The sequence below is a fragment of the Salvia hispanica genome, chromosome 5 (genome assembly GCF_023119035.1).
Source record: "Salvia hispanica cultivar TCC Black 2014 chromosome 5, UniMelb_Shisp_WGS_1.0, whole genome shotgun sequence".
NCBI classification, from domain to species: domain Eukaryota; kingdom Viridiplantae; phylum Streptophyta; class Magnoliopsida; order Lamiales; family Lamiaceae; genus Salvia; species Salvia hispanica.
Genome location: NC_062969.1, coordinates 3,351,040 through 3,422,164, shown reverse-complemented (window position 1 = coordinate 3,422,164; position 71,125 = coordinate 3,351,040). Strand labels below are relative to the sequence as shown.

General features: G+C 36.3%; 8 protein-coding genes and 1 pseudogene across 9 annotated transcripts in view; 5 read left to right on the top strand and 4 right to left on the bottom strand.

Moving 5' to 3' along the window:
* Positions 1–5,343: 5,343 nt before the first annotated feature.
* Positions 5,344–8,517, bottom strand: LOC125190585 (GDSL esterase/lipase At5g45670-like). The gene is made up of 4 exons (XM_048087915.1): positions 8,144–8,517; positions 7,921–8,045; positions 7,584–7,829; positions 5,344–5,976 (listed from the first exon to the last, which is right to left on the bottom strand). Exons 1-4 carry the CDS (start codon positions 8,382–8,384, stop codon positions 5,497–5,499), a joined length of 1,092 nt encoding a protein of 363 aa, XP_047943872.1. The 5' UTR covers positions 8,385–8,517; the 3' UTR covers positions 5,344–5,496.
* A 3,565-nt stretch (positions 8,518–12,082) lies between these two features.
* On the top strand, positions 12,083–18,225 carry LOC125186221 (alpha,alpha-trehalose-phosphate synthase [UDP-forming] 1-like). Of its 2 annotated transcripts, none has more exons than XM_048082571.1 (18): positions 12,083–12,382; positions 12,652–13,030; positions 13,146–13,243; positions 13,316–13,704; positions 14,024–14,138; positions 14,241–14,342; positions 14,417–14,567; positions 14,813–14,901; positions 15,216–15,264; positions 15,689–15,789; positions 15,880–16,067; positions 16,152–16,269; positions 16,602–16,778; positions 16,850–16,972; positions 17,052–17,139; positions 17,221–17,360; positions 17,442–17,540; positions 17,703–18,225. In XM_048082571.1, exons 1-18 carry the CDS (start codon positions 12,344–12,346, stop codon positions 18,072–18,074), a joined length of 2,817 nt encoding a protein of 938 aa, XP_047938528.1. In that variant the 5' UTR covers positions 12,083–12,343; the 3' UTR covers positions 18,075–18,225. The 2 variants fall into 2 exon arrangements, with proteins under 2 accessions (XP_047938528.1, XP_047938529.1); XM_048082572.1 differs by having other exon boundaries at positions 12,085–12,382; positions 17,230–17,360.
* Positions 18,226–21,389: 3,164 nt separating this feature from the next.
* LOC125187507 (subtilisin-like protease SBT5.6) lies at positions 21,390–26,261 on the top strand. Its single transcript, XM_048084107.1, has 9 exons — positions 21,390–21,525; positions 21,609–21,801; positions 21,888–22,070; positions 22,478–22,589; positions 23,582–24,143; positions 24,243–24,340; positions 24,844–25,201; positions 25,274–25,487; positions 25,574–26,261. The coding sequence occupies exons 1-9, from the start codon at positions 21,409–21,411 to the stop codon at positions 26,107–26,109; spliced, it is 2,373 nt and encodes a 790-aa protein (XP_047940064.1). The 5' UTR covers positions 21,390–21,408; the 3' UTR covers positions 26,110–26,261.
* Positions 26,262–30,230: 3,969 nt separating this feature from the next.
* On the bottom strand, positions 30,231–32,426 carry LOC125188280 (annotated as a pseudogene).
* A 3,021-nt stretch (positions 32,427–35,447) lies between these two features.
* Positions 35,448–39,491, top strand: LOC125187851 (subtilisin-like protease SBT5.6). The gene is made up of 8 exons (XM_048084500.1): positions 35,448–35,526; positions 35,625–36,000; positions 36,085–36,196; positions 36,492–37,047; positions 37,589–37,683; positions 37,761–38,112; positions 38,423–38,636; positions 38,714–39,491. The coding sequence occupies exons 1-8, from the start codon at positions 35,452–35,454 to the stop codon at positions 39,232–39,234; spliced, it is 2,301 nt and encodes a 766-aa protein (XP_047940457.1). The 5' UTR covers positions 35,448–35,451; the 3' UTR covers positions 39,235–39,491.
* A 975-nt stretch (positions 39,492–40,466) lies between these two features.
* Positions 40,467–45,530, top strand: LOC125188279 (putative F-box/LRR-repeat protein 9). Its single transcript, XM_048085052.1, has 3 exons — positions 40,467–41,014; positions 44,692–44,847; positions 44,927–45,530. The coding sequence occupies exons 1-3, from the start codon at positions 40,467–40,469 to the stop codon at positions 45,528–45,530; spliced, it is 1,308 nt and encodes a 435-aa protein (XP_047941009.1).
* Positions 45,531–56,974: 11,444 nt separating this feature from the next.
* LOC125188278 (glutathione S-transferase T3-like) lies at positions 56,975–58,224 on the bottom strand. Its single transcript, XM_048085051.1, has 2 exons — positions 58,220–58,224; positions 56,975–57,734 (listed from the first exon to the last, which is right to left on the bottom strand). The coding sequence occupies exons 1-2, from the start codon at positions 58,222–58,224 to the stop codon at positions 56,975–56,977; spliced, it is 765 nt and encodes a 254-aa protein (XP_047941008.1).
* A 7,004-nt stretch (positions 58,225–65,228) lies between these two features.
* Positions 65,229–65,822, top strand: LOC125186039. The gene has a single exon (XM_048082340.1). The coding sequence runs from the start codon at positions 65,297–65,299 to the stop codon at positions 65,648–65,650; it is 354 nt and encodes a 117-aa protein (XP_047938297.1). The 5' UTR covers positions 65,229–65,296; the 3' UTR covers positions 65,651–65,822.
* A 3,474-nt stretch (positions 65,823–69,296) lies between these two features.
* LOC125187813 (exonuclease 1) overlaps positions 69,297–71,125 on the bottom strand; it is a 5,170-nt gene continuing 3,341 nt past the window's right edge. The window contains exons 11-15 of the mRNA XM_048084456.1: positions 70,498–71,125; positions 70,370–70,397; positions 69,837–70,047; positions 69,629–69,756; positions 69,297–69,543 (exon numbers count right to left, since the gene is read on the bottom strand). The exon at positions 70,498–71,125 is cut by the window's right edge and continues 4 nt beyond it. Of these exons, the coding sequence (XP_047940413.1) occupies positions 69,741–69,756; positions 69,837–70,047; positions 70,370–70,397; positions 70,498–71,125 (883 nt within the window). The 3' untranslated portion in view covers positions 69,297–69,543; positions 69,629–69,740. The remainder of the gene's footprint in view (positions 69,544–69,628; positions 69,757–69,836; positions 70,048–70,369; positions 70,398–70,497) is intronic.

Here is a 71,125-nt window from a genome sequence, read left to right as displayed (position 1 = left end):
GTTGCAATATTCAAACAAGGAAATAGCAGGTTCCCTAGATCCAGCAAGTCCACTAGATCACTTGGTCTAGGAACTCGTGGTCATGCGGAATCCCGGTCGTCGGACACACAAGTACTTCCCCTTCTTCAAAAAAAACCCTCAACCACTTTACTAAACCTAGTATAGGGAAGTAGGGATCGATCCCACAGAGAAGGATGTGTAAGACTCGTAATCAAGGATTTGGGAGTATTTTTGGTGTTGGCTGCTGCCACGCATTTTCTTGGGTTGAGGAAAATTAAAATTAACTTGACTTGGGAACCTTAGAAAGAAACTTAACCTAACAGCTAGACCTAGGAGATAATTCTACGGTGGGGACCATGTCTAAAAAAAAAAAGTACGACTGAAAAGTGGCAGAATAACTAACTCTCGTACTAACTGACAGTGACATCGTCTTCTACAACCAAATTCGCATAAAACTTCTTGAGAAAACACATAAGCAAATCAAAAACAGGGCTACTAACTTGAAATCAAATCTATGCATAAATAACGAAGAACTTAACAGATCTGCATACCTAGACGAAGTGAAATAGAAAACAAGAGGAAATAAAACAAGTCTATCAACTACTGTTTCTTTCACACGCCAAAACCAACTTCAGACGCTAAATCCACTCCGGATCCAAGCGTCCGACACGAACTCCAAACAGAAGAAATTCTCCATCACGTCAGATTTTACAAATTTAAGCTCCGAACACTCAATCAACCACAGATCTGTCACCAAATTCCACATCAAACACCTCAATAACGAAATAAACAGAGATCGACATAGCAATTTAAGAATTACGCTAACAGCAGAGAGATCTAAGCAAAATAACTTGAAATTAAACAGATAAACGCAGATCCATGAACGGTAAGCAGTTAAACATCATCAACATCAAAGTCGACTCCCAAAAGTGAAGTTCGACGGTGGAAACTAGCAAAAACAGCTGAAATTAAAAGTAATTGTATCTTCGCCCTCACTAGGACGGTGTTGCCAAACAAGAAATCTTAGAAAATACCCCCCCTATCACGATTACCCCAGAACCATTCCCAAGTGTGTGTAAAAATTGTATGAGCTAAGAAGAGTGAAAAACTATATGCTCTGCGTTGCATGCTCTTCTCTATATATAGGCGTTTTAGGTGGGCCCAGCGAGGTATTGATAATGACTTTGTTGCCCTCAGCTGTAGACTCCTCTGTCACGCCACTTTTCTTTGTAAATTCTGCTCATTTTCACTCCTTTCTCTCGCTAGACCATCTCCTTCCTTACTTCCTTGATCTCTCCTGACTTCTGTTGGTACCGCCTATTATCCTCTTCTACACGAAGACGGACAATCAGGTCTTCTGGCTTCATCTCCTTTCTCTTGTGCTTTAGATAGTTCTTGAAATCTGTCCAGCACGGAGGAAGCTTCTCGATCATTGATGCAACAACAAACTGGTCTGGCAAGGCCATCCCTTCAGCGTGGACATCATGGATAATGATTTGCAATTCTTCAGCTTGCTCTACCACAGAGCGAGAGTCCACCATCATGTAGTCCAGAAATTTTGCGACTACAAATTTCTTTGTACCGGCGTCCTCGACGCGATACTTCTTGTCAAGAGCCTCCCACAAAGCTTTGGAGGTCTTAGCCCCGGCAAAGATGGAATATATACTATCACCCAAGCCGTTCAAGATATAGTTCTTGCACAAGAAATCTCCTTGATGCCAAACATCATAGGCAGCCCGGACATTAAAGTCCGTCTCCTCCTCCGGTATAGTTGGAGCATCCTCCTTGAGGAAATTAGCAACACCCAACGTAGTTAGGTAAAACAACATCTTTTGTTGCCAACGCTTGAAATCCAAGCCCTAGAATTTTTCAGGCTTGTCAGCTTGAGCCATGTCCCTTGAGGTCGAAACAGGTGCCATCGTTGAGGTGTTAGCGGATGCAGAAGATGATCCAATGTTGTTGTTTCCGTTCCCTCCAGCTTCGGTCGACATGATTTCCGCAAGAGTACACTATCTCGTCTTGCGATTGTTGGAAATAGTGTAGCCTTTACACGGGCAACTTTGCTATTACAAAAGAACCAAAAACTAAGAAGGTAAATAAAACAAAAGAAATACAATAAGAGAACAAGATGCAAACTATTGTCTTCTTCTAGTCGAGTCGAGGTAACCCTCTCTCCGCAAGACGAGATACGTCCGCTAGTGCTCACGGATTGGCGCAACGTCCCCAAAGATGAAACGACTTTCCTCCTACCGAGTTGAAGCACCTCAAACTCGTAGGCTCCGGCGAACTTGAATTGGAGTCGAGAACCGAGCTATGCAATGCTCCTAAGATGCGAACTAGAATGCTTGAGAGCTTAGAGAGAAGAGAGAATGATTGTTGGTGTGTTCTCATCTCTCAAACCACACCTATTTATAGGAAAGGGGAGCCTACATGAAAGGTCTTGGTATTAAGGCACTCCATAAACATTTTGGAGGTTACACCATATGAAAGGCCAAAGGCCTAGCCTTTAGGAATTTTCCGCATGTTACATATTTTCCTACAATTTCATCCCTGCTACCTCCAATGTCTCCACCCAGAGGAGTTTAGGTGAGTATATTTCTTTTAATTTTTTTCATTCTATGCAAAACAATAGAGCACAGTAGCGCCAACACATACATAGTGTATCTCGTCTCGTGTACGGTGCATCAATGGGATTCACGATTTTATATTATTGATATACTATATGTACAGAACACATACATATATAGGTACACATGTATATTAATAAGACATACATATATTATCATATAAATTATAAAGTACACAACAAAACTCAAATGATGGCAGCGGTTTGGGTACCCGCAACTACAGGTTCGAGATACCTGATGCGGGTATCGGATTATCCGTGTAACCATACGAGTCGGGATTGGATAGTACAATATTAAACTTTTCGGGTTCCGATACCCGCAAAATCGGGATGGGGTATCCACGAGTACCCGTTTCGACACCCCTATGTCATATCATCACATAACTTTAACCAACATTTTCTATCAAATCTTAATTTTACACTACCAAGTAGATATTGAAATTAGTTATGTACAAAAAAGTGATATGTGTATTTTAATACAACAAGTAAAATTTTTGGTACATCTTAACATAAATAAATTATTCTTACGCATAAAATTATTTTGTAAATAACACTATACAAGAGTCGGACAATATTTTGTCTCGAAAAAATATTGACTCAGACCTTCAAATTATTATGATGCACCTAAGATTAGAATGCCATTTGTTGTTTTCTGAGGGACTAGTTTTTGTTGATCGCTCGAAGTCATTTTGCATTCTTAATTGATGAAAAATAAACTCTAAGATATCTATTTATTAAGAATGGTGGTTTGGGTCCGAAGAGTATGCAAAAAAAAAAAGCTGAACCATGAAAAAAGAGAGGAAAATAAGCAAAAAAAGCACAAATATGGAAGGAATGTGAAATTGTATCTTTTGCTTTAGAAAGTTTGAACATGTGCTTGAAAAAAAGAATTCCACATCCCAAAATGTCAAGACTTCGAGAATAAGAAATCTTTTGACTTTTATCACCTATTTTTTTTCATTCACCCATAAAAAAACTCGTAGCTTGATTTAGACATCTTTCTCTAGCGTAATTTCTCTATTCCATTAAAGATAATTTCATTCCTCATTCAGCCTTAATATTTTATTCACCATGGAGAAGTAGTTTAGAAGTTTGAGGTAGTTATTTCTCTAGTTTTTTGCTATTAACTTTTTGTAGTACATTATATTTTCCAATATCTTAAATAGTAAGGTTGCTAGGCCTGTTTTAGAAGCAAATTTATTAGTTAATGTTCTAAGCTTCTTGTGTATTTATTGTGTTCTTGTTGTTTGTTAGTAATTTGGTAAATTTTCGCCTTGCTTTGTTAGAGTAATTTTCGCATATTTTAGCGTAAGTTTGTTGGCTAATTTATTGTCTTTTTATTTATCTATATTTTAGTGAATGCTAATAAGTTCTTTGTATAAGCCCGAGGCAGATGATTATAGTGTGATTTATTAACTTATTTAATCCCGCAGCACAAAATTATATGGTTTATTTATAGGTTAAAATGTTTACATATGTTTGTATTGAACTGGACTTCACAGATTTTTAATTCTTACATCCGGTTTGTTTTTGGATGTTTATGAAGTAGTGGTTGCTTGTCACCACATATTGGCCCATAAAATATACTAAGTGCATTACCAAGACCATGGGCCTTTATCTTAATCTAATGGATCTATGAAGTCCAGTAAAGCTTTGCAAAGACGAATAGAATAAAATTAAAAATACACAAACAAAAAAAGAAGATGAAAATGAACTGAGACATGGCCATTATTAATGCTTTGTATAAAAGAATTCAAAGATCAAGCTTTAAATTATAAGGAATACGATTCTTTATTTCTTTTAGTGACCACAAAAATCATGGGAATTAAAGTTTGTTATAAGTAAATCCTAGTTCTAACTTATGAACTCTTGAAAAAAGCTTATACTAATGTCCCAAAAAGGATTTTCATAGTTTAGGCAACCCTCTTTTTAAAACAAAGACAACATTTTCATCAGTTTATGAAAGCTAATAATTAAGAATAAAAAAAAGTGACCCAATTAATATTTTTTGGCAACTTGAGTTTGGAAACATAATTAGTTTGGTTCTAAATTTATTCATAGATTAATATTGTCTCCACCTCAAAAAAAATAGTTCTATTTAATCATTTTAGTACGCTTCTAAAAAATTAGTTCAATTAATTCTATGGAAAGTTTTCACTACATATTATAATACTGTTGAGGTGGATTTCACTATCTATTTTAATAATACTACTTCAACTATTATTTTTTGTTTTCTCTCGTACCTTACAAATTTCATATTAAAACTCATTTCTCCCCAACATCACTATTCTTATAGAACGGATAAAGTACATAACATGGTAGGGTAATTGTGATTATTGGACTATATGTAGATGTTATAATACTATGATATGTAGCTTAAATCAAGTGGATTGTTTAAATAAAATTGGTGTTGAATTGTTCGACTTATGTATTTATCTATCTCGAATTCGATGATCACATTTACACAGAGTCAAAGCTACGAAATAAGACATGAGATGACTGGTTAAACGACACGTGCTGGTATAGATTGAGTGAAAAATCACAATCCCTGTCTAGTTAAATGTACGATTATCTATATATGGATTCATCTAACAAACTAAGTACATTGTTCCAATATTGATGTTGCGAAATTCCATTCCATCCATCTATATGTGATTATTCAGCCCATTCACATAAAAGTCCATTCAACACAAGAATTGGAAAAACTCAAAACCTCAAACAACTAAAATGGAGCTTCCTCCATATATATATATCATAACACAAAACTATAAAAATATTACATTATATTGAAGCACAAATTACCAATATCACATATGAACTCAATAAATGCAGACAATTATATATATATATTTGTTGAGACTTGAGCGGAATCAGAGTTGAGCCAAGCGGCTAATATCAAAGGGATGAGCATCGGAAGCCTTCTCAGCCCTATAGGCTCTCCTTCCGACAACCGTATTCGCAGCTTCCGTGGGATGAAACGCGTCCCAAAACAAGTACTCGTCTCTGTTCTGGCACGAAGGCTGCATTGGCAGGCATGTTATCTGCCCGTTGTTCCTCCCCACGCCGCAGCAACCAGCATTCGTCACTCTAAACCCGAAAGCCGACGGGTTGTTGATCAGATCTTGGAAAACGCCGTAGGCATCGATGTATATGAACCTCGCATCTGGGGTGTTGCCGTTGAATTCATCAACTATCCCTCTCAGCCTGCTGTTGAATATCTGGTTTGCGTTGTTGATCCTCGCCACGCATGTCCGCCCATCCGGGCTGTTCTGAGCCAGCGCGTTCGGGCTGCACCCGATCTGCCCTACTCCCAGCAGGACGAACTTCCTTGCTCCATAATTGTACAAAACCTGCAATCCCCAAAGTAATAATGAAAAATAAGTTACAAAATTTAGAAATAATAGTCATTCTAAAATAAAATATCAAATCATGAATTTTCAAATAATCGAATGTTGTTTATATTTAAATACTCTATGGCCATATATATCTCATCTTTCCATTTCGGTCTAACCGCCATTTCATGTTAATATATTTAATAATTAAGTCAACCATTCCACAAACTCATTTTATTATAAAATTGATACTACTATATGAAAGTGAGATTATTAGCACTAATGTTTTACGATTCTTATAAAACTCGAACCGCTGGAGTAATAAAATCTAAATAAAATACATTACATATTTTACTAAAACGGTGTCGTTGAGTATCACCATAAGACAAAGTTAGTGCACAATGAGGTCAGGGACGGATTTATATTAGACTCACAGGGGGCAAATGCCCCACCTAAAAAAAATCATTTATACTATTTTGATCATAATTTTAATTTTCGGAAATATCCCTTATATTTGCCCCTTCTCTAATCTTTAAAATATCTTTATGGCCGTGTTTGGTTGACGGGAAAGTAAAGTTGGCAAGGAAAATGATTCCTGGGAAAATGAATCCCGGGAATATGATTCCTAGTAACTTTACTTTCCTGTGTTTGGAAAATATCAAGATTTTAAATTTATATTTAATTTAAACACCAAACTAAAAATATACTTACTATTTTTTATTTATAAAAAAAATAATAACATAAATTCTTAATAAACTATTAATTACAAATAATAATTATATTATTATATTTATTATTACAATGGATAGTTTAAATACGGATTATTTATCATAATATAAAATAATACATATAATTATAGTTTGAAATATTATACTCATTTATAATAATAATAATAATAATAATTAGTATTATAATTATAATATTTAAGGATGTTATAAGTGAATAAATTTAATAACTGAAAATTACACTATAACTTTATTGATTAATTATTAATTTATAATAATAATAATTATTATTTATCATACGATTTATATTATATAATTATATTTAAATTATTTAATAAATTATTAATTATTATTATGAATTATTATAAAATAAGTTATAATTATGATAATTTTAATCATAGTTATTTATTTTCTAAAATTAAGTAGTATGATTTATATTTTTAAATTATTTTAAAAATATTCTAAATAATAATAATAATAATAATAATAATAATAAAATTATACTATATTGCATTATATATGTAAGAATCCTAAAACTGGAAAAAAGAATACCTAAGAAAAGCTAGGATTCAGAATCCTGGAAAATTGTACTAACTTTCCTTGTTCTCGGATTCTGATTACTTTTCCAATTTGATTAAAAACTGAAACAAACACAGGAATTTAAAATTTAAGGAATCAGATTACTTTCCTAGACAGAATCCTGACAACCAAACATGGCCTATGTGTATTTTTGTTCCGTCTATATAGAATTTCTGGCTCTGTCCTTGAATGAGGCAATTGAAACAAATGAAATCTGATTTTCAAACATTATGAGACTAACTACAATTGACTAGATCTTTTCGTGATTTAAATAGCTATTATACCAAAAAATTAAATTCGGGTACGGAGAGATCTACTTACCCTTAATTGGTCTGTATATTGTCGGATAAGTACATCGGCGTACTGCTCCGTTGAGTACTGGCGGCTGGTGGTGTAATACTGAGGCATGAAGTAGTTGTTGAGGTAATCATTGCTGCCTACTCCGATTGAGTAGATGCACCTGCTCAGGTAGTTCGCGGCGGAGTCCTCGTCACCGATTATGTCCACTATTTGCGACACTGTGTTCTTGTAATTGTTTACTTGGCCGGTGAAGTCAATTCGAGCGCCCTAAAATTCAAAAAAAAAAAAACACACTTTGTTTTAGTCTATGAATGTTGCTACTTGATAATGTAAGGAAAAAACATAGACAGATGCCTACTAGTTGCTGGCCGGTTTCTTCTCGGATTCCGGCAGCTGCAGATGCGTAGTTCACTCCCCTCAGTATCTCTCGGCCTCGAGCCTGAGCGTAAGGTGGAATGTAGTCATCAAACCCTAGCAGCTCAGCTGTCACAATGAACCATTTTTAGACTATAAACAAATTAATGAAAAAAATTGAATTTAAGAAGTTTAACAAATTACATGGTCATATATGGAGTACTTACCAATGACATCTACTGTAGTTTTACCGTTGGAGAAGCGGCCGGTTGGGCCATCGGGGAAATCAATGCCGTAAGGCAAGTAGTTAGCCCTGGCCAAGGACTGAATGTTGTTGTTGTTTCCGTTATCAACCAATGAGTCACCAAATATGAAGTAACACGGAACTTGGGGCTCGGCTGTTACCGTGGCCAGGGCCACGGCTGCGACCACGGACAACGCCAACCATCTCCCAAGCCTACTTCCCATTATCTATATATATGTGTGAATTGAATAAAATGTTACTCTAAATTAAGTATGAAGCTGAAAAATGGAAGTAATTTGGATGAGGAAATAAAGAAGTAAAGGTGGAAAGGGCAGAGGCTGGTGTTGTGTGTGATTGAATTAAAGGCATGTATATATACACATGTATATTACAAGTTGATTTAGGAAAAACCAAGTTAGTGAAGTTGACTTATGTGTTGGTTATTATGCATAAGGATATGGGAGTTGGATAGGAGCATTGATTTCACGCGGATATAATGTGATACAGTTAGCATAAAGCTAATGGGGCATACCTGTTCTTCATTTCCATGGCAATGCATTACTCTCATCCTACTTGATTTTTAAAATTTCACCCATGTGATTCTAGTTTCATTTTCATTCATGTATGATTTACTATTATTAATTAAATGTAAATTGGATGAGAGGATATCTTCAATAAATCAATGAGTGTGACTTGGGGCTCTCTAGCCATACTTTGTCATAAAAATTAGAATCATGGAGAAAAAGTGCAATTATGATTTTAGAGGGTACCACAAAATATGCATAGAACGGTTGGAAACTGAAACTCGAACATGTATGGGTTAGGTGGAGTGCAACTACTACATTTAATGTTGAGACCAATTCAAATAGATTATTGAACAGTACTAGTTAGTTCGTGATAAAGTTGAGATTAATTCAAATAGTATAATCCCTACCGACGAGCTATTAGAATTATATCATTGTGTGTGTGTGTGAGAGAGAGGTCATGATGAAGAAAGTTGCTCTACATTTGCAATTTAGATTAAATTGGTAGATGAAGTTTATTGCATAGAGAAAGCTATTTAACAACAAGTATATTAATGTAATATTCACATTGATGAGAGAAGGATGAGACAATCAATGTAATTAAATAAGATGGCATTTATTTATGGTGTCTCAGTTAATATGGCAGTTGAAGAAACAGCGGCAAGGACCACCACCACTTTGGGCCTACTCTCAATATATGATTTCTTCTTCTTCTTTCCATCACTGTGATAGACATCCAACGTTGCCAATGCCAAGTCTCTACAACCAGGCCCCGGCTCTTACCAACATGGGCAGCTGGCGAGCATTGTCAGGATTGAAACGAGAGTATTTGGAACGTTGGAATTGTGCCCGATCTAGCAGGTTGATCAGGTCTTACGAACGACGTACTATGGTTTAATTTTGTTAAATTAAACTTTATAGATACAATAGACGTTCTGATTAGATGATCGTGGAATATCCACTTTAACCGAAAAAAATCAAAATCAGTTGATCATAAGGTCCTCATAAATAGTAGTGATGTCGCTACGTTATAAATAAACTTCTATTTGAACAAATAGGCTCGATGATGATACAAGATAATCTATGACTAGTCTAGCTAGGTCATATATATTTATTGATAGTTTTAATAATTTAAAAGGTAATTAACTTAGGGGGACATCTCAATAAAACTTCATTTTCTTTGCTGAGATGGATGCAGGGGAGATTCCCTTAGCTCTCGATTAAATGTCGGGTATTTTTCTATTGGAATTGCAAGGGTGCCGACAAGCGTAATTTTGGTCCGGAAATTGAGCCCAAATTCTTCTTTTGGTAGAAATTTAAAAAAGAGTTTCATAGAATAGCAACTTATTTCCTTTTAATTTTGAAAAGGGGAAAAATATATATTTCAAAGCCCAAACCACGTGATTTCACTTTTTTTATGGGTTATCACTTGTATTGTAATCGGCCAAATTTGATTCGATAACATATTGTTTGGGCAAATTTCCTAGCAATGCCCTTCTAATTTAGGTGACAATTCATGTTCCACTTTCTCTTTCTCAACAACTCCCATTTCCATTCATGGCTCCTTGGCCGTCAATTGGGTTCATGCCATATATCGGTTTTGGGGCTGTAATGACGTTCTACCAAATCTGAGCCTAGACTTTATATACAAAAAACACCTTTTTCTTTTGGGAGATGAAATATAAAATTCCAGTTTGCTTGATTACTAAAACTTTTTCTTTTTGCGGCTGAAATGTCTCGTTTTTTTTTATCAACTTAGCGTTAAGGAATTAGTGGAATGAGTTAGTGGAATATGTGATCCACCTAAAAAAATAATAAAAGTGAAATGAAATATTTATTGGTGAACAAATAAAAAAAAAAATGAGACATTTAATAACGAATTAAAGGAATATTTCAATTAGGATTGAATATTAACCCAATTAAATTATAACACATAAATAATCAAAATTGGACTGTTTTACAAATTAGTTATCCAAATAACAATTAACAAAATAAAACTCTAAATTTTTTTATTTCATGCCACGTCCAATGAGCTAGTCTAAAAAGCCCACGAAACTGAAACAGCTCCACCTCCGAGCCGCATCACTGTCAACTATAGCCGTGGCTTCTCGCAAGAGCACGAGAGAAACCGATTGTTGGAGAGTTGCTCGCTTGAACCAAGAAAAAAGGGAAAACAAGAAAAGGGTTAAAAGAACATTGATAGTTTGATACCGACCGAACAGAATAACTCAGTCCAAAAGACTAGCATATTAGGAGAGAAAACACATTTAGTCCATATATCCACACCAATTATTCTCACAATCATATGGGAATTGAGTCCGTAACAAACATAGACATATAATAAGGTAACAAAAATAAAACAAAAGAAGTGATAAACAAAAAGTGTCCACAATATGTTAGAAACAACCGTGGGCCCTTAGCCATCCCATCCCGTCTTGACGTCTTCCCAGGACAGGATGGTGAAGGGTCGCGTTGTGGGTGACCCATCCCGAAGGGCCTCCCGGTGTGGAGGAAGCCCTTATAGTATTTATTTTATTTATATATTTTTTAAATTAGTACTCCCTCCGTCCCATAAAAGTTGAGACAAAACTTTTGGGCACGGAGATTAAGAATTTATATTAAATAAATAGGAGAGATGAAAAAAGTAGGAAAGATAAGAGAGATTAAAGTAAATGATGAAATAAAGTAAGAGTGATTAGATGTTTTGTCTTTTGTTAAAAAAAGAAATGACTCAACCTTGTTGGGACGAACGAAAAAGGAATACGACTCAACTTTTATGGGACGGAGGGAGTAGTATTTAATTATGTTTAACTTTAAATATATATCTTAAAAATAAAAACAATTAAATGTTTTACATCCTATAAATATGACTAATTTTCATCATTATGTAGTTCATTGCCTACATATTAAATTTATAGGTAGCAGACCGATTAGCCTGCTAGGGTTATGGTTGAATATTTATAACCTGATAAAATCACAATTCATTCTACTTTAATAACTTTTTCAATTTATATACCTCTTACTTATCAATTGTGCATTAAAACTTGAACGAGACTAAAAGTGCTTATTCTTGTAGGAATAGAGAGAGTATATATTTTAATTTAATTAACGTAAAATGATTTTATACTAAAAAAATCTCAAACCAAAATAAATGATGGAGAAAATTATAGAATCAGAAAAAAGAAGAGAATCCAAATGTTTGTATTAACTGTCCATCACATGTATTGGAAAGGCAAGATTTGTCGTGATATTTAGTTCGGCGAGACCGACTTATTTAAGGAAACAAGTAGAGTGTTACTTCCTTTTTGTCGCATGATAACTGGAGACACTCATCTACCTATTTATGTTTGTTTTTGGGCGTGGCACCAAAAATCTGCATGGCGGAATACTGGGGAAAAAGCTGTGTGCCATCATAATCCCTAAGATTCAGTAATCAGAAACGACTTGTAACCGCCTCTCTCTCTCTCTGTCTATATATGGTTATATAAATCTGCGGTTGAAGATTTGCAATCAAGATTTTTTCTTTTATCCTTGTTTAGAATTAGCCACACCCTCCTAAAATATCCTCATTTTTGCCAACTTGCACTTATCGTCCCTTTGTGGACTGTCACCCTACCTCAACAACCAATGTTTCTCTCTCACTGAAACCTTCGATTCCGATGGAGGAGATTGGATCACCTCCAGAGTCCTCCAATTTGGTCATTACTCTATCCCTTTCCTTTTATTTCCTCTGTTTTTGGTTATGAATGTGTTTCTCAATTTATTATAAATTAATGTGAATTATAAGTGTTTTTCTATGAATTGGATGTTTATGAATTGTGACTTTGTACTTGTTAGATACAGAATTTTGGAAATGCCCTGTTGTAAAAACTGAATCTTGAGGAAATGAAGTGATTGAGTGATCCAATTTGGGGAGGTTTTGGCATTGTTTTGGTTCAGTTCTAAGTGAATGTGATGTGTACTACAGGAGAGCCATGGAAGCCCTGCTCCCTTGATACCCACGAGTAGATTGGAAAGGCTGTTGAGGGAGCGAGTGTTGAGAAGGTCCAGCAAGTCCTATCACTCGCTCGAAGAATCGAGAGATAGTAACGGGGATTTGGACATTTCTGGTTACTCAAATGATCTGTATCTGTCTGATGGTGACAAGGGCTACCAAGATGAAGATATGTTTGAAGGGAATGTCATTGGTAAGCATCTGACTGATGGCATTGAGAAACAGGATGTTCGAGTTCCCAAGCAAAGGTTACTGGTGGTGGCGAATCGGCTGCCAGTGTCTGCGATTAGGAAGGATGACGACTCGTGGGGACTTGAAATAAGTGTAGGCGGCCTAGTTAGCGCGCTTTTGGGTAAGAACTGGATGGTTGAGTATTCAGATGTGAGTTGAGTACTGGTTTGGTTGCCTATGCTCTATCAGTTTTCGAGTTGTCTTAATTCTTGAATTGATTCTGTTTTGTCTTGAAGGTATCAATGAGTTTGAAGCTAGATGGATTGGATGGGCTGGTGTGAATGTTCCTGATGAAGTTGGACAAAGGTCACTGACTAAAGCTCTTGCTGAAAAGGTTCGTAGGCTCGATGTCTTGTGTAAGAATTACTGATCTTTATCGTCCTGAGACATGTTCAACTAAATGTAGAGATGCATTCCTGTGTTCCTCGATGAAGAGATCGTGCACCAGTATTACAATGGCTACTGTAACAACATATTGTGGCCTCTTTTCCACTATCTCGGGCTTCCACAGGAAGACCGCCTGGCAACGACAAGGAGCTTCCAGTCTCAGTTTGCTGCGTACAAGGAAGCGAACCAGATGTTTGCTGACGTTGTAAATGCGCATTATAGGGAGGGAGATGTGGTGTGGTGCCATGATTATCATCTCATGTTTCTTCCGAAATGCCTAAAAGATTACAACCGCAAGATGAAAGTAGGTTGGTTTCTACACACACCTTTCCCCTCCTCTGAAATTCATCGGACATTGCCATCAAGATCGGAACTTTTAAGATCTGTTCTGGCTGCTGATTTGGTCGGGTGGGTTCCTTGTTATTTTAGTAAGATATTTCTGCTATTTCATTGAGCTATATATTGACTGAGAACCATAATGTAACATAGTGCTTGATAATTGGGATGAAACAAATAGATTAGTTCGATCCCTAAACAACAGTAGTTGGATATCTGTATGATTAAGATCATTGCAACTCGTTATGTGACATAAGAAAAACCAAACCACTTAGAACAAAGTAGAATCAGTACTCCAAATGTTGTTGTGTTTTCCCTGTTTATATTACCCGTGTGTGTTTATAGTTCTCGTCTTTGTTCTAGCCTTAATATTTCTCATCTTTGCTCTTAGATTCCACACGTATGATTATGCGAGGCATTTTGTAAGTGCCTGTACTCGTATTCTCGGACTTGAAGGGACCCCTGATGGTGTGGAAGATCAAGGAAAGCTGACTCGTGTTGCTGCGGTACACCCATATTCTTAGAAATAGCATGTTTTCCTTGTCTTAAAGCTTCACACTTGCACTATTACATACCGACTAATTTTCACCAGTACCTGTCATCTACAGTTTCCTATTGGTATAGATTCTGAGCGGTTCATTCGAGCTCTAGAGCTTGATGTAGTTAAGGCTCACATGAAGCAATTGAAAGAGCGTTTTGCTGGAAGAAAAGTAAGTACTTGGAACCTTTTTATGTGACATTTCATGATCCAATATAATCTGATCGAATGTATGCATTTCTGAAGGTAATGCTAGGGGTTGACCGTCTAGATATGATTAAAGGAATACCCCAAAAGATTTTGGCATTTGAAAAGTTCCTTGAAGAGAACCCAGTTTGGCGCGACAAGGTAGTTTTAGTCCAAATTGCTGTACCAACAAGGACGGATGTGCCCGAGTGTATGTATCCCTCATCCTTATGATTCAGTCTAACTGATGATACTGATGTTTTCTTCAGTTATTTTTCTTTGAATAGCGTTCCAATCTTGTTGTGTATGTTGCATAAGAAAAAAATAATATGTCATAATCAGAGGAAACTTTGTTGTTTAACAATTTCAGACCTGTTTAATGCTCCTCGTCTTTCACGAACATTTATAGACACATGCAGGTAATCATGGCTTATGATTTTCTACTTATTTTGGCAGATCAGAAGCTATCATCCCAAGTTCATGAAATTGTTGGAAGAATAAATGGAAGATTTGGATCCCTTACAGCTGTTCCAATTCATCATCTAGTGAGACCCTATGCCTTTAAAGTTTTAGGTTATACATAATTATATTTAAAACGATGTTTATGAATGAACTTCGAATCTTTGAAGATCTCAGTGCTTCCTCATTTTAAAATTAGACTACATAGCTAAAGGTGGAACATATCACAGTTCAGTAGTTGGTTGCTGATACAGGCCTCGGATCTACTCATTCCTTTCGGATTGTTTGATTTGTCGTTTAAGTTGTGCATGGATTCCTCTTGATATATATATATATTACCTATACAAAATGAGTTTATCTGAGTATACTCTATGTAACACAATTTGTTCTTTGTTCACAGGATAGATCTCTTGAATTCCATGAATTATGCGCCTTGTATGCTGTTACTGGTAACATGTTCTTACTCTTCGTCCCTCATTTAACCTTTTGACTACACGGTCTAGAAAATATCCACGAAAACAAAATAGATTCGGATAAAAGTAATCCCATTTTCATGATTTCTACATTGTAATGAGAAATTGCGGATACGGAGAGTCTCATGTTTAGCACCAAGCCACAGTTGATTAGAATTTGTTGCGGGGACGGACAGGGATATGGAGTTACAATTGTGCTTAACTGCCTCTTTTCCGTTTTGGTGGTTTCACGGAACGTAGAAAATAATCAGATCACTGGTCGAACCTTCTTATTAGTGTTATAAAAAATGAAAGACTTGAAGAGATGAGATAACGAAGAAATTACTTGCATGTAGAATTGGTTTCGTAATCAATTTACTTATACATACTTCCTCATTTTACTCACGACCTTTTCTTTTAGATGTTGCTCTTGTTACATCACTACGCGATGGAATGAATCTAGTGAGTTATGAATTTGTGGCCTGCCAAGCTTCAAAGAAAGGGGTCCTCATTCTAAGCGAGGTAAACATGTCTTATGGCTAAATGATTCTTTTCTATGAAGATCAAATTGCTAATTCCTAATCTTCGTCCTCGTTTTTTGATACTTTTCAGTTTGCTGGTGCTGCACAGTCACTTGGCGCTGGAGCAATTCTGGTGAATCCTTGGAATATTACAGAAGTTGCTTCATCGATTGGTTACGCTCTGACTATGCCAGCAGATGAAAGAGAAAAAAGGCATCGGCATAATTTCACTCATGTTAGTACTCACACGTCTCAAGAGTGGGCCGAGACATTTGTAAGGTATGTTTTGTTGTAGTTGTCAGTTAAAGTACTCACTCTGGTTAAGTATTTTGCGCTCGACTAACTTTTTTCCCCTTCATACAGTGAACTCAATGATACTGTTGTTGAAGCACAGCTACGGATTAGGCAAATTCCGCCATTACTTCCCAAAGGAGACGCTGTCGAGCACTACATACATTCAAATAATCGTTTACTTATTCTGGTATTCGTAGTCTCCGTCTCATGCAACTTAAAATATGGAGTCGTATTTGTGTTTTCAGAATCTGATCTCAGTTATAAGCGTACCCGCTCCCGTAGCATTCCATTTGTTGGAGTAACGAAAATCATGTCAGTACTAAACAGACAGCATTTTGCATAAAACTTCACTCTGTTTTGTGCCTTTCTAGCTTAAACGTGTTCTTATTGTTCGCTCCCTCACCATCTCCCGATGAGTCAGTTCTTAGTCGTAGTATAGATAAGTGTGAGGGACATTGTTGTTTCGTTTCAATGCATGTTCTTGAAATTATGTGGAGATTCAAACTTATCTGTTGGCAGGGATTCAATGCGACGCTTACTGAACCTGTCGACACCCAAGGGAGGAGGATCGACCAGTTCAAAGAAATGGAGCTTAAGTTACACCAAGACTTGAAGGAGCCACTGAGAAGACTATGTGAGGATCCAAAGACCACCATAATTGTCCTTAGTGGGAGCGATAGAAACGTTCTTGACGAGGTTTGTGCTTTCGCATAAGATTCCACGTTTGCCTGAAGCACATTCTATCGGCTGACCTCTGTATTCTGCAGAACTTTGGAGGATATAATTTGTGGTTGGCAGCTGAACACGGGATGTTTTTGCGTCGTACTACAGGAGATTGGATGACGACAATGCCAGAAAATCTAACCATGGATTGGGTTGACAGCGTGAAGGTACACATCGTAAACATAACATTTAGAATCCATTTTCTTTATTATAGAACCCTTACATCAATTTCTAAACTTTTTTCAGCATGTGTTCGAATACTTTACTGAGAGGACACCCCGGTCTCATTTTGAGCTCCGTGAGACCTCACTCGTATGGAACTATAAGTACGCAGGTCGTTTATCTTTCCCCATTAAGAAAATGCAATTATTTTTTCTATAATTGTAGTTACATTTCTCTGATTGACTTGTGATAGTATTCTCAGATGTTGAATTCGGGAAGCTTCAATCGAAGGATCTGCTGCAGCACTTATGGACAGGTCCGATTTCAAATGCTTCTGTTGATGTCGTTCAAGGATCGAGATCTGTGGAGGTTAGAGCAGTTGGAGTAACCAAAGTGAGTCTAAATGTAATAATACAAAAAAAAAAAAAAATCCTCAAAAATGACTTGCACATTTATTCGAAAGATTTTATTCAGGGCGCTGCAATTGATCGAATCCTGGGAGAAATAGTTCATCACAGTCACGTGGAAGCTCCTATCGATTATGTTTTGTGTGTTGGTCATTTTCTACCAAAGGTGAGCCACTCGTATCGTTTACCAATCTTCTTGATCATCATTGCTGCACTCGTTGACTAGAATGGACTGGACCGGCCTAACTAATGACGTTGAAAACGCGCATCAACGCATTTTTCCATGCGGTTTGTTTGATAGTTATACGTTGTTGACAAAATATACCAGGATGAAGACATTTATAGCTTTTTCGAGCCGGAGTTACCTACTGGACCAGCACCTAGTGCAAGGGCCAAGATCGCCAACCCTCTCAACAGATTCGCGTCTAACTCTACAGGGGTAGCTGCATTCTGCCGCAATGCTGCTTTGCCTATCCCGTCTCCAGATTCACGATCCAACAATTTTCTGGGGAACGGGAACTGGTGGTCTCGTATGCGCGAGAGAATGACTGTGCACGAGGGCTCATCGGTTCTTGATCTCAGGGGAGAGAATTATTTCTCATGCGCGGTGGGGAGGAAACGTTCCAGCGCAAGATATCTACTGGGATCATCGACCGAGGTCGTGGAATTGCTAAAGGAACTAACAGCTTGTCAGCCATGAAGATACTAAAAGGTTACAAATCATAGCAAGATTTTGAGTTAAATCATTATATTAGTTTCATTATTTGTGGTTGCCATGGTAGATTAATTATGATGATTGATTGATACAAGTGTAGAAGGTAATAAGTAGAAAAAGAAGCAAGAATTCATCATGTTGTGTTTTGTCTAGATTGTGAAAATTGAAAGGTAGGCAAAGAGCAATAGGGGGGGGTGGCTGAAGTTGAAACAACAATTCTGACTTTGGCTCATGAGGTATGGGGTTGTTTAGTTTTTGTAGTACTACTCCTATTTAATTGATTGATTATGATTTTCATCAAAAAAATTGATAATAATAAATTATTGATTATGATTGAATACATTTTCAACTGCAATTACAAACCTTCTCTTTCAATCAAATTTGATCATGCCCATGGTCCCTTAACGCGTGCTAATTATTTGACACTTTGTTCCTTAATAAGTTCGAAAATGGCTGCTATTTGATTCCGGTGTTGACCGGTACACATTTTTATCTCTTCAAAAAAAAAAAAAGCTATGTGTCTATGTAAGATAGGTTCTAGTATACTTTATACGAAGAACATATGTGAATACCACTCTTGTTTAGTGCATGTTAATGTTGCATAATTTTGATTGTAATGCTTCAAATTAGTGCTGATGTTTTTAAATTACTTAACCAAAGCCTGATTAGTTCATTTTTCTATGATTGCAAAGAAATTAATAAAATAATAAGTTGATATTTGATTTTATATCAATAATACTATTGAACAAAACAAATAAAGGTAAATATGAACTGAATGTGAGAGTGATGAGACAAGATGTTCACAATTTACAGTGTTTATTTATTTTCTAAAAGCTAGAGTGTAGCAAACAGTGGTCATTGAGCTTGGCTACGGTTGGGGAGAATTGCCTCATAAAAGGGGATAACTTTGCCCGTGATCGTTTGTCCCATTTCCAACTAATTTCATTAAAAAATATTTTCGTATAAAAGTACTCTTTTATGGAAAGAAAGAAATAAATGAAGTACTACTCTTTTCATTATAAAAGAATTGCTTCATTATATGTCTAGGTTACATCATTATACATAGAGGTGGGTTCATGTAAAAATTACTACTTACTTTTATTATCATATAAACTAATTTGTATCGAATATATAATGTTAATACATGTACAATCATTAGGAAAATCCATCTACACTAATATTTTTATTGCTTTTGTATAATAGCATTGTTATTTTGCATTATATGTGTCACGTACTAGCACAAAGTTGGAATTATATAATTTTTAGATTACTTATTTTTAAGCACTTCCTTATAAAATATCTACGTATTTGTCGGGTTGGTGCGGGTTGGATATGGATTTGGGCAACAGTATCTCGATCTGATTTTACTTTAAAAAAGATGACTGCAACTGAAAGAGAGTGTGGTATATTTCAATACAATCCATATGCCAATAAAAAAAATAATCCAAAATGCACGCCTTTCTGATATGAAGTGTTATTTGGTGGTCCTCTACTTTGAATGTTAATCACTTCCCATATTTTTATGGACTATCCTTCCTAACTTCTTTTTATAGACAAATGAATATAAATTTAAATATCATATTTTATTGAATTCGAATTAAAGCTTTACCCTCAAATATTACCTCTCTAATACTATCCTAATTTGACTCTCTCAATTGTTAAAACTATCACCCAAAAATTGAGTAAGTATTAATCATCATACCTTCTATCAGACTAAAAATCTAAAAATACTATCACGAAAATTATTATGAGCTATATTTTTTTCTTAATTTAAGTATTTTAATCATCGATATGCAATTTATCTTACGCCACAACTAATCAATTCAACCACAAAATTATATAATTCAGTTTTATTATTTTCTTTGTCCCATTGGAAGAGTCACATTTTTTTATGAAATATATCATTCAAATTTACACCAATTCTAAAAAGAAATAGGAAAATAAATGTTTTGCTTTATTTAAGATAGGAGGAAGTAGAATAATTTATCAATTTTGTCCATCCCATTTATAAATCAAATGCTGCATTGAAAGAATAAATGTCCTAGATTTTTTTCTAGTAGTCTGTTATAATTGTGTGATGCAATATGGACGATATTGTGTCGAAAGATCACATACTGTACCGGTATAAGATTTTTTTTTATCAATAGTATGTAGAAACTCTATTAATAAGCAAATTCCAATGGAGAATTGTGTAGGAGATCAGCTTAAAACTTTAATTTTAGCTTAAAATGAAAAATATTTCAATTTAGCAATTCTAGAGAAACAACACTAGGCATCCTTACTTATAATTTCAGTTCGAAATTTCATATCTACTACTAGTATAATTTTTTTTCAATTTAGCATTTCTAGGACGAGTAGAATTCTAAGTTTCTAACAAAGTGGTGGTATTTCTTTTCCACACATTTTCCATTTCCCAATTACGTCAGATTACAGTTGGCTAGGCCATTTCGCAAGGATGGCCCTCTATATACGTCCAACGTTTGAGTTACGATGGCATGCAAATATGATTGTACAATTTGCTAACAAACAAATAAATCAAATAACCATAGTTGACTGTATGAATAATTATTTTATTGGGCTTTAGAAATGATAGTAGTCCTTTGAGGATATCAATCTTAGTTGTTAATTGTGGATCCAAGTGGAATCGAGGGGTCGACGAAAACTTCATCAAATTCGAATTTTGGAGTTACCATCGACCCTATGCGAAAGCTCCGCCCCAATTCTTCAGGACAAAGTTCACTTTCTTGTTAGTGATGATCACCGCATCATTTATACCTTCTGATGGGTGACCCTTTTCCTTGTGCCTGACCCACGAGCTAGTTCCATTTCATGGATCCGTCAGTGGAGGGACATTAGTCCAAGAAGAATAATATACATTTTTCTTCAAATTATGAACACCTTTTATTCATCAATAGTTATTAATACATCATGTAGCCCATGACAGTTTGCTTCTAATGTCAATACTCCTTCCACTATTCCTCTAGGCTCTATGTGAGAAAAGTGAGGTTAAGAGTTCAATCTCCAACATCACTTTCTACCCTACTTAAAAAAAGTGTTTCTAGCTTTCATATTTCCACATTTCATTTCATAACATGACTCGTAAAATCCGATTCACTAATTTTCAACTCTTATTAGTTGCCAAAACTATTCCTATCATGTACTCCATATCAATGTGAAGGGTGTCAAAAATAAATAAATAAATATAATAATTTATACATCCAAATAAATTCAACAATTTAGTAACTTTAAAAAAAGAAAATACTTCTCAAATAAAAAAAAAAAAGGATGTAGATTCTTCCATTCATCCCTATAAATATTCATGGTATCACCTCTATATTCGTGCATCTCAACTTTAAACATGGAGAATTTTCATTCCTCACTTTTTCTGCTTTTCCTTCCCCTTCTCCCTCTTCTGGTTTCCTGCAGTGAGAGACAGGTTCATGGCTTCTCTAACCACAACTTTTTCAAATTAATTATTCAGTAGATCTATACATAATGTATGATTAAATGTGTATACAGGTATATATAGTCTACTTTGGAGAGCACAGTGGAGAAAAAACCCTCCAACAAATCGAAGAAAACCACCATTCATATCTACTCTCTGTAAAGGAAACTGAGGAAGATGCAAAATCTTCTTTGGTTTACAGTTACAAGCGCACCATCAATGGCTTCGCCGCTCTTCTCACTCCTCTTGAAGCTTCCACATTATCTAGTAAGAGAATCTCTTTCTCTCTCTGCATGTGTGTAAAACTGTAAATTGTAGTAATATATGCCAATATGTTGGTCTGAATTGGACAGAGATGGAGGAAGTGGTGTCGGTATTTCGCAGCCATCCAAGAAAATATGAAATCCACACAACAAGGTCGTGGGAATTTGCAGGTGTGGAAGAGGCAATCAAGAAATCGGCAAATCTGAAAGGGGAAGACATATGGCTAAAATCTAGCTATGGAAAAGATGTCGTTGTTGGCTTGTTGGATAATGGTAAATTCTCTCAATATTATATTGCAAAAAATCACGTGAATTCTCATGTTGCATGTGAATTTTATGATTAATTGGTCTGAAGATTGTGAATTTTTTTTTTTAATGATAAATCATGAAGTTTTAAAAATTGCACTTGTTTTACAAAGATTTTTCTAGACAAATGTGGTGTTGAATTGGCATATATATACGTGTAAAAATATTGAACTTTCGTGATTCGTTATTCAAATTTTAAAAGGTTTAGTACAATTACAATATAATACGATATTCTTCGTGATTTTATAGGCAATTAACTCTATATATAAATTCTGAATAGGACAAACTAGACATGGCTTATGTTTCATTAGTTTATAAACTATAATTAAGCATTAATCCTAAATTTTATTACGTGTTTGGCATGTGTGGATCAGGCGTATGGCCGGAGTCGAAGAGCTTCAACGATAAAGGGATGGCTCCGGTACCTAAATCGTGGAAAGGAATTTGCCAAACCGGGGACGAATTCAACTCTTCCAACTGTAACAAGTGAGTATTTCTAGCTATCAATTCAACGTGACATATCTCATTATCTCATTATCCATGAGGGGGAATAATTACTTTTTCCCTAGAAAACAAAAAGAAAAAAAGGAGTAGAAAAGTGTCTCAGAGAAAAAGTAAGATAGCTAAAAGCATCAGTTGGCCCTGCATGCACTTTGTTGTCGTATTTTGTTGTTTCGTTCATTTCCCATGTCGTCTGTTTGAATCAAACAAGAAACTAAACTGACATAAATATTAAATTAAGTTTGACTTATACTAAGTTGTAGCATCACCAATTCAATCTTGTGAACCTCTATTTTAAAGCCCGGCCGGCTGGCCATGCCTAACCAATCAAATCACGAGTAACAATTAAAATTGTTTCTAGTTTGGTTTTCCTATTCATATGGGTTCCACCAACAATATAACTTTATCATTTGAATCTTTTGACATTTTTTACTACTAGTAATATTGGATGACATTAATATAGGGTAAAATTGAAATTTTGATTTATTTCATAATTTTAAAAATTGCCTGAAATTTTTTTAATAATTTATTTGCAATTATCTAGCATTGAAAAAAATATGATTATTTGTGTAATATAGAGTTAGCATTTCAGCCAAACGAGGGTGATTCTTTATTAATACACGACATCATTTAATTCATTGGTGTGACGTCCGCATATGATTTTACAGAGGTCATATCAGTTTAGTACTAGTACAACTTTACCAAATAATTTCACCGTATATGAATTGTCGGTTGTCACGTCAGATGATGAGTGATTACAAAAAAAATCATCGTGAAATAATTGCGAACAAATCCAAATTTCATAAATATTTTGGCTAGTTTTTAAGTTACAAAACGGAATAGAATTTGATCAAACTACGTAGTGTTACCGAAATTTGTGTATAGAGTGTTATTTCTTCCATCCATATTTAGATTCCTAAGCCCCATACATGAACTAAATCGAGGTTTGCATGATCCCATTTTAATTCCATTTCTAGGAAAATAATTGGGGCCCGATACTACATCAAGGGTTACGAAGCATACTACGGCCCACTAAACAGATCACTTGATTACCTCTCCCCGCGAGACAAGGACGGCCACGGGACCCACACGTCATCCACGGCCGCCGGGCGGAGAGTCGACGACATCTCCGCCCTGGGCGGCTTCGCCTCCGGCACCGCGTCCGGAGGCGCGCCCCTGGCCCGCCTGGCCATCTACAAAGTGTGCTGGGCCGTCCCGGGCCGCGGCAAGGAAGAAGGCAACACTTGCTTCGAAGAGGACATGCTCGCCGCCATCGACGACGCCGTGGCCGACGGCGTCGACGTGCTGAGCATCTCCATCGGGACGAGTCGCCCGCAGCCGTTCAGCCAGGACGGCATAGCCATAGGCGCCCTCCACGCTGTCAAGAGGAACGTCGTGGTCGCGTGCAGCGCTGGCAACTCCGGCCCCGCTCCCTCCACGCTGTCCAACACAGCTCCGTGGATTATAACCGTCGCCGCCAGCAGCGTCGACAGGATATTCTCATCTCCCGCCGTTCTTGGGAATGGCATGAAATTACCGGTAATAACGAACTAACAAACTCCGTTATAAAAATTGATTAGTTCTTTTTGTAGATGGATTTTTATTTTTTATTTTTATTTTTATTTATTTTTATTTTAGGGACAAACGGTGACTCCATATAAGTTGCGAAAGAAGTTGTACCCGTTAGTTTACGCGGGTCAAGTGGCGAACCCGGATGTGCCCAAAAACCTATCCGGGTAATTTTTATATCCGTCCTGTTTTGTGTGTTAAATAAAAAAAAAGTCATAGAGGAAAATATTTAGATATGGTGATGTTTCTAATTTAAAAAAGTAAGTAATTACTTTGATTCGGCATTCCACAAAAACATGCATTTTGATCAACTGATGGAATAATATACCCTTTCTTTAGTATCGGCCTAGAAATGCATGGTTAAATCAGAATCGTGAGTTTAATCTTAGATCACATTGTAGGTTCTGGTTTTCAAATCGTAACCGTCTTACATGGACTAAACCGAAACCAACAACTAACTAATAAAACATGAAAATCATGAAAAAAAACATTGAAAACCAGGATATATAGCAAAAACAGGCCAAAACTGGTGTTTTTGAACTGGTTATGGTTCCGATTTTTTGGAGTTGGAAGCGACAATTCTTAAACCGGCAACATCCCTAATGCCAACTAGTTTATTGTGATTAAAAGGTAAAAAAACAAGAATTTGAAAGATTGTTGGACTTTGCAGGCAATGCTTACCTGGAACTCTGTCTTCAAAGAAGGCTAAGGGTAAGATAGTGATGTGTTTGAGAGGGAATGGGACAAGAGTGGGTAAAGGCATGGAGGTGAAGAGAGCTGGAGGCATTGGTTTCATTTTAGGAAACAGTTTAGCAAATGGGGATGAGTTAGTAGCTGATGCTCATATTCTTCCTGCCACTGCTGTCAATTACAGAAACGGTCTGAAAATCATGGACTACATCCGTTCTTCCAAATCCCCGACTGCCTACATCGTACCAGGAAAGACTGTTTTAGACATCAAGCCAGCACCCTTCATGGCTGCATTCTCCAGCCGAGGCCCCAGTGCTCTCTCGCCCGATATTCTCAAGGTAATAATTACATCCTGCAACAGACCAATTAAACCGATAGAAAAATGAGTTTGTCATTATTTTGCTCAACAGCCAGACATCACGGCCCCGGGGCTCAACATACTAGCAGCGTGGAGCGAAGCATCTTCTCCGACAAAACTAGAAGCAGACAAACGCGTGGTGAAGTACAACATTCTGTCTGGAACTTCCATGTCCTGCCCCCACATAGGTGGCGCGTCGGCTCTCCTCAAGGCGATACACCCCCGCTGGAGCAGTGCTGCCATAAGATCTGCTCTGATAACCTCTGGTGCTTTAAAAGCTTCATCAATTTCATTCCACAAAAATATTTGTTCATTACAAAATTAAATTGTTTTTTTGTTTTTGGCCATGCAGCTGGCCTTAATAACAATCAAGGCAGCATGATCACTGATGCATCCGGGAATTCAGCAGACCCTTTCCAATTTGGTGGCGGTCATTTCAGACCGGCAAAAGCAGCAGATCCTGGGCTTGTCTACGACGCCTCCTACACGGACTATCTCTTGTACCTATGCAGCATTGGAGTAAAGATTGATACTACCTTCACCTGCCCGAAACATTCAGTGGGTCCGGTAAACCTGAATTATCCATCCTTGGCTGTACCCAATCTGCGTGACAGTGTTACCGTGGTAAGAACAGTGACTAATGTGGGAGGCAGCAAGAGTACTTATTTCGTGAGCGTTAAACCTCCGCTTGGGATTTCTGTTAAAATATGGCCTCCCATACTGTACTTCAACCGTGTCGGAGAGAAAAAGAGTTTCACCATCACAGTAAAAGTAGTAGTTGGTGGCATTGCAGGAACCGCGGAGAAACAAAAGTACGGATTTGGATGGTATACGTGGTCCGATGGAATCCACAGTGTTCGGAGTCCCATGGCCGTTTCAGTAGCCTAGTTCTGTGTAAGTTAGCTCAATTGGTATAGCGCATGACATGGGAATATGAAGAAAAAATACTAGTCTTCCCTGTCTTGTTTGGGTCACACGGTTTCTTCATATTCGGTTGCAAGAACTTGAACCAACAATAAGGGGAAACAGAATTCATGCTATGTACCAGGCACAAGTAAATTCATGATATTTGATGGGATTCCAACAAAAAACAGAACACTTGTCAAATTATATATATAAGGATTAAATGCAAACTCTATATATTTTACAAACTCCAAACTATGATATGAACAGTTAGATTTCAAATTTGATGTCAATAGATAACAGATAACGTCAACAGAAAATGTCAAGACAACATCAACATTGTCAACCAATGAATGTCTACCACACATTGATCATCCCGAATGGTTGCCTCCGAATCCCAACATTCCATACTGTCCAAAAGCACCATTGCCATAGTATGAAATTCCACCACCCATGAAAAGTCCTCAATTTTCCTCTTCGCAAGCTTCTCAAACTCAAATTAATCCCTAATTATGGCCTCTGAAGTTTCGCGGTCCTTAAACTTCCCAAATGTGTACTTGCTAAATTCCGCAAACAACTTATATACGTAACATATTTTCATAAATTAATATTTGAACATTTATGCACTATATTTACATTTTTGTTTGAAAATTTTATCGCTGGTTGTAACTGTTGATCATTACATATATATTCAGTATAATAAATAAAGATCATATAAAGATAATTAAACTATATTAGGTTAAACATTTTTATATTAAAAAAATAATAGATTGATAAATGAAAAAAATTAATAAAATTGAATACTTTTTAGTGGTAATTATATTACAGTTTAATGTAGTAATTAATTATCGTCACAAGACAGACATTTTCAGAAATAATAGAAAACAACGGTGAAACATAAAAAATATTAATAATCTCTTTCTCAAGTAAAAAAAATATACAGAATTTAACTAAAATGGTTGATTAAATAACATGGTAATATGATAAATATGGTTACGTACACGGTCTTTGGTGCAAGAGTAATATGATCCAAAAATACAAGGGTCTTGATTTTAAGCATCACGTCCCAAGATAGAAATCGGCCCTAAAAGAAGTGATTGAAGTCTTATGATTGAAAAATAAATTAAAATTCGCATCATTTGGAACAAAAATTGACGATAAATATATTTAAAATTAACTCGAGAATGATGAAAACTAAAAAATATTTCGGACCACCAAAGGCCTATTAATTCTATCTCATATTTTTGAAAATTTTCCAAAATTATTTCAAAAAAAAAGTATGTGGTTACTTAATCTAGTGGAGAAAAGTATGAAATTGGGTGGTACATTTGGTATGACGGAATCCACAATGTTCATAGTCACGTAGCTTTGGCGGTATCATTTAGTTATTCCATATATTTATACAAAGGGGAGTTTTGGAAAAATTTGCAAAATTGTCATTTAATTAAAAAAATTATATTAAATTAAATATATATGAGTGAGTGGAAGGTTTTACTATGTTATATGATTAAGCGGAGTGAGTGAGAGGTTTTACTATGTCATTTAAATTTGCGCCTATTTGTGTTAATTCGTCGGCTTGAGTAGTAGCACTAGTTTGAATCAAGGAGAGTGCAGAAACTCAAACAATTGCTGTGGAATAATGGAAACTTTCCTTTTAAAGTGTTGTTTTCGAAGATCGAATTTAGCTTCATTGGATTGCTTTAGCATATCATATTTCACCACCATCATTTAGTACTGAACCTTCTTTTTTCTGTTCCAGCTCTAACAATATCATCACTCTACCCCTTCCTTTATTTCATGGTAATCACTTAACTCTTTTTCATCATCTCTTTATTTTGGGATAATATACGTTGTTGTTTTGGGGTAATCAAGTTTATTTTACTATGTCATGTTTGATTAAGTGGACTGAGTGCGAGGTGTTACTATTTCATTTAAATTTGATTAGAATTCCAAACAAAAATAATTTTTTGTCCTATTATCGAATGCATGTGGTGTGAATTGTTTGATTGTGTATTTTCATGGGTCTCATCTTATGCTTTACTCTACGGATGATCGTTTTAATACATACTGATTATTGATTTTGTGCATTGCAAATTAATTTTGTTCCTTATTTTATTGTAGTTTTAGGTGAGACGGATGACTTTAAAGATGACAAACGAGTTATTTTACATATGAGTTCTGTTGAAAAGTGACGAATTGTGAAGAATTGAAGGTTTTAGTTTATAATGTTGACACTGATTTTAATTTTATAGCTAATGTAGTGTATAAAGAAGTTTTTAAAATGATGAGTATTTATCCATTGTGTTTAATTATTTATGGTGATAGATTTTTATCTTCCTACTCCATGATTTAATGTTTAAACATTATATTATGCGATTTGTCTCAAATTTATTATGCTTGAATGTTGATTTGTATAGAAATTCTCATATAACTAAAATTGTTATCATATTATTCATTATTAATATTGATTCTAATTTTTTTTAATTAATTTAAAATTAAAAATTAATATTTTAAAAATATATTAATCTATGGGCGTGATGCTAGTTTAAAATTAAACGATAACTACAGTGTAATATAATCATCTGTTTTACACGATATCATCATATATAAAGAATTATTTTCCTTAGATTAAATATAGTATCTAAAATGAATATTTTCCTCATATCAATTTTAGCTTCTGGAAACTACATTAATATTAGTAAAATGTTCAAAGAATATTGTATATCAACTTAGCGATCATTGAACAAATTAGTTTTTGAGCATTTATACACTAGAAAAATCCTCAATTTTCTTCTTCGCAAGCTTCGCAATACTCGAACTAAGCCTAAATTCCATGGACACTGTATCACAGTCCTTAAACTTTCTAAGTGTCTAGTTTGCCACTAGTGTTCAAGTCAGGTTCATGTACTTGCTAAATTCTGCAATGAAACTTATAAATCCTTTTTCAATAAATTAATATTTGAACATTTATGCACTATATTTAGTGTTTTTGTTTGAAAATTTTCTCGCTAGTTGTTACTGTTGACGATTATATATTCGGTATATTAAATAAAGATCTTATAGAGATAACTAAACTACATTAGGTTAAACACTTTTATATTAACAATAATAGACTGATATTTGAAAATTTAATAAAGTTGAGTACTTTTTTGTTGTATTTATATTATAGTTTATTTATGACAATCTTTCTCTTTCTCTTTTAGTATATAGGTCCCAACCCCCACTGCATTATTTCAACTACTTTTTCTCATTTTTTCTTACTTTACCAATTACCCTTTAAAATTCGTGTCAATCCTAAATGGCCTATCACTATGGACGAAGGCAGTATAAAATACTAATCATTTAAAAATAAAAATTTAAGCTTAATTAACGCCTAACTTATTTGTGTAAAATAGTAATGAATGCCTAGTCTCTCCACGCCCTCCACCATGATCGCCACCACGAGCATCAATGCGTCTACGTTCAAACGTTCAGCCATTGATAATCAACTTTGATTAAGATACCTATTAATGCAAAAATGTATAAAGAATAACTAAACTGGTAAGTAAATTAACTGTAATTTCATAAAAAAAGAAAATATTCTAATTAAGCAAAAAATGAATTCAAAACAAAGTCAACCGCTTTTAATAATTTTTAGAAAACACTAGGGATTCAAAATGAAATAAAACAAAAAATAGGAAATTAAAAATAAGTCCAAAACATGTAAATTTCCTTTTGTCACCCTTTAAACGATATTGGATGACCAAATCCATTATACAAATTGAATCACTAACTAGTTCACCATTTTTCGGCACACCGTGCGAATTTCAAGTCATCGTGCAACTTTTAAGTTAACGTGTGAGTCTCTAGTCATTCCGACATAATGCGAATTTCAAGTCATCGTGCGAAAATAAGACAGTGGCCTAACTAGGCCACTGAAACGGCCATGGTGCTACGAACATTATGGATTCCGTCGGACCACGTATACCATCCAAATCCGTACTTGTTCTTCACCATTTTTCGGCTTTCAAGTCATCGTGCAACTTTCAAGTTATCGTGTGAGTCTCTAGTCATTCCGACATAATGCGAATTTCAAGTCATCGAGCGAAAATAAGACAGGGGCCAAACTAGGCCACTGAAACGGCCATGGTACTGCGAACATTATGAATTCCGTCGGACCACGTATACCATCCAAATCCGTACTTGTTCTTCTTCACGATTCCACTGGCTACTACTTGTACCGTGATGGTGAAACTACTTTCCTCTCCAACATGATAGAAGACTAGTATGGGAGGCCATATTTTAACCAAGATCCCAAGTGAAGGTTTGATGGGTACCGCATATATACTCTTTGGGGCTCCCACATTTGTCACTGTTCTTACCACAGCCAAGGATGGATAATTCAAATTTGTTGGGCCCATTGAATGCTCCGGCCAGGTGAAGGTGGAATCAATTCTAACCTTGATGCTGCATAGGTAGAATAGATAATCTGTGTAGGAAGCGTTGTATATAAGCCCGAGATCCGCTGCTTTTGCCGGTCTGAAATGCCCCCCATCGAATTGGAATGGGTTCCGCTGGATTTCCGGATGGATCAATGATCATGCTGCCTGATTGTTATTAATCCCAGCTGCACGGAGAAAAATTGGGAGTAATTTATTGTTTTGGTTATACTTAGTTATATGAAGTTTGATGTACGCACCGGTGGTGATGAGAGCAGATCTTATGGTGGCGCTGCTCTAGTGAGGGTGTATGGCCTTGAGAAGTGCAGCAACGACAGAAACACGCGGGCACGACATAGATGTCCTAGACTCAAATTGGTAGCTAACAAGTCTTTTGTCGACTGATGATGCCTCGGTCCATGCTGCCAGTATGTTGAGACCTTGGGGTCGATGCAGTTGGGGCCTCTAGAGGTGAATGAAGCCATGAAGGGAGCTAGCTTGGTGCCAATTAATCTGGACGGGCGTCAATGCTGTCGTCGTTGATCTAACTGATGTTGTGTAGTTAGAAATCGTTGGGATTTCAATTAACAGAATAACTGTTGCTGGAATCAGATACGGCTCCAATACCACTTGCATTTCTCTATAAGAGTTTCCGAGCACAGCTGCCACGCCACCAGCTCGGGCCACTTCTATTGTTTTGCATATATCTCCTCTTCTACAGAATACGGCTTTTTCTATCACAAGATCCGGTGAAAGTGTACCCTTAAAGCAAAACCTAGTTAAAAACAATATTTTATGTTATTCTTTTTAGTAGGTGGGGTATTTAATTTAATTAAATAGAGACCCAACCCTATGCTTCTATTTGTTGTTGAGCCTGGGATCTCCACATCCCCCGCATAAATCAGGGGGTAATTACTCGCCTCATCAAATGGGGTTATTGATTGTCCCTACAAATCAAATTCAGAATCCCACAAATAAGTACATAACAACTCAATATAATCGCAATGAACCTAATTAATGTAATTAACATCTATTGTGACGCCTTTTCCAAGCTTGACCGGCGACAAAAAGACACGGTCGATGCTACTTGCATCAACCGTGATTACCCACGGGGCGGCGTTGGAGACAGTGGATGGAATCGGGCCGGAGTTCCCTACATTGCAAGCTACAACAATTTTCTTTACCGCATGCAAGGCTCCCATAGCGATGCCATCTCTCTCGAAGGATATGGCTGAAAAACTTCCAATTGAAACACTAATGACATCGACGTCGTCAGCGACATCAAACGTAGCAAGGATGTCTGCATCCAAACACACGTTGATATCGTTGGGATTCTGCCAACACACCAAGTAAATAGCCAGTCTCACTAGTGGGGCTCCACCTCGGGCTATTTCGTTGCCAATTCCCCCTAAACCCCCGGCATTTGCAACCCTTCACCCGCTCATTGTTGATGCTGTGTGAGTCTCATGGCCATTAATGTCTCTTGCGGACCGCAAGTCCCGCTTGTGATTAAGCGGCCCGTAGGTGGCTTCGTAGGAATTCACATAATATCAGGTCCCAACCAGTTTCTTGTTAAAACAGCAATTAAACATTAGAATAAACATGCGGACATTTGGTGTGCTCTAGGCTCGATGGGCGGCGGTGAAGGGTCCAACACAGTTGTGGTATGACGACTGCATTACTGATGTCATGTACGTGTGTATTATCATGCACAACATGATCGTCGAACAAGAAGGTGAAGAACTGACTGATTGGATCTACGAAGATGTTGATGCTGCCGGTCCAAGCCACGACGTGGCCACCGCAAATGTACGAATGGAGATATCTTACGAGGACACCAATCGGGTTCGTGCATTTGTCGACATGTGCCAACAAGAAGCCCATATTCGACTCCAGAAGGATTTAATGGAAGAGTTATGGGCGCGGTGGAGCGCACGTTGATATTTATAATGTAATTTGTGGAAATCGTTGTTTTTTTTGTTTAATTATACTTTTTAAATTTTTTTTATTATTTTGATTATGTATGTTTTTTTAAATTTATATAAAATGATTGCATTTTATATTGTATTCATGTCGAAATTTTAATTCTGTATTTGTGAATTTGTGATTTTGTTTGTTGGGATGTCCTAGTGCTAGTCCACTATTGTACAGTGGAATGTCCTAATGATGTGGCAGTGCAGTCGCTAGTCCTAATGACGTGACAGAAGGTGTTTTTGGCTAGTCCTAATTCTAATCCGCCGGCTAGTCCTTCCTGTTGTGGATGCTCTAATTACTGTGTCTATATATGCATTCAATTAAAAAGACAATCAATTTAAAAAAATATACTTGTCAAAATATTTTCTTTATAATAATAGTGCAGCTACTAAAATGTAATGCGTTCAATTTTCATTTAGGGAGTGCAAAATTCTAGATTGATAATATAGCTTTATATTTAGTACTCTATTAATCATTCTGAAAGTATATACAATGTACCAAAATTTCAATTTAGTAGGTCTCAAATGTTTGTTAGTTAATAGCCACATCAATGATAGATAATAATTTACTAGTAATTGATATTTTCTTTATCGAATATCTTATAATTTCGTGTCTAACTGGACTTTTCATTATTTATTTACCATTATATTTACAGTAATTTACAAAAAATAATAAGTCTATTTATAATAATGTACATTTAACTTTTTTTATTTTATTCAGGTAAATTGGCTGACTAATTTGATTTGAGGTTAAGATGTTAGAATTGGAGTTTAGTTCAAATTAGATTCATATATTGTCTATCTTTTCTTTATATATTTACAACATAGTAATATTATGATTTATGCATTAGAATAATTTTGTGTATAATATGTTTATCATTTTTATAGTTGTATCTGTGATTTTTTTAATATAGTTATTAATTTTTATGGTATTTATTTATTTATTGAAAAGCAAAATATTAATCAAAGGTTCAACATCAGAGTTGAAGCTGAAAGTAGTGAGAATGTGTATGCATTTGGTTGGTATACTTGGTGGAGTGATAGGATTCATCAAGTGAGAAGCCCGATTTCGGTATGGACGATTGTTTAGGGCCTTCTTTTCTTGCAAATTGGACTACTATAAATAAATTAGGTATGTATGCATCTTAATTAGTGCAAGAATTGAAGAGTCTGTGCATAATTTGTATCATGTGTGCTCGTCTTAATAGTGGCTATGTTATTCGATATAAAGTGGCATAGTATTTTCCTTGCTAGAAGTTGTCTTTTTCAATTTATGTCGGAGAATTGTTATTCTACAATATCAAATAGTATATGAAAAAATGAAAAATGATGACTGTGTTTTTTTTACAGTTAATATAGGCGTTCTACCTTTGATTTATTTCTTTATTATTATTTTCAGATTTATAATGTATGGTTTTAAATTTAGGGATTTAATAAGACCTTAGACATAAACACTTAATATTATCATTATTGATCTTCTACAAATACGTAGTAGAACAATATAAAATGCCATTAACAATATAAGAAAACAGAATTTGTATTGTAGATTGTGGGATCCATAAATGATAAAAGAAAAAGAGGGTGAAAATGTTTTCATAAATGGGTATGGATTATTTCTATAGAACGGATTAAAAAGGAAATATAGTTTATTTCTATGGGACGGACGAAGTATAAATTTTTATTTAAAATTGATTAACTCTGACTGGACTAATGAATATTTAGCACATAAAATGTACACAAGCATTTGCCCAATGGTAATACGAAATACAATAGCATTTTCCACTCACTAGTTAATAAATTCCTGCGTTCTGGAAAATAATTCTTTTTATTCTAAGTGGATGACCAATGTGAACCCAAATACAACATCTTACCAACGCCTAATTAGGTTTGGTAGCGGCTCGATGCCAAGCCGCCTACCAATAAAAATGAAAGAAATATTTTTAAAAATAAGTTGGTGATAGACTGTAATTTTGGAATTACTAATTTATATGACTAGTGGAATTTAAAAGAATCCGATTATCCATTAATTATTAGAATCAAATTAGTCATATATGCTGATCAAATAGAAAAATAATACTACTGCTATCTAGTAAGATAAATAAATAATTGTTGAATAAAATTATTAAAGTCAAAGCTCTATGTATATTTCACAATATCATGTGGACTTAGCGGAGCAAGTCGTCATAAGACACAGGCATGGAAACGGCATTTTAGTTTTAAAATAATATTTTCTTTATCTTATTAAAAATAAACGTTTTCTTGTATAAAGTGACCCATTAAAAATGAAACTTTCATAAAATAGAAACAACTTCATCTCTCTTACTTTACTCTCTTTTCGTTAATTCACAAAATAACACTACATAAAATCTTGTACTGGTTTTCAAATGTTGCATATTTAGTGAGACGCTATTTGCCTCATGTTACTAGCACTTTTCGATTTTGGCTAATCTCAAACTACTTACGCTATTTCTATTTTAAATAAGAATTAGGATATTAGAGTTAATTAAGTGTTTCCTTATTTAGTGATATCTAAGTGTTTCCTTATTAAGTGATCTCTTATTACATTTAAAATCTAATTTAATTACACTAAAATTATCAATTCCAAATTTAGAACATAAAATGGAAGTGTGAGTAACATGGGACGGGGGAGAGTAACATAGGATGGAGGAGTACAAGAAGACTTTGATCAAGTATCCAAATACTGGCGATTCATCTTCTAACACATATAGGTCACATAAAATTTTCCATGAATCTTAACTTAATTAGCTCCATCAAACATCATCATGTTTTGTTTAATACATTATCTCTAATGTCAAAGGAATTAGTCAGAATTCAGAAACATAGTATAAGGTGCAATAATATCACTGTCATGGGTAGAACTCTATAAATCTGCTTAAATTGAGCAGGTAATAGCAGTTAAAATTCTAGGAAAAGAAATGTATAATCGGTTGATATTTCTTGCTGCAGTTCTACTTATTCTCAATGCCGTAGCTTCATTTCCTCAACGACAGGTTAATTTAATCTTGATTATTATCACTAAGTTTTTTAGGCTTGATAATTAACTAGTACTTTTTTCATAGCTTGATAATTGGTTTGAATATTAATCCAGGTTTACATAGTATACCTTGGACCACACAGCGGGGAGAAAACCTTGCACGAAATCGAAGAAATTCATCACTCGTATTTGCATTCTGTGAAAGGCTCCAAAAAGGAGGCTGAATCATGCATTATTTACAGCTACAAGAATGTCATCAATGGCTTCTCCGCGTTGCTCACCCCTCAGGAAGCCCAAACAATATCAGAGATGGATGGTGTGGTTTCAGTGTTTCATAGCAATCCCACAAAATCAAGGCTTCACACAACCAGATCATGGGATTTCATTAGCTTACTCGAAGCAAACTGGGATGCTTCAAAGGCCAATGGAGAAGACATATTGAGTAAAGCTAGCTATGGCAAGAACGTCATCGTTGGAGTACTCGATAGTGGTAAATATGTATTTCTCTCTTTAATGTCTTCCATTGTTGAATTGTTGCTATTGAAAATCTGAACCATATGGAGTATCTTTTCAGGCGTATGGCCGGAGTCTGAGAGTTTCAACGACGAGGGAATGGAACCTATTCCAACTTCTTGGAATGGGACTTGCCAAACTGGTGTGGCCTTTAATTCTTCTCACTGTAATAGGTACTCCCTTCGTCCCATTCAAGATGGTCATCTTTTCTTTTTTGTTTGTCCCAATCAAAATGACCACTTTCTAATTTTGAAAATAACATCATCTCTCATTTTTCTTCATTAAAATATTCAACTATTTTTTTCTTCTCTACTTTATTCCACATAACAATACTTCCTAAAATTCTGTGCCACTCAAGAATGTGGTCATCTTGAGTGGGACGGATTGAGTAATTATTATACCTCGTTTAATTTCCCTATTAAATTTAGGGTTCGTTTTCTGGATTGAAAAATCCACCATTTTTCATAGGAAATTAGTAGGGGCCCGATATTACTTGAAGGGGTACGAGGCCTACTACGGGCCGCTTGACCCTGAGCTGGACTTCCGATCAGCCAGGGACATTAGTGGCCATGGGACTCACACCGCGTCAACCATCGGCGGTCGGAGGGTTCCCAATGCGGCCGCAGTAGGTGGTATTGGCAACGGCACAGCTAGCGGAGGGGCCCCACTAGCCCGTCTGGCCATCTACAAAGTGTGCTGGCGGGTCCCAGGTCCGGGAGAAGAGAGTGCGTGTTTGGACGACGACATGCTTGCAGCTTTTGATGACGCCATCGCCGACGGTGTTGGAGTGATCAGTGTTTCTATTGGGGGGAATACAAGTAGTCCCTACACCGAAGACAGTATAGCCATTGGAGCACTGCATGCAGTGAGGCGGAATGTTGTGGTCGCTTGCAGTGCGGGAAATTCAGGTCCCGATCTAACTGCGGTAACCAATGTCGCCCCGTGGATCATAACTGTCGGCGCCAGTAGCATCGATCGCGTCTTCTCGTCGCCACTCCTCCTCGGAAATGGATTGACTGTAGAGGTTTGTATTATTTCATTTAAATGTATATTCATACACTACAAAAAAAAAACACAAAATACTGACGGAATTAGTGACGACATCCAATAGCTCTACAACTGGTGACAAAATTAGTGACTAAAAAGTGTCAGTAACTAATTAGTGATAGATTATTCCATTGCCAATGCCAAGTAGTCGCCTACAGATTCCATCATAGTAAATTTAGTGACGGAAAAATCGTCACTAAAACTTTTTACCGACAAGTTTATTATTGACGGATCTGCCCAAACTTAATCTGTCACTAATATGTTTAGTGAAGAAATTTCACTGATTATCCGTCACTAATTGGCAACTTTTTTGTAGTGTATAGTATGATATATTAATCGCTAAATACTAGTTATACTTCCATTAAAAATAGCAACATTAGGAAACTTTTTTCTCTATAATAAAGTGAGACTTTACTAATCACTCTTTTTCTTTCTATCTCTATTACATTATTAATTGTGCATTAAAATCTATACCTATATACTATAAGCCTCACTTTTAGTTTGGTTGGTGAAAATAGGGACAATCAATCACGCCAATACAGAGAGCAACCTATCCTCTTGTTTACGCAGGAGAAGCGGAAATCGCAGGAACTACCACTCGTCTAACGACAGGGTTTGAAGTCTTAATTTCATCTCCTTCACATAATGAAATCATCTTAGCTTATTATCTAATCTTCTTTTTGACATCAGTCTATGCCGTAACGGCACGCTTTCACCAGCGTTGGTGAGAGGAAAAGCGGTATTCTGCTGGTTGGGAGATACTCGGCAGGCATTGGAAGTGCAAAGAGCCGGCGGTGTTGCAGCTGTGCTTGGCAACACCGATGACGGAATAGGAGTAGTGGGCAGGCCTTATCTCATTCCGGCAACCGTTGTGTTGTCCGATCAGATTGAGAAGCTTAGCATCGTCAATTACAGCGTGACTGATGCAGCGCCAACTGCAACTCTCGTACCTACCACGACTTTGTTAGGCACTAAACCAGCTCCATTCATGGCCGCTTTCACCTCTCGAGGCCCCAACCTTGTCCAACCCAACATTCTTAAGGTCTCTTTACAATATCTTTCCATATTTTTTAACATTACCCACTTTTTTCTATTTTGTTCAAATTTTAGTATGTCCTGCATATTTAAAATCTACCGAAAAAATCATTAAATTTAGATTTGTTTGAGATTGGAAAATTCGATTATCTATGTGTAATAGTACTATTGTTGATGTTTTTCAATAAAACGTTGTTTTGTTTTTGAACAGACGACCGCGATGATGACATGCATGTATAGTTTATGATATATCACGCACAATTTCACTGAAAAATGGTAGCATGCAACATAGTAATTGTTGTTTGTTACATTCGCAGCCGGACATCACTGCTCCCGGACTGAATATATTAGCAGCGTGGAGCGAGGCATCGTCTCCTCTAAAGGTGGCGGACGACAACAGAGTGGTTAAGTTCCAGATTGATTCCGGAACATCCATGTCCTGTCCCCATGTTGCTGCAGTCAGTGCACTTCTCAAGGCCGTACATCCAGATTGGAGCAGCTCTGCCATAAGAACTGCAATAATGACAACTGGTACATTTATGTATAACCTTGTATTAGTAATTATTGTTGCTAACAAACTTCCTTTTGATAAATTCCATTTGTTGCAGCAAAGCAAACAAACAACTTAGGCAAACCCATTACAGACGCATTGGGAGAACCAGCAACACCATTCGAATTCGGGGCAGGGCATATCCAGCCCTCCAAGGCTGTTGATCCGGGACTAGTTTACGATGCTACTTACGATGATTATCTAGTCTTTCTCTGCCGCAGCAGCGGTAATCGACTGGATCAATCATTCAACTGCCCGCTAAATTCGCCTTCGGCAAGCAGCTTGAACTACCCATCATTAGCAATTGCCAATCTGCAAGGCTCTGTTACTGTCGGCAGAACTGTTACAAACGTTGGCGCTGCAAACTCGTCGTATTCGGTCACGGTTGATCCGCCGCCAGGTTATCTTGTCCGAATCTCACCGGAAACATTGCGTTTCAGTGCGGTTGGGGAAAAGCAAAAGTTCAGCATCAGAGTTGAAGCTGAAAGTAGTGAGAATGTGTATGCATTTGGTTGGTATACGTGGAGTGATGGGATTCATCAAGTGAGAAGCCCCATTTCGGTATGGACGGTTGTTTAGGGCCTTCTTTTCTTGCAAATTGGACTACTACAAATAAATTATGGGACTTTGTTTATTGTTTATGTATGCTTCTGAATTAGTGCAAGAACTGAAGAGTCTGTGTATACATTGTGTCATCGTCTTAATAGTGGCATAGTATTCGATATAAAGTGGCATAGTATTTTCCTTTTCACTTTATGTTGGAGAATTGTTATTCTACAATATCAAATAGTATGTGAAAAAATGAAAAATGATGACTCTGTGTTTTTTACAGTTTATATAGGCGCTCTACCTTTGATTTATTTCTTTATTATTTTCAGAGTTATAATGTATGGTTTTAAATTTTGGGATTTAATAAGACTACATAAACAATTGATGGGGAGTGTTATATTGCTAACTCATAACTTAATTACTAACTACAACTAAATAATATCCATTAGATATTCAAATTAAGGGCTTAGATAATTAATCCCTAAATGTCAATACGATCAACGAAAAACGTCAATAAGGCCATAGGTCCATAAGATTAATTCCAAAAAATCTCAATAGGGGTATTAATGTCAATTAACTACATGTTTAGTTATAACTAACTTTTAAAAGAAATCCCAATACTTTAAATTCATATAACATATATCAAATTAAAGATAATTTCATAAGGATTCCAACGATATCATACATGCATATGTTCCGACGTCAAAATTTGAAAAAAAATTCAAATTTTTTAATTTTTTCGTATGCAAGAAATGTCAACATACTATATAAAATATGTCAATATAATACATGTAGAATGTCAATATAAGCAATGAGTTAACATTCTTAAAGCATTGTGTTGACATTCTCAAAGTATTGTGTTTATATTTTCAGAACATTATATTGACATTTTCATCTAAAACCCTAATTTGGATTTTTTTTTTATCTTTTTCGATTTAATTAATAAAAACGAAAATTACACGTGGCAAATTGTAGACCATACGTTTTTTAAAATCGTATGACCTTAAATTAGTTGTAATAAGCAATTAAATGATGAGTTAGCAATTGATCACTCCCCAACAATTGATATTGTCATTATTGATCTTCTACAAATACGTAATATAAAATGCCATTAACAATATAAGAAAACAGAATTTGCTAGTTGTTCCTAAAATCGCGCCTGTTCCTCCTATTTTCTCTAACACATATGATTTGCTCTCCACAATAAATATGCTTTCTCCTTTAATTTATACTATCACTGGTGTTAGTATTACTCCATTGCCATGTCCACAACAACACATTCCAAATCTTATTGCACCAAGCCTAGTCTTCCACCATTTCCTTCTCCATTCACCCCACCATTTGATGAGCTATTCTCGTTATTTCACGCCACTCCTCTCAAAAACAACCCTCATGTCCGCAATACACCTTCTCCCTTCGTCACCATCAACCCTCCCCAATTCGGTTCTCTCCCAGGCCCCCCACTCCCCAAATTCGACGGCAACGACCCTGCTACTGGCTGCCTCTACACCAATATCCACGAATACTTCGACTTCTACGCCACCCCTCACGATGAGCGAGAGCGCTTAATGGATCTATGCATGGAAGGCGAAGCTGCACAGTGGCTCCAATGGATGAAGATCAAAACTAGTGAAATTTGGTCACCACCGCAGCCTTTACTTGCTTCATCCTCGTATCCTCTGCCACCGTGGACCGAACTGCCTGGGGATGTAACTGTCAATATTCTGCAGAGGCTGGGGGCGGAGATGCTCACAAGTGCACAGAAAGTGTGTACTACATGGTGGAAGGTTTTCAAGGATCCCGCCTCGTGGCAAGTAGAGAAATACCCCTATGTCTAAAGGAGACAAACCTAGTCTCATTCAGTGCCCTAACATAAATCTTGAGATTTAGAAAATGCAGAAGGTTCCATATGCTTCGGTGATTGGGAGCCTAATGTGTGCTCAAGTGTGTATTAGACCCAATTTGATTTTAATTGTTTATATGTTGGGCAGATATCTCAATAACCCGATATGGATCATTAGGAAGCAGCAAAACGGGTTATGAGATATTTAGAGCATCCGCAATGGTGCTTAGGCCAGCCATTCTCTCCCCTGCCGCGTCAGCAACACTAAAAAAACCACCTGCCACATCAGATTTAGGCCAGCCATAGGCCAGCCGCAATAAAAATAATTCAAAATATACTACATTTACGGAATTAAAATTGCGATATACGGAATTAAATTTACGACACATATACGGGAAAAATAATCCATTCCATTAAAAAAAAAAAGTACTAAGATTTTAAAAAAAAAAGGTACATGATTTTTTTAAAAAAAAAGGGCTTCAACAAACGAGCCCCGCCACTCTCTACTCCTCATCGCCGTCGCCGTCGTCCTCGTCGTCGCCGCCGCCGCCTGCCCGCCGCCGCCGCTGCCGCTGCTGCCGCCACCCGTGGTATCTGAGCCCACGTCGGAAACCCCTAGCCGTGACCTCGCGATCTCTAAATCAGCACGCATGCTCTCGAGCATCTCGTAAAGAAACCTCTTCTCCGTGGGGTCGGTGGCGTTCTTCCACTCTCGGAAGACCTGTAACATCTGAGCCCGCGTTTGGTTACGCGAATGGAGAGTGTACTCGAGTGGGACGGCTGGGAGGGCGGAGGACTGGACCTCGCGGGGCGATAGGGGGATCCGCCCCTCGCAGCCCGCTGCGCCCGCTTGTGTCCAACCGGGCGGGGGCGACCAGTAAATAAAGGAGGGGATGGAAACTCCTCGGCATCCGGGGGGAGGTCGTGGGATCCGCCGCTGCTGCCGCTGTAGTCGCCGCTATAGTTAAGTCGCCGCTTCTTCGGCCACCCGGCGTCGCACCCAGCCCGGAACTTCTCGGAGTCCTTCAACAACAAGAAGCACTCCCGGAAGGTGAACTCCTTATACTTCCCCTCCAAGGGGAACTGACTCGCGGCGATCCTCCGGGCGTCGTCCTCGGTCTGCCCACTTCTGAGCCGACGGAGGGCGTTGGCGTACAAATTCGCAAAACGGCCCACCGCGGCCCTGGTGCGCTCCCACCCTTTCCGGACCTCCTCGTTGCTGTAGTCCTTCCCGTGCGGGCGGTGGCTCTTATAGGCGGCCCGATCTTCGCCCACATGTTGACGACCAGCCGGGTTGTTCGCAACCGGTGGATCGTCGCACACCTCCAACCACCCCTTGGCCACCGCGGCGTACTCATCCTCCGTCCACTTCCTCCGGCCAGTGGCAGCGGGCTGCGATGACTCGCCGACCGCCTTGCCCTTCCCATTCCCCCTCGTCTTCTTCTTCGGCGCGGCCCGGCGTCGCTGGAACGGGAGTATCATCGTCCCCGAGATCGATCCACATATCATACAATGACAGAAGGTCATCGCCAGAGAACTGCGTCTCCACCGGGGTCGACGTGTGAGACGAAGCCGTCAAAAAATCAAGCGAGGGCCGATATACCGCGTCCCCTCCCGGTGACCCCTGCACCCCCGGTATCCCGGGATGCATACCGTGCGGCATCCCCCCCTGCCACATCATCCCCATCATCTGCTGCAAAGCATCATCTGCACTCTGCATCCGGGGCATACCCCCCCACCCGGGCGGCGATCGCCCGCCGCTCCCCTGCCCTTGCCGTCGCCCGGCATCCCCCACGGCATACCCCCCGGCATACCCCCCTGTTCCCCCCATCGCCCCCCCGGCGCACCAGCCATCATTCCCATCATCTGATTCCAAGGGATGTTAAATCCCGGGCCCATCTGCCCCCATCCGGATCCCACGGGTACTGTGGGAGTCTGAGAGCCGCTCGTCGCCGGACCGGGACTCGTTGTTGTGATCCATCACTCGATGATGCTCTTGAACAGAAAGTTAGAGAGAGAGAAAACTCGTTAAAACAAGCGGTGCAAATGAAAATGAAACGAAAATCGCGTTTATATATGATTTAAAAAAAAATTCGAAAATCGGCGCTGGCCTATCGCTGGCCGATCGAGCCTCCACAATGGCGGCTAGCCGATCGGCTAGCGCTTCGGCCAGCGACGAGCGATCGGCCAGCCCACGCCGATCCGCTCGCCGAAATCGCGTTTGCCGATTGCAATGGTTCGGCTACCCGACCGGCTAGCGCGACGAATCGGCTAGCCGGTCGCTAGCCGACCATTGCGGATGCTCTAAGCATTACATGCTCGCATACAGAAAATCAGATCATTTGGAGAGATCTTTAGGCATTTTGATTCTGATTTTGTTAGATGCCAATACAGTAAAGGATCCATTTTAGGTTACGTGTGTCTGTTGGCTGTAGAGCCATTTCGTGGAGAAGTGTTGAGCAAACACTTGTAGCTACTTCTGCTATGACAACAGAATTCGTAACTTGTTTTGGGGCATCTAGTTAATGAATATGACTGTGAAATTTTGTCACTAGGCTGCATATTGTAAGGTATTGAAAGACCACTTAAGTTTGTTGTGACAATAACCCTGTAGTCTTATATTCTAAAACAACAGGAGCTTCCTGGTTGTTAAATAAAGGGTTCGGAATGGACAAATACATATAGAGCATAAGGGAATGGATTTGATGATTACAAATCCAATCATTAAGGGACTATCACCCAAGGTCTTTCATGGGCATGTAGCCCAAATGGGTGTTATGTTGTTTAAGGATACTTCCGTTCAGTGGGAGTAGTTTTGGTTGTTGCTCTATATTGTGTTTTGAACATGTAGTTATAAAACTCATGTTATTCTCTGCAGAAATAAAGTATTATGTTTTGTCCATTATTTTTGGTTTGATCTCACTTTGGGAGGACCAGTTGGAAATAGGCATGTATGATCACCTTGCATGAAATTTCCATGCTACACTCCATAATTGATCTGTTGTTGATTATATTTGCATATGTGATTACTGATTGGGTTTAATCATGAAAAAATATGGTGACTGCCCCTTTAGTCCTATGTCGATATGGTTGATGATAAGATTGTTCGGAAATACACTATGTGATAGCACTTTTGAGCGCTCATTCGGTTTGTACACATTTATTTGGTGTCATGTGTTGCCCAAGTGGGAGATTGTTAGAAATTTGGGCTTCCACATGACTAATTTAATGTGTATGGCTATATTTCAGTTGTCCAATTAAAGTGATCCAATAAAGATTAAAGTTTGGGCTAGAGTGTATTTAATTGTTATGGAAATAAGTGTTGATACCATAAAGTGATTTTCTATTTGACGAGGGACCGAATAGAAAATAAAAGGGTTTATATTTAATATAAATATAAGCTAGGGTTATGGTCCCCAGACGTCAGAAGAACATTCGATATCTCTGTATTCTCTCGGCAGACTATTGCAAAGAATGTCTCTGATCGTTTGGAAGATCCATAGCCGTTGCAAAGCAATTCCGCCGTTCAATTCGTTATGGATTAAGGTACGCTTCCGCTTTATAGTTTATGCTCCTTTTCCATCGTTCTCGGTTAATCATCATAGAGAGTTTTAAGTAATTGTTCATTCAATTATTCCAACAAGTCGAGTCATCGATTTCTCCAACCCTAGACAGGGGATTTTCAATGACAAGTACAATGTCATGTGCCACCGTGCAGTAGATCGTAGCCAGGGACAATTGGTCGACCTCACCATTCAGTACTTCGGTGACGATGCACTCTTGGACTACATCATCCATCGGTAAGGCAATTTTGTTAGTTATTGGATTAAGAAGTCTTGCTCATTGTTCAAACTGGTCTAATCTATTGTTGTTTGACAGATCACCAAATCTCATACGCCTTAAACTTGGAACTTGCTTTTTCCTATCAGGATATTGTGCGCGTAAAATGGTGGCAAAACTACCACATTTGGAAGAATTGCACCTTACTCTTAGATCAGGGGTTGGTGCTTATGATATTGAAATAATTGGCAAATCATGTCCAATGTTGAAATCATTCTCGTGCAATGGATATAAGTGCAAGCTTCGGACATACAAATATGATCCTTATATTGAAGGACATTGTCGGAATCTGTATGCTCGTGCAATCAGCAAAAGCATGCCTAATTTGCGGCATCTTCAAGTATTTGCACATTATATGGGAAATATAGGACTCGAAGCCATCCTTAACGGCTGTCCGCGTCTTGAATCACTTGATATCCGGCGATGTTTTGATCTTGATCTTGAAGGGGATTTGGGGAAAAGATGTCAGAAAATTAAACACCTTAAACTCCCTAATGATTCTGTTAGTGATGTACCATGGCCTAATTGCGATGGCGGCGATCCTTTTGCTCCTTTTGCCTTTTGCTTTGAAAATTACGTACACGACTATTATAGCCGTAAATATAGAGCTTTAGGTTTCGGTTTCGGCTTCCGCAACAATTAATTCTGAGCATGTTCGACAGCAAGGTATATGTCTTCTAGTAGTATCATTTTGGAACTTTCATTCTACCCTCACTTTGTCAATAGTCAATGCGCCTTATATTACTACTCTTCTTTATTTAGTAGACTTTGTCTTAGCATGATTTTGTGGTTACATACCTTAATGAATATATATATCTTTATGATTTGATATGTGTCATTCTAATATGGGTTCATTGATTGCTAAAATATAGCCCGTCGTCTTTGTCATTAACAATATGGTGGTCTTTTTTTTTATCCCTTTACAATTAAGCCATTTTTCTTTTTACTAAAAAGTAGTAGTAGTAAAATATTTAATTAAAAATATCTCCAACTATAATGGGATGAAATGAGTGTATGCATACTGGGACTAGGTTAAATTAACATTCAAATCTTAAACTAACTTCATATATATGTCCAAAATTTTGATTTTAGTAAATTGATTGTTTCACCGTGGGTAAAGAAAGAGTCCAACTTACTCTTTGTATTAATAATATTTATATAATCTAATTTTGATAACGAAAATGACTCGTACTCCGTATAAGATATGAAATTAATTAATCTTAAATTCGGAATTATGTAGTATGTTATTTGCAGTGAGATCTCAACTTTTGACTAATATATGGGTTAAGAAATTCTAACCTGTAAATTCTTGGCCTATTTTCGCATAACAACTTAACAACATCCGTTTATATTTCCCACATTGCTCTCCTAACTTTCGACTTAGGTAATACACAACTATATAGTCAATTCGTTCCATGCATTATTAGTGAAGATATTTATTTCTTTTGGCTATATAATTTAAGAAAATGGTGTTAAGTAAGTAAAGTTGAGAGATAATAAAATAGATAGATTAAGAAAGAATAATATAAGTATAAAATTAAATATTTTCAATTTATTAAATTAAAAATGAGTCAACTATAGTGTGATTGAAGGAGTATATAGGGGTCCTATTCTAATGCTTTTAGCACCCTAATCTAAAATCAAGACTAAATCTCCACCCTTGGATTTTAAAATGAGTGGATGCGATTAAAGCTCACAAAATCTCAATAAATAATAGACAAAATATCAACAAAAGGGTAATATCGTCATTATGTTATCATATGATAATTTTCGTGAGTGTTTTTTTATATCAACATTGTGTATTACAAATATCAACAATATGACATTAGAATATCAACACAAGGACAAGAAAATATCAACACATTTTTATTGAGATTGGACATGCATAATATTGAGATTTTGCCTACAATATATTGAGATTTTTTGTTGCATTTGTTGAAAATAGCTGCTTATCAACATGTACGAAAATTGAAATATAATTTATCAAATTTCATCACCCGAACATCGTCGAACATATGCAATTGAGATCTCGTTGGAATCCTTATTAAATTATCTTTAATTTGATATATTTTTTGCGAAAAAATAATTTAGATTGAGAGAGTTACGTAAATTTAAAGATTTGGGATGATTTTGAGGAGAGAGAAAGTAGTTAGTTATAATTACTACATATAGGATTTGACATTAATACCCTTTTAATTTAATTAATGATTATTTAAATTTAAAATATATTACACTTGGCATCATATTAACCACAAGATCTTCTAATCTAATGGTTGAAAATTGGTCTCAATTTGGGATTGATAATTAGTTAGCAATTGATTACATCCCACATAGCTTGCCTCCGTTGGTAAATAGAAAAATGCAGTAAAATAACAAATATTTTGCAACATCTGCAATTAAAATATCTGAGTCAAAACCATAAAAAAATAACTGATTGAACATTAACCAACCCATTTCTATTAAAAAACAAAAGTTCTTAACACATCCAAAATTCAGCTTAAAGGATTTGAAAAGAGATTAAGAAGAGTGTGAGCATCTCCAATGGCCGGCTAGCGACCTGGCCGATTCGTGGCGCTGGCCGATCGGCTAGTCGAACCATTGGAGGCGGCCAGCGGGAAATCGGCCAAATTTTCGGCGTGGGCTGACCGATGCGCAGGCCGGCATTGTGGCGTGCCGATCGCCCAGCGCCGAATTTTGGTTTTTTTTTTTTTTTTTTTAAACCTATATAAACGCGATTTTAGTTTCATTTTCATTTGCACCGCTTGTTTTAACGAGTTTTCTCTCTCTCTAAATTTTTGTACAAGAGCATCATCGAGCGATGAGTAACGCCGGTGGTAGCGGTGGTGGTAGTGGTGGGGATGCTGAGGAGCACGAACGGAGGATGAACGAGGCTATGGAGGCCTACATGAACCGCGAGTGGGAGCGGTACATGCGTAGGGTGGAACAGCAGGCGATACCTCGCCCTTCACCGGTTGTCCACCACCGAGCAGTGATTGATCGGGATCACGAAGCTGCACATCAGCGGCTATATGACGACTACTTCGCTCTGGACCCGCGGTTTCCCGCAAACATGTTCAGGCGGCGTTTTAGAATGAGCAGGAAGTTGTTTATGCGTATCGTTGGCGCTTTGGAGCGTGAATATCTGTGTTTCCGCTTCAGGCACGATGCGGTTGGCAGACCCGGCCACACCCCAATTCAAAAGTGCACGGCGGCAATCAGGCAGTTGGCCTACGGAGGCGCAACAGACATGTGGGATGAATACCTCCACATCGGTGAGTCGATGATCTGGAATGTCTGAAATATTTCAGTCGGGGCGTGATCCACATTTTCGGTGAGCGATACCTTCGAAGCCCTACCGCCCAAGATTGTCGAGAATCTGCTGCGAGATGCACGGGGAGAAGCATGGGTTCCCGGGATGTTAGGCGGCATAGATTGTATGCATTGGGAATGGAAGAAGCTGTCCCGACCGCCTGGAAGAGGGCCTACACGACCGGCTACAAGTCAAAGAATCCCACGATGATCCTCGAGGCCGTAGCTGATTACCGGCTGTGGATCTGGCATGCATATTTTGGGGTAGCCGGGTCGAACAACGACCTCAACGTCCTCAACTTGTCGCCCCTATTCAACGAGAAGTGTCGGGGCATCGGTCCAGCCGTCTCATTTGTGGCCAACGGCAACCGGCATGATATGGGCCACTACTTGGCGGATGGGATATACCCTAGATGGCCTGTCTTTGTGAAGACGATCGGGCACGCAAATGATGAAAGGAAGGCCTACTTTGCGGAAAGGCAGGAGTCGGCGCGCAAGGACGTGGAGCGCGCATTTGGTGTGCTCCGGTCTCGATGGGCAGCAATCAAGGGTCCTACGCGTTTGTGGGATGTCGGCTGCGTTTCCCAAATAATGTACGCATGCATTATCCTGCACAACATGATCGTCGAAGACGAAGGCGTACAACCGACTAGTTGGGCCAATGACGATGAAGCCGGTCCAAGCCACGGAACGGCCACCCCTAGCGTACGACATGGGGTACCTCTCGATGAAGTCGGCCGCCTCAAGGAATTTGCCGACATGCGCCAAGTGGATGCTCATATTCAACTCCAAAAGGATATAATTGAAGAGTTGTGGGCACGAAGGACTGCACGCCGATAGTTTTTTTTTATTTATCATGTAATTTTTTTTTTTATCTATGTACCTTTTTTTTAATACAATTAATGAATTTTTCCGTATATGTCTCCTAAATTTAATTCCGTAATTTAATCGTGATTTTAATTCCGTAAATGTAGTATTTTTTGAATTATTTTTATTGCGGCTGGCCTAAATCTGATGTGGCAGGTGGATTTTTAGTGCTACTGACGTGGCAGGGAGAGAGAGTGGCTGGCCTATTGCTGGCCTATGGCTGGCCTATTTAGCATTGGAGATGCTCTTAGGCAAATGAACAAATATATACTCCCTCATTCCTTCATTAATTGGCACTGGTTGACTTGGCACGAGTTTTAAGAAACATAGTGGAAAGTGGATGGAAAAAGTTAGTGAAATGTGTGTCCTACTTTCATATATTAATTTTATAATAAAATGTGAATAAAATGAGTTAGTGGAATATGGTATATTACTAAAACTAAAAAATAAGGGTGCCAATTAATTTGGAATGAACGAAAAGAAAATTGATGTCAATTAATAGGGGCCGAGGGAGTATACCTTAATAATAATAACATGCCTGTAAAGAAAAAACTAAGATCAATATAAGCAGAATTATTATTTTCTGAGTTTTTGCAATCTTTTTTTATTACGTTTCCTGCATGTAAAAGCATGTAGTAGTATACTTTTAAAATAAGAAAAACAAGGCGTTACTTGTATATCTGGGCTGTGCTATATTTTTACATTCTATTGGGCTTTCAACAGACAGCGCTGCTTATCAATCTAGACCGCGTGTTATCATTTTTAATTATTTTATGATTTTAAGTTAAGATGTTGAAACAGATTAAATATACCACTTTGAATCGGTATGGATTTATAAGAAATACCTTTATACTGTATTTAGTTCTAAAATATGACAAGAAGCCGTTGATTTAGTACCATTCATCTTGTTACACGATATTGACTCAAAGTTTTAGTATTACTATAATAAGTTACAACTATATATGTTGACATTAAACCCATTTCCATGAAAGTTCGTTTATTCCAACAGACATCTTCATGTTTTGTTTAAAGCAAAATATCTATGGGACGAGAATTTCAGATAACAATTTCAATTCTTGAGGAGAATGAATTATCGGTTGATATTTCTTGCTGCAGTTCAACTTATTCTTAATGTAGACGCTTCATTTCCTCAACACCAGGTTAGTTTAATCTTGATCATCATCACATTGTGGTACTTAATAAACTAGTAACTATGTTTTCATGGATTTGTTTGAATATTGATCCAGGTTTACATAGTATACCTTGGACAACACAATGGGGAGAAAACCTTGCACGAAATCGAAGAAATTCATTGCTCGTATTTGCATTGTGTGAAAGGCTCCAAAGAGGAGGCTGAATCATGCATGGTATACAGCTACAAGAATGTCATCGATGGCTTCTCCGCATTGCTCACCCCTCAGGAAGCTCAAACAATCTCAGAGATGGATGGAGTGATTTCAGTGTTTCATAGCCATCCCACAAAACCAAGGCTTCACACAACTAGATCACGGGATTTCATTACCTTACTCGAAGCAAATAGGGATGCTTCGAAGGCCAATGGAGAAGAATTGTTGAGACAAGCGGTATCAACAATGAGGGATTGGAATACAGGTAAATATACCATTTCTATTCTCTTTCTTCCTTCATCTAAATGTTGCTCTATCTTGAAAGTTGAAAGCCTTAACCATTGTTTTTTAGGAGTATGGCCTGAGTCTGAGAGTTTCAACGATGAGGGAATAATAGAACCTATTCCAACTTCATGGGATGGAGGTGTCTCCTTCAATTCTTCTCAATGTCATAGGTAATTTATTTATACCATGTTTAATTTCTCTAGGGTTCGTTTTCTTAATTGAAAAGGTGCAAAATGTATGCTTTCACCATTTTTTCAGAAATATAGTAGTACTATTATATATGCGTGATCTTTGGTCTCTACCCGGATCCAATGTAACAAATGATATCACTTCTAATCGGCTCGCTCAAAATTATTCGAATCTTCAAGAACAAAAAAGATTGCATCCCTTTTGATAATGATCGACTTTGCTTCTTTGGCCCGTCCCAAAGAATCTCTTAGACATGCATGATGCAATATATCTTGTTCTATCTTTGATTAGATATTTCTTTATGAAAATATGAATCGGAGTTTAGGAGCATGAGCATTTGTCATGCAATAATAGAGAAAGAGATATTTAATCATATAGGTCGGGCTCCTATAATATGGTGTTCTTGGGACTCTCTATTTGATTATAAAGAACATGGTGATCTTCAAAGAATGGTCAGAGTTCATGCAGAATGGAACCTTGCATCATAGTACTATATATAAATCTTCCAATAAACAAGGCCTTTATCGAATAAGCTACTTCATAATTATATTTTTTTCTTTTTTCGTATTTTAATTCATGATAATATTATCATAGTATCATATCAAGAACATTTTATCACATCTTTAAGAGAAATGGAGATGGGACAAAATTTTCTCATTTTTATTGTACCTTCTTTTCTCCATGATAAATTGCAATCAAGGAGAAAGAAAAATTTAAACTTCATTTGGCTACTTAACAGGAAATCAGTAAGGCTGCACGTGGCCTCGCTTGACCTTATGCTAGGCTTCCGATCACCCAAAGACATGAGCGGCCACGGGAATCGCATGACATCAACGATAGAAAATGGCTTCACGGTAATGATTTGTATACATTCCATTATAGTATAGTCATATACTCCGTATTTAGAATTAAATATCATGTTAGGATGAAATATATTTATATCAAAATTCAGGGACTAAAAATGTAGTGCTCTCTTGATCTTATTACAGTTCACTACGAAATTAAATTTTAACTTAATTGGTTTGGTTAATCACAATAGGGACAATCAATCACTCCATTACCAAGACCAACGTATCCTCTTGTTTATCCGGCAGGTTTGGAAATCACAGGAACTACTACTTATGTCACAATTGGGTTTGAAGTCTTCTTCTTCTTTTTCTTCTTCTTCACCTTCTTCCTCTTCTTCTCCCCCCTCTTCCACTTCCGCGCCTTCTTCTTCTCTGTCTTCTCCCTCTTCCAGTTCATCTTTCGCTTCCTCTTTTTCATCTACTTTCTTCTCTTCTTCATCATCTTTCCCATCTTCTTCCTAATCTCCTTCTTCATCATCTTCCTCCTTTCCATCTCCCGCTCTCTCTTTCCCCTATTCCTATTCCTCTTTCGCATTATCTTTTTTCTCATTTTCATCCTCTACCCTCTCTTCCTCGTCTCCTTGGTTTTCTTTCTCTTCCCACTTTTCCTATTTCGCATCTTGTCATTTTTCTTTCTCGTCTCCTTCCTTTTACATTTTCTCTTCTTCACATTCCTCCTCCTATTCTTACTTCTATTCATCTTCATCTTCTTCATCATGATCTTCTTCATCTTTCACTTATGCATTTTCCTCCTTTTCATCTTCCTCTATTTCTTTTTTCTCCTCTACCTCTTCCTCTTCCTCTTCCTCTTTGTTTTCATATTTATTTTCTTCATCTTCCTCTTATACTACTTTCTTTTTTTCTATGTAGTACTCCTACTCATATTCTTCTTTTTCTTTCTATTCATATTTTTCATCTTACTCCTCATTCTTTCTCTCCTCCTACTTCTCATTCTTCTTTTTCTTCTTCTTGTTCTTTTTTCTCCCATTCTTCTTTTGCTTTCTCTTTCTTTTCCTCTTCTTCTTCCAACTCTTCCTCTTCATCTTCTTTTTCTCCTTCTTCTTCTCTTCTTTCCTATCCTCATTTCTATCTTCTTCTTCATTTTCTTCCCCTTCCTCTTTTTCTTCTTTTTCCTCTTGCTCATCCTCTTTCTCTTCATCTTCTTTCTCTTCTTCAACATTCTATTTCTCTTATTTATCTTCTGTCTTCTCCATATCATCCTTTTCTTCATCTTCCCATTCTTCCTCTTCTTAACTCTCTTCCTCTTCCTTTACTTCATCTTTTTCTTTTTCTTTCACTACTTTCACTTTTTCGTTCTTTTTGGATCATAAATGTCACTTCTAATAGCTCTGATTTTGGCTTGCAAAATTACCAATTAGAAATTAAAAATTGAATTTAATACGGATCTGGATACACAAGGCCCGTAAATTGTAGCCTAAACGGCCTCTGGCCCACGAGTTGCGGCCCATGCATGTGGAAAAGCAACGACCCATCATGCCCATGAAAGAGTCACGACTCACGACCACATCAGAAGTTGGCCCCGGCCCCGTCCCTGTCCCCTTCAGATTGAGACCATGTCTAGCCATGCTAGTCGGGCACCGTCGTTTAAGTTAATTGTAATAGAGTCTAGGGTTTTTTATTAACTCACTCTCATGCATGTTTCCTTTGTTGGTTTTTGTTGGATATTTTAGTGTAATTGGATTAGCTTGATTGATCAGTATTGTCGTAATGAGATATCATATAAGTCTGGAGGTGCGGAGTGTACGCTTATTTGAATTCATTATGATGTTAGATGAACGGGGGTCCTGGGGCAGCGCCCCCGGGTAGCGGGGTCCAAGGGGTGGCAGCCCCTGGCTGGGGTCGAGTTATATAAGAAATTCATCCGAAAATGTAATTTCTGAAAGTCAAAGGACTAATTTGCAATTTTGGAAACCTTTTGAAAATTAGTTATTTTCGGTTTTTTCCCAACAGATACACTGGTTCGTCTTCTTCAAAATCTGATCGATTCTTCTGGTTCAACGAATATCAACATATTATAGTTCTGAATCTTCTGAATTGTATCCGATCAAATATTTTGGTAGAACCACCGAAATTGATTTGATCTGAAAATGATTTATCACAACTTTCAGATTATCCATTTTTGTTCAATATTCTAAATCTCCCTAACAGTTCTCTCCTCAAACTGGATAGTATCAAGAGAATCCAACCACATAAAATTAGAGTTTCGGTATAAATACTTTTTGTTGTTTCAATTAATCATGAAAAATTAGTTTTAGTTTGTCTACGAAACTATTTTAAAAGTAAGTTTCTTTTCTTTTACGATGATACCTCAATCTATTACTTATTGTAAAACCAGAAAAACATGTCGTTAGTTGTTTATCTGGACTGGGCTATATTTTCATACATATTGGGCTTTCAACACGCAGAGCTGAGGCGGGCCGCTCTCATTTTCTTAGGATTTTAATTTGAGATTGTCAAACAGATTAAAATAATACTCCCTCCATCCGCGATTAGGAGTCTCATTCCTTGACGGCATGGATTTTAAGAAATGTTAAGAAAAATTGGTGGAAAAAAATTAGTGGAATATTAGTCCTACTTAGTTTTAAATGGATTGTGAGTGGAATAAGTTATGTGAAATGTGGAACCCTATTACAATTTATGGTAAAAGTGAACCAGGACTGCTATTTGCGAACGGACTAAAATAAAAAAACGGAACTCATATTCGCAGACAGAAGAAATATAGTAATTTTTTATAATTAATATGTAACATAATTGAGCTTGCCTTTCCAGTCCTAACTCAAATCCTATCCTATACATAACCAGATATATATATATGACAAGTTCTTCCTAAATTATACATGCACATGTGATTAAATTGAGAACTATTCTATCATTATGTCTAGTTGTTATCATTAAAGTTGGCATATGTTGAATTAAAGCCTCAAATTTTATAGTAATACTTTTTTAGTTGGATGAGATTGAAGCCTTAATCAATTACTTCCTATAAAAAAAATAGAAACATTTGAAACGGCACAGGTTTTAATGCACAATTGGTAAAATAAATGAGAATAATTGATCAAGTAAGAGAGAGAAAAAGAAAAATGAGTAAGGAAGTGAGAGGAAGAGAAAAAATAATGAAAGTGAAATTGGTAGATTATGGGGTCAATGTTCTAAAAATAGAAAGGTTCTAAAGTTTTTATTTTAAGGAACAACCCAAAATAAAAATAGTTGTTATTTTTAAAAAACGAAGGGAGTATAATTTATAGCGTTTCGTTTTGAACTTTATTGTCTTGTTCGTTATTTGTCTTCTAAAGACTATCATTTGCACCATAAATTTATTTTCATATAATCTGTTAAAAAACAAACTAAATACTTTGAAATTAAAATGAAAGAACGTAAAAATAGAAAAGACGTAAATCAAACAATTTAGGAATTTTAAATCGCCAACGAATAAAGAACGACAAAAGACATGTCTCTATTATATTTTTGAATTTTTCAATTTAATTTGTTTTCCTTCAATATCTGTACTTTTTTGGAAAATGAAGCCTAATATTTGAAAGAATTGGTTTTTCTTGTATTAGTTGCGGGACCTCTAAAGTCTTAGCTTATCTTTTAGTGCAGATATGAATAAGAAGTTTTTCATGTTCACGTAACCTAACTATAGCGACTTCAATTTAGACATATAATATTTCTTAATTAAATTTACAACATAAGATATGCAAAATAAAAACCGCTCATATGAATAAAAATATTGCTTTTAAAAATAATGTTATCGAACTTGAAACACATTTTTGAGTGGTTAATCGAGCTTAAAGAAGATGGCAAATATCAATTTATGCCATAATTTTTTTTAAAAAACAGCAACAGCCTAACTATTTTTAATAAAAAATTAATATTTTATATCTATATATAGTTTATACTTTATATTTTTAAGTTAGTCCTCTCTTTCCATTTTAGCATGTCCACTAAAATTAATTTTCTTTTATTTTTAAAAGTTTTTTTCTAATGTGATGGAATATATATTATTCCCTACAAAAATACTTTAATTACTTTTTCTTGCTGTACCTCTCACTTTGCTAATTTTATAGTATTAAAATTTGTGTCATCCACTGTTAAAACGATTGGTAGTGGATGATGGAGTTCCATCAGACGACGCCGAAAACGTCAATTGTGTCATAATAACTTGAAATTCGCATGATGTTTGCAAAATAAGTTGATACGTCAAACTCATCGCATTTGCGTGATGTACGATGGATTTTAGCCATTTAACATCGTTTTAAGTGGCAAACTCGTCATTTTATTGTTTTCCGACATTTTAAATTTTCATAATTTCATTTCTTTTTAAGTTGTAAGGACTTCAAAACCACTTATAAATAGTGGATTTCATTGTTTTCCAACGTTTTACATACTTGCATCATTGTTTCTTACATTAGTGGAAGAGATGAAATGATTGTGAATTTGTTATATCATGAGGGGCCATGCCATAAGGATGGGCATCTCCCTCGTGGCATGAGTACCAAAGGACACAAGTGACATCCCATCAATGGATTGAATAGAAAAAAGTGTTTGTGCTAATTGAGCACAAAATAGTGAATGAGATGAGAGAGTTGTGGATAAGGTAGATTTACTTAATTTTAGGTGAAATGTTCATGCAGATAATGACTAAATTACAAACACCATGCACCGTCGTTTTCCCCTAAAAGCAAAATATGCACGTCACCTCACATCCACCCGCAATTCAAACCCTCTTCATTTGGAACTCCTCAGGCCATCCGCAACGCTGTCTCTTATCCGTCTCTTAACCGTCTCATCTCTTCACTATTCATAGGCACCACTGTACTTTTCAGCTCATCTCTTAACTAAGAGACAACACCTGCATCCCTCCATCTCTTAACCATCTCTTAACTATTCATTCAATTTCATTTTTTATTTTTAATTCCAACAAATTCAATTTTAATAAAAACAACTTCATTAAAATAAAATAAATATTACAATTTAAAAGCCTAAAAATTAAAAAAAAAATACATAATTTAAAATTCTAAAAAATAAAAAAAATACATAATTAAAATACTCTAAATGAAACTATAAAAACTACTCCGCCGGCGAATCATCATCCCCCGAAGTCGGCGGTGTAGCTATACCAAGTTGAGCTCTCATATACTCAATTCCGACCATATGGGCTGCAACTTGGCCAGGATTCATTTTTGAAAAGTCCGCCATCATGGCGACTAGGTACATGGACATTAGGGTGTGCGAGCCCGTGCCCGTGCCGGAGCCCGAGCACGCCCGGCTTGGTCCGCCGCGGCCCATCCCTCTCGCTCTCGCTCTCCCCCTGGCTCTAGCCGCCTTCGCCGTCTTGGTCCCTTGCGGCCGACGTCGTGCACCGGAAGAAGACCCCCTGCATCATCGGTTGGCGTGCCCTCACGTGAGGTGTTGCCTTCGCCGCCATCACTAGACGAGTAGTGGCCACGCGCCGTGCGCTTCGTGCGTTTCGAGCCCGACTCGACACCGCCAGCCCACCTTTCAAGGTGGTGGACTTGCGACCAAACATCGACAAGCTTGAAATCTTTGCCGACGTCGTCTTTGAAGACCCGCAACGCCGCTCTCAGAATGTCGGCTCCACTGGCTCCGCTTTGATAATTCGCCTCTTCTCCCCTGTATATCGCGCAAAATTTTTTGACATCTCTGTCGCTTCGGTCCCAATGACTGCGGAGCATCTTCACGTTGCGGGGAACGGTATTCGTCGGCCTTCTTGTGTTGTAAACTTCGGTGACTTTTAGCCAAAAACACTTGTGGGTTTGTTGATTCCCGACGACAGGATCGTACGAGACGCTGATCCAAGCGTCGTACAGAGCCAACGTCTCGGCTTGGCTGTATGGATGACGGCCGCCGTCTCCCACAACCTCTGCATCCGCTTCCTCCTCTTCCTCCTCGGCATTGATGCCGAGCCTGAGGCTGATCCTGCCGGAGCCGGAGCCTCCACCAATTGGCCAGTCGGGCAAACTGCGTTCAGGCGCCAAAAAATTCTCCGGAATTTGGGATAATCCCGGCGATTGCCCGTACCTCTGGGGGGGGGACGATAGTATGCATCCACATCAAAATGTGGTGTTTGGTACGCCGGCGGGGTGGTCGAGCCTTGGGTGCCCGGCGACGAACCGGGAGTACCCAAACAGTTGTACATGCTCGCCCAATCGTCGAACGAGTTCAAGTCGAACCCGCCGGAGCCGCCGCCGCCGCTGGAGTTTCCATCGCCGGACATTTTTTCAACAATTTGAGAGTAGTGTTTGTGTGTAAAATGGAAGAGGAATGAGGAATGAGAGTAGTGTTTGTGTGTAAAATGGTGAATGTAGTATGGAGTATATTTATAGAAGAATAAAAATAAATAAATAAATAAAATCGACCGTTTTGTTCCCAACGGTCATTTGACCGTTTGGAAAAAAAATTTATTAAATTCGAATTTTTTGAATTTATAAAAAAAAAATTATTACGTCATAATTACGACGCCCACTCGCGGGCCGTCGAGTGGGCGTCACGCAATGCTCCAGCGTGCGCCACGTGGGCGCGCGCATCGTCTCGCCAGCTCGTCGCCGGGTCGCGTCGTGCGACGAGATGTCTCGTCTCGTCGAGACGAGACGAACCTCGCAACGCTGTCTCGATGCTGGCTCGTCTCGTCGAAACGAGACCGAGTCCGCGTCGAGCCCGCGTTGCGGATGCTCTCACTCCTCACCAACGCACATTCTTAATTTATTTATTTTATCATTTTTTCGTTCTTATCATTTCAATGCTTTCTTTCAAATTCACATATTATAGTACTCTCTCCGTCCCATAAAAGTTGAGTCGTATTCCTTTTTAGTCTGTCCCAACAAAGTTGAGTCATTTCCTTTTTTAACTAAAGACAAAACATCTAATCACTCTTATTTTATTCCATCATTTACTTTACTCTCTCTTATCTTTCCTACTTTTTTCATCTCTCCTATTTATTTAATATAAATTCTTAATCTCCGTGCCCAAAAGTTTTGTCTCAACTTTTATGGGACGGAGGGAGTATCATTTTTTCGTGATAAATTTTAAATATTCATGGCTAATAGTGCACATTGTTTACTCTCTTTTCTACAAAAAGTATGGTAACAATTTAATAAAAATATTAAGAAATGCCTTTTAAGTGGATAAATTATCTTATGATATGGGATTAGAAAGTCGACAAACTCATTGTGGGCCTACTAAGGTTAGAAAACTTCATTTAGTTATGCATTTGGACCATAACCCCTACAATTTCATTTATATTCTTCATCTACCTTTCACTTTTAGTGATGGCCACCTCATCATCTCTGTCTTTCAACGATGATGTTTTCCCTTGCGTCTATTTATACAAGTCTATTTTCTACATCCTAACATCAATTAAAGTGATAAAGACAAAATTACAAAAAATTTGCCCCATAATATATAGAACTATCATGCTCTACACAATATTATTGTACGTCTCACTCAAGATATTTATATTCTTGGATGGCACATGATTTTAGGAGGAATTGACAAGTAGAATAACTAAAGAGAAAAAAATGTGAGAGACATTAATTTTCAAATATATAAACTTAAATATCTTAAATGAGACAAACTAAAAAAGAAAGACGGACATCTTGAATAAGACAAATGGAGTATATAGTACTATATCCGTCTATAAAATGTTGTCCATTTTGCACTCTTTTTTGTACATATTTTTTAAACAACAAATCTATGTGACCAAATTTTGTACAATAAAAAATTAGTGTATTTAAAAAAATAGGTTTATTTATGCATTTAATTAAAATATATGGATGCGTATATAGTACATGAAAAGTGCATAATATTGTGGTTATATATTTATGATTTGTGTATAATTTTTTTACTTTTTTGGAACCATAAATATAATTAGTGCATACTTTAATTCAAATTTAAAAAAAATAGAATGGAAATTCAAATATAAAAATAAAAAATGAGGTTAATGGCTAATAAGTCTTTTTAACTTGTCCACTTACTATATGTATTATTTTAATATAACTAATACATCAAATTATTAATATAAACAAAATTTGGTTATTTATCACTACTCTTTTTAAAATCTGGCCGATTAAATGTGGATAATATTTTATGGAGTGCTTAGAAAATGTAGGTGTGCGTGTATCTAAATAGGAACACGTGGAGTGACAACTGGAGGCATGGATTAGATTCCTCTCTTGTGATTGTCAAACTATATACGTGTCGACACATGATTGCATGTCTCTCTCGTTTACTTCATTAGGCGTTTGCATAAATTATTCCAGACTGTGGGACCCTTTCGTTGCGCCGGAAGAGCCGCCGGTTGCGCCGATTCCTTTCAGTTAACGGCTTCTACCCAAATCATTTCATCAATTCATTAAGCTCGGAGCCGCTACAAGCTAGCCGTTTTGATTCTATATCTCAATTTATTTTTATTAGTAGTTACGGTTATATTATACTTCCTCCGTCCCCTATTAGGAGTCATTCTTTGACCGGGCACGAGTTTTAAGAAATGTAAAGAAAAGTTGATTGAAAAAGTTAGTGGAATGTGAGACCCATTTTTTTATATTGGTTTTATAATAAAATGTGAGTGAATTGAGTTAGTGGAATGTGGGACCTACTTACTATTTATGGTAAAAATGAAATGTGACTCTTAATTGGGGACGGACCGGAATGGAAAAGTGTGACTCTTAATGGGGGACGGAGGGAGTACTCAGTATTCGATAAAATGCAAACTTATTCAAACTTCAAATTTTTTAACACATTATCAATATAATATCAACACAGTCTAAAATTTCAAGATTTTAATGTCAAACACAACGTCAGTATAATGTCAACACAATATCAACAAAATGTCAACACGGTGTCAACCGTTAATATTGTGTTGATATTTTCTATTGCTATTATTTTGTAATCTATTGACATTTTTAAACGGTTCAAATCATAGTTTGGAGTTTGTACAAATTTTATAATTTGCATTTGATTTCAATCCTATATTCATATTATTTGCGTTTTAGGAGCTAATCCTATATTCATATTATTTGCGTTTTAAGAGCTTTTGAAATATATAAGTAATTGAATATACTTCTCAGTTAGGTACGTAGTTTCTTTTTTCCCATTTGTTATAAATCATTAGGAATTGTATATTGAATGGAAAGAAAGAAAGAAAGGAACACGTTATTGGTTTATAAACCAATGAGGCAAATCCAAAATATATTTACAGCATTATTTATATTAAAGAAAAAGGAAAATCCTTTCATCTCTAGCTCTCCTAATCTTTCCGATAAGTCAAAAGAGAGGATATATAGATCTTTGGTTGGTCGGTGGCCCATTTTCCCTTTTATAGAGTTTTTTGCATTTAATTTATAACATGGCATTGGTTGTTGTGTTACGCGATATGGAAGAAATCATGTTGATCGATCTAATTTAGTTTACAAATTAGTAAACTTATACCATATGTGTGTAGTCATGCGTATATTTATATATATAAAACGTCTACAACCCGTTATTTTATAAGATCTACCAACATTGATTTATGTTCATATTTTTGGCACTTATGAAGATAACATGCATTTTAAATAATAGTACCACATATTAATTAAAGTTCAAGATGAACTAGACTCACCCGTTATATGTGGCATGAAATTTTACTAAAATCTGTAAGTAGACTATCAAAATAGTATTAGAAAAATAATAGTAGTAGAGTACTACGGAGTACCTTTTTATAAGTTGTAATGAATTGAAAGTGAAAGAAGAGAGTACTCACGTTTAGATTGAATGTGTTGGAAGTGGAGAAATTATAGATCATTTGTTGAAAAGTGCTCCGTCCGTCCCAGTAAAGATGACCTCTTTCGTTTTTCACATATATTTTAGGAAAATCATAATAAATAGTTAAAGTAGAGGAAAAGTAAAGTAAGAGATAGAATAATATGGAAGAGACTCTTTTCTATATTATTCTCCCTTTTATTTTATTTTCCATCCACTTTAATTATTTATTATGATTTTTTTAAAATAAGTGTAAAAGATGAAATATGTCATCTTAACTGAGACATAGGGAGTACTTAATAAATAACTAAATAAGTAAATAAAGTGTGAAAAAGATGAAGAAACAAGTAGATAAATAAGTGTGCATTAATTTAGGTGACACCCAACCCAACATAGCAAAGTGTGCATTAATTTATGAATCCCATAGAGTATTCATTTTAATTTATACTCTATTCATCTTATAAAGTGCATACCCTGGTCTATCACGAGTTTGATTTAATAATACTTACATTAAGATATTTTATGAATGGAGAAAATTACACATATATTAGTTATATTACTACTAAATGTGTGGAAAGAAAGAGCTTCATAATTGGCATTTGTTATAACTAAATTGAGACGTAGAGGTTAGAAATAAGAGATATTGTCTAAAGGTAGAATCCGCACATTCTTATAATTCGACATTTCAAAACAACAAAATTGTGCATATTATTGACTTGAACAAAATGTGTGTGTTTCTTCGACAAAGAAATTGATATGGATATATTCATATAGGAAAATGATCAATACAAAATGCATCTTGATATAATTAATAATTTACATATTCTTAGATTCATATATTCATATACTATCAGTATTTAGTTTCTTTATGATTTACTATTTCCTTAGTTATATGATTATATTAGATTTTGTTTAATACTACTAGTTTGTTAGGATTTTATTATTTCCTTTGTGCAGCTGCCATTCTCTTCTCGGCTCTCCTCTTTAATACTTATTATATTAATACGTATGAGAAATGTAACGGGTGCGATAAGCTCAGTTTAGACGACTGTATCAATTATCACTAGATCATCGAGACTAAATTGATGCATATGTTATTAATGTTTCTTATACATAAGGATCTACTTAATTTTCATATACAATATCTACATCCACATACACACAAAAATTGAGAAAGTTGTGGAAAATGTGGACAACGAAATATGGCTGTTAATAGAGTTAGGCAAATTTCATCTCACTTTTGCAACGCAAATGTAGAGGCCCCCAATCACATGTGTGCATCCACTATGCATATACCATATTTAGTAGGCAAAAAATTTCTACAAACTTAATTCATTGGTCATAAATTGATTGCAACACCTTCACTACGTCTCCACCTTCCTAACCTAACCTAATCATAATTAATCCACAAAGGCTAAGTATTAACGTGATTCATAGAAAGCATATCCAAAATTCATCATTTTTTCAACACATAGCCCCCCACACACAAACCCTCTTAACCAACCATAATCTCATGGCATATTTACTTCTTTTTAAAGTGAATGCGATGGATCATAGGCGATGGATCATAGTTAAGAAGAGCTATTAATACTATAAAACATACTTATACCAATATAATACTAATTGATCGTCTCTATTGGAACACCTAATCAAATCTCACTTACACTATTTTAAATGAAAAAGGCAAGATACCCCAACTCCCTTAATTATTTAGATTCGGATTCACTTATTCGTACACAAAATTGTCAAGATTTTGAGAGAATGATCTGTCAAGACTTGACTAATGTAAATAAAATCTTAACTAACACTAAACCCTTAACTTCCATATACTATCTCTTACTATTGAAACGTTGAAATAAGTGAAATGTCTATTGAATTAGTCCAATTATATTGCACACGATGATCGAATTTTAGCTAGTAGTACTATATAGTTGACATAATCAAATTTCTTTCATTGGAAAATGAGCTTATTGGGCAATTTAATTTATACATTTTTTTTGTCAAAAGATTATCCAAACTTGAGCGTGTCCGTGTGTGTATAGTATTCAAAAGGCATAAATTATTGCTACATGATTCTTTAACATACTTTCCATTTAATTAATTGATTTTCAAGATCCTCCATACTTTCAAACTAATTAACGATAAGATATGTACTACGTAATGTGAATAACGAAATTTGACTTCGCCTCTAACCGTATTCTGATATTATCAAGTTCTATAATTATATACTCCCTTAAAACTAGACCACATTTACCATTTTGGGATATCCCTTCAAAATGAACTAATTTTATTCAAGAAAAAAAAATTCTCTCTAATAAGGTGGGTCCCATTTTTCGATAACAATACTCCAATCACTTTTTCTTTCTCTCTCTCTTAATTAACTAATTGTACATTAAAACCCGTGTCATTTCAAATATTGTCTATTTTTTTAGAACGGAGAGAGTTATTACATATTCTCCCCGTGAAGATTTTCTATTGATTCATCCCATTTCTAGACCTGAATTTGATATAGTTCTAGAATACATGACTTTGAGACTAAGCAAGTTATATTTTAGGTTTTAGTATTTATTTTTTAGTTAATAGATTTAGTAGATGGAAAAATATTAAGAGTAATTATTTTTCCTTCTATCAAATTAGGTTTTCCTTTTCTGTTTATTTACTTTTATTTTTATTTTCCTTAAGTTTAGGGTTTCATTTGCCTATATAAAGGCCTTATTGTTGAACTAAAAAGACAAACTTTTGAATATTAATTTTAGTATTTTACATTGAATTTTTATACTCTAAAATTTTCAATTTATTGAATTCTTTATTTACCAGTTCAGTAGTTCCTAGTAAGTTTCTATATCAGAATTTGAATCCCACAAAAAGAAAAAAAGGAAAAAATCCAATTTTTTTGATTGATACATTTTATTCATTACGTATTTAATAATTTTATACGTCAAGTACAACATTTTCAATCGTCACAAAATGTGGATATTATCGAGTGAAGACATGCGTCTTTAAAATGTTAAAACATTTAGAGCAAGCCATGATAAATTGGAGTAACGTATTTATTAGTATAAAATATTGATACATTCCCCCAGTAAAAAAACTTGATACATACGTAGTAGTATAACACAAATGTGAGTACATAATACGCAAGGAATAAGACAAAAGAAAAACAATTAATTCCTTCAAAAAGACAATTAATACGCAAATTAATTGTATTTATTCATAAGCTACAATAGTCATCCACAAAGCCAGCAAAAGCCGTAAGCCTCAAGTTAAACAATTCAAACCTTGTGAGATTTTTAAGTTTTAGAAAAATAAATTACTACCTCCGTCCCTGAAAATTCATCTCATTTTTTCATTTTCTTCCGTCCCCTTAAATTTGTCTCATTTCACTTTTATCATTTTTGGTAGTGTACCTCATATTCCACCAACTCTTTCCTATTCATATTTTATTATAAAACTAATATATAAAAGTAGACTCACAGTCCACGAACTTTTTCAACTCACTTTCCATTACATTTCTTAAAACTTTGCCGATCAAATTGGGACAAATTTTGAGGAACGTAGTAATTAATTTAATCAAAAAAAGAAATACTAGTACTAATCAAAATAAATAAATTAATTAATTTAATCATAAAAAGAGGGGACCTCTTCACAGTGACGCCAGCAATCAAATCGATCTTGCTCTGATTAAACACTCAATCATTCATCCAAATTCCGCTATAAATTCATCCCATTTCCACCATTCCCAGCTCTCCAGCTTCATCCCCATTTTCTAGCTTCAGATTATTACAATGGCAGAAGAGTTCGACGAATCCGAGGTTGTGTTTAACTTTTGCGACGAAGTCGGCTGCGGCGGCGATTTCCAGTTGAATTCGAAGGAATTCAAGAGGGAGAAGATGAAGAGTATTAAGAAGCAGAACTCGACGGTTCCGGTGAGTATCCCGGAGAACGTGTCGTGGCTGCGGTACGATTTGGAAGACTGCGACGGAGAGATGGTGCCGCCGCACGTAATCGTGGGGCGGCGCGTGGCCGGGAAGATGATGGCCTTCTCCGTTTGTACGGGAAACGGGAGGACTCTCAAGGGACGGGATTTGAGCCAAGTCCGTAACTCCATTCTCCGCCTCACCGGCTTTCTCGAAACGTGACGATTGAGAATTGAAATTAATTAATTTAAATTTCAAGTTTTTTTAATGTTTTTTTTTTTTTTGGGATCCATTCTTGTCAGAAATCGATTATAGTGATTGTCGGAATTTCCAAGAATTGTGTCCGTTTGTTGTAAGAAAAATGGAAGAAGGAAAAATATATACAATTGCTTCATTAATTCGCTCAAAAAAGAGGATCAGAGAAAGGGGGGGAAAAGAGTTTTTTTAATGGAGTCATTTTAATTATGTTATAAAAAATTGGAATTATGATTTAATTATTATTGGATGCATGTTACATAAGTTGGAAGGATCCAAATTCCAGGGTGTTAGATTAGGTTTCTGTTAGGGTAAGAAGAGGGTGGGTGGGGCATTACGCCACTTCTGATTCAATAGATCTCATTTTTTCTGTGAAAGTTTGTCCATTTCTGCCTCCCAAGCCACAGCTATGCTACTACTAAAAATAGTTTCATTGTAGGACTAAATTATAAAGCTAGTTGTGGTAACTCCTCCGAATATTATTGAGACAAATTTATTTTAATATGGGCTGTATATTATAAATTCGATTTGTTGAAACAGTGTTCTTGTGATGATATGAGCTCAACGATTTGACAATAGTATATGAATATAAAAACTTTTACATTTTACGAAATTAGTTATAATATTGGCTACTAAGATGTTAAACACTTCATTATTCACGTTCTTTTTTTTTAGCATTAGCCACAATTCATAAGTACTCAAGTCTAAATAGTAGTAGTATTTCTTACTTTTAACAAAATCTGATTTTTTAAAGTTATTAATGAAATTAAAATTGAAATAATACAAGCGTCAGGGTTCTGATTGGGCAATGGTGACGTGTGCTCTTACATGCCATTTTGGAGCATGATGGTCAACAAAGATCCTTCAGTATATATCCGGGTATGCTCTAGTGTTGACTATCGAAGTACGTCATTGCAGTCATTAAGCATATAATTCTTGTGCTTAATGTCTGCAACGACGTACTTCGGCAGACAGCACTAAAACATACCCGGCATGTACTCAATAATCTTTTGTTGCACATGCTCTTAAAAGGTTAATGAGACAAATTAGAAGGTACGGAGCAAGATGGAATTAGCCAAACTGACGTGGCTAATCACACAACACTACGCGTTGCGAGATTAGGAGGCAAAAGCAAACTAATCAAATTAAGTTAATTAAGTGAAGAATATTTTGCTTACTTATCTGAATAAGTGATTGGTCTTACACAATAACAGGTGGTAGGTTAAAATTCCTTTGGAATCTTTCATAAATAGATTGCCTCATTTCAACTATAGAGTATATAAGTAAGTCAGTATTTGTTTAATATGCTCAAAATCTCCATGTCTGATTGTTAATTAAAACTCAAGCATTAGTCATCTAAAACAATTAATAAAATACTGTTTTGTAAACCGCATTACCACGGCATCTCATGATTCTCATCAACTACGTTAATTTTGTCATTTAGTAGCAAACTTAACAAATTAAACTTAGTCATCTTGATCTAAACTAGATAAAATATTTTAGTCTAAACTTTCGAGAGATTTACTAAGGCCACGTAAAAACCATAAATTAATTTGCTACGTGGACAAATTTGAGGCACTAGATTGTTGAAGCTATTAATTTGACATAATTATTTATTCATGGAGGAATTGATTTGTGGTTATTATACTCCTATATAATACTCCTATATGTTTATTCAATCGACCTATCTGTAAACTCTAAAATATTATCTGTGACAGAGAAGGCTTGCTGAGGTGGGCCTAGTTTATTACTCCATGAACTTCCAAATCAAGAAAGAAAGGAAATAAAAAATGTTGAGCTTTTTATATTTAAACTTTGGTTAATAAGTATGTTGATGACTCAATCTTCTAAGTGATACATAAGATCTTCTCTTGCTGGTGGTTGGGGAGAAAATATAAATAGTCATAGTAGTTATAATTAAAAATTAAAGTCCTAGTTTAAATTTTATACAGTATACTGCAAAAGTATTTTGGTTATAATATGACAGATTAATCATAATATCGTCTAATTTTTGTTGGAAATTATTGGGCTAACACATGACAAACTTAACGTGTATAGTTAGGAGAGTACTTTAAAAATAAATCAAAGTTAAATTAATAATCTCTTTTCAACCTCATGCTGCAACATGACACATATAATGCAAAATAACAACGCTATAATTTACAACAAATATTAGTAGACATTGTAGATGAATAATTCGTGGATTGCATTGTATATTGTCTATTTTGCATTATACACATAGAATGTCTAATGCAAAATAAACTATCTATAATGCAAATTGTAAACGGATTTACACAGATAGCATTATAGACTATAGATTTTGCATTATAGATAATTTGTTTGCATTATAGTGTTGTTATTTCGCATTATATGTGTCATGTGGCAGCACAAGGTTGGAAGTGCATGATCGATTAATATGGAAATATTAAATTGTAACTTCTTTTTGGGTGCGGTGCGGTGGGGTGGGGAACCCAATAAAGAGATGGAGCGATGGTGTTTAAATTTACCCTTTTCTTTTCGATGTAAAAGAAGATTAATAATATTCCATTTATTCATATGATTACTCGAAGTTTTGACATATTAAATATTGAAGAAGCGTCCTAGATAAACTAAGTTGCGCTTCATCTTCAGAATTCAGACCTTTTATTGAGATAGCTTTCATTGTTTGGATGTATACGATAGGACATGTTAGGCTTTTTTCAATGATCAATATGGAACAAAAGATAATCATCTTGAAGTCGTATATCTGCATCCACAAATGGCGACATGATTTGTGAAAGCTATGTAAAACTTACGATAATTTGCGTATTGTAATAACATTGCTAGATGATCAGTATTGTGATTAGATTGCCAATTATGCCCGCTAATGCTTGCAATTGGATCACATAATTAGTAATCAATACAATTTACTTTCCGTTAGGATAGCGACTATGACATCTTTATATGATTATATACTTTAACAAAAAAGAGTGGTGCTAAATATCTCCACATTATCATCACCCACACAAGATTAGATTATTAAATTAAGTGTTAATTATTAATAAAAAGAAGCATGGAGCCAAAATCTACAAAGATAAAAGGTCAATTTGATAAAGTACAACTTACATATAAAGAGTAAGGGCCAAAACTGATCATGAACATATGCCCATTTTATGATTTTGGTCTTATATTTTATCTTTTGAATTTTTGCATCCTTGACATTTCAATTCGGATCACAATACACTAACAATTCCGTCAATTTTTAAACAGTTTAAACCCGATTTTGACCGATTTTTAAATGGTTTTAATCCGAATGAAACTATTTAAACCATAAAAATCGGTCAAAATCGGGTAAAAACCGTTTAAAATTGACGAAATTGTTAGTGTAGGACCAATTGTGATCTCAATTGAAATGTTCAGGATGCAAAATTTTAAAAGATAAAGTATATGACTAAAATCATGAAATTGACATATGTCCAGGACCGGTTTTAGCTTTTACTCGACATACAAAACTAAATTAGTTAATTTCTATATTGATCATTTTTATGGCTATGCATAAAGCTTAGTCATAATTGCCTCAATATGGTCAATCAGCTCATCCAAGATCTGTTTTTTTTTTCAGAAAAAATGACCGCATAAGAGTTTGCAAAGGTTTTCAATAGGACTAGGAAAAAGTAATTTCCTTTTTTCTGAACAAAAATTTAAGTTACAATATCTGGATGATGATGAGGGCACACCTAACTAAGGTTACCACTATGCTTGAGGTAGGAATTCATAGATATTGAACAAAATATCATGGACTTCTGGATTTCTTGACATTTGTGTGAATGGAAGCAAGAAGCAGCAGCAATGAACATGCATCTCAGATCTCTAACTGAGCCCTGAAACAAAACAGAAAAGGATAGTAAAAGGTTAATTAAAATTCAATGACAGACATGAATGAGAAAGATTAAAGTTCTTAACAACCTTTTATATTGATGCATTTGGACCAAAACTTAAAACTTTAAGCTTTATGGTATCTTGATGCTTCTGGGGATGCATAAACAAGTTTCCTCAGATAAATGTGAAGGGTTGAGCTTCATTGTATAGATCTCCTAGTTCAAACAAGAGGTGGCATAGTTGAGGCTCTTTATCTTTGTGGAAAAAAGGGACGCATTATTGGTATGCTTTTCACCTTCGCTTGAAGTTGTTCTTTATATCTTTTAGAGGGGCACGAAGACCACTAGCACGAGAGCCAGATGCACTGTATCTAAATGATGATATCACTGCTACAAACTTTTCCATTGATTTCTCTGCTATATTAGAATAACGCCCCAAATGACTAATATCGGAGCCAAACTTTCCATCTTGAGGTGTCTCTTCATCCTCGGGATCGGAAGAGTAACCTGAAAGGGTAATGTTGTCTTAAAAACAATGTCATGGCACTCAAGCTTGAAAGAAGTATATGCAACTTAGGCTATGAACGCTAGTGTTACTGGGAATAAGCTTTGCATACTATCAGAAACTAATAGAGGCCAAGAGAGAAACTGAAGCACATTGTACAACTAAACGATTCAATCCTTTCTGAAGCAGACACTTTCATGTTGAACTTCTCTTTGACAAAATAGTGCGTAACATGATGTAATTATCTATCTCAACTAGGAATTATCTGAAACAAAATTGAAGAATATCCTTTTTCTCAGCACATATATTTAAAAGCAAATGTACCTGATCTCCAGTTGTTATCATTTGCATCCTGCAGCATATGGGATATAAATTATATAGCCAATAGTACTTGAGAATCAGATATAGAATACAACATATAATAAAGATCAGGACTAAGAAGAAGCACGTACACTTGGACTTTCAGTTTGAGCTAACTTTCTTTTCTTTGCCGTGCATTCTAATGAATCATCAGTTGACAGCCCCTGGTGACTGTTATTGTGAGACTCATCAGCAACGCCACTGATTGTCTTGTCTTTGGAAAGGTGATTCTCATTTACAGAAGTTTCTTTGAAAAAAGAACTCCTCACTCTGTGTTTTGGGTACTCGACTATTTTTTTTGACTCACCATCATTGTCTACGTCAGACAAGTTTGAACTGCGAGCCTGGAAGGAGTACTTCTCGAAAAGATTGCTTGTCTGACCATTAGCATTTTGCTTGATGCTGGGCCGAAAATAAGGACTACGTAAAGTGATTCTCTTCTCCTCCGTTTTGCATGTTTTCTCAGATGCAACTGTGTCGATTTTGTTATCACTACTGTTGTACACATCACTCTCATTTTCCTTCCCTGTCTCTTCGTTAGGTTTTTTCATAAAATATGAGCTTCTCACTATAACATTTTTATTTCCTGATGTCGCCTTTCCATTTTCTTGATTAGAGTCAAGATCCTTGTGCAAGGAGATACAAGGCTTACACACTGAATTTTGCAGTGATGTAAGTGGTAGCATTTCTTTATCTCCCATGACTCCTCTCTTGCTAAGT

Coding starts and splice junctions, on each gene's coding strand:
- LOC125190585 (XM_048087915.1), bottom strand. CDS start 8,384: ATGGGAAGTAGGCTTGGGAGATGGTTGGCGTTGTCCGTGGTCGCAGCC. Junction 7,830..7,920: donor AAGAAACCGGCCAGCAACTA/GTAGGCATCTGT, acceptor TTTGAATTTTAG/GGCGCTCGAATTGACTTCAC. Junction 5,977..7,583: donor AATATACAGACCAATTAAGG/GTAAGTAGATCT, acceptor TGGGGATTGCAG/GTTTTGTACAATTATGGAGC.
- LOC125186221 (XM_048082571.1), top strand. CDS start 12,344: ATGGAGGAGATTGGATCACCTCCAGAGTCCTCCAATTTG. Junction 13,244..13,315: donor CTAAAGCTCTTGCTGAAAAG/GTTCGTAGGCTC, acceptor AACTAAATGTAG/AGATGCATTCCTGTGTTCCT. Junction 14,568..14,812: donor AAGGACGGATGTGCCCGAGT/GTATGTATCCCT, acceptor TTATTTTGGCAG/ATCAGAAGCTATCATCCCAA.
- LOC125187507 (XM_048084107.1), top strand. CDS start 21,409: ATGGTATCACCTCTATATTCGTGCATCTCAACTTTAAACATGGAGAAT. Junction 22,071..22,477: donor TGTTGGCTTGTTGGATAATG/GTAAATTCTCTC, acceptor TGTGTGGATCAG/GCGTATGGCCGGAGTCGAAG. Junction 25,488..25,573: donor ATCTGCTCTGATAACCTCTG/GTGCTTTAAAAG, acceptor TTGGCCATGCAG/CTGGCCTTAATAACAATCAA.
- LOC125187851 (XM_048084500.1), top strand. CDS start 35,452: ATGTATAATCGGTTGATATTTCTTGCTGCAGTTCTACTTATTCTCAAT. Junction 37,684..37,760: donor ACCACTCGTCTAACGACAGG/GTTTGAAGTCTT, acceptor TTTTGACATCAG/TCTATGCCGTAACGGCACGC. Junction 38,637..38,713: donor AACTGCAATAATGACAACTG/GTACATTTATGT, acceptor CATTTGTTGCAG/CAAAGCAAACAAACAACTTA.
- LOC125188279 (XM_048085052.1), top strand. CDS start 40,467: ATGTCCACAACAACACATTCCAAATCTTATTGCACCAAGCCTAGTCTT. Junction 41,015..44,691: donor TTCAAGGATCCCGCCTCGTG/GCAAGTAGAGAA, acceptor TATTCCAACAAG/TCGAGTCATCGATTTCTCCA. Junction 44,848..44,926: donor TTGGACTACATCATCCATCG/GTAAGGCAATTT, acceptor GTTGTTTGACAG/ATCACCAAATCTCATACGCC.
- LOC125186039 (XM_048082340.1), top strand. CDS start 65,297: ATGGCAGAAGAGTTCGACGAATCCGAGGTTGTGTTTAACTTTTGCGAC.